Source organism: Neofelis nebulosa, chromosome 1 (genome assembly GCF_028018385.1).
Source record: "Neofelis nebulosa isolate mNeoNeb1 chromosome 1, mNeoNeb1.pri, whole genome shotgun sequence".
Taxonomy (NCBI): domain Eukaryota; kingdom Metazoa; phylum Chordata; class Mammalia; order Carnivora; family Felidae; genus Neofelis; species Neofelis nebulosa.
Window position 1 is genome coordinate 237064692 of NC_080782.1, and position 65530 is coordinate 237130221.

At 45.9% G+C, this 65530-nt stretch overlaps 2 protein-coding genes, 1 long non-coding RNA gene and 2 other non-coding genes across 8 annotated transcripts; 1 reads left to right on the forward strand and 4 right to left on the reverse strand.

Moving 5' to 3' along the window:
* Positions 1 to 5190: 5190 nt before the first annotated feature.
* Positions 5191 to 7714, reverse strand: RASL11A (RAS like family 11 member A). 2 transcript variants are annotated; one of them, XM_058689127.1, is made up of 4 exons: positions 7501 to 7707; positions 6998 to 7054; positions 6806 to 6885; positions 5194 to 5911 (listed from the first exon to the last, which is right to left on the reverse strand). In XM_058689127.1, the coding sequence occupies exons 1-4, from the start codon at positions 7622 to 7624 to the stop codon at positions 5444 to 5446; spliced, it is 729 nt and encodes a 242-aa protein (XP_058545110.1). In that variant the 5' UTR covers positions 7625 to 7707; the 3' UTR covers positions 5194 to 5443. The 2 variants fall into 2 exon arrangements, with proteins under 2 accessions (XP_058545118.1, XP_058545110.1); XM_058689135.1 differs by lacking the exon at positions 6998 to 7054 and having other exon boundaries at positions 5191 to 5911; positions 7501 to 7714.
* Positions 7715 to 15220: 7506 nt separating this feature from the next.
* Positions 15221 to 18685, reverse strand: RPL21 (ribosomal protein L21). Its single transcript, XM_058689145.1, has 5 exons — positions 18601 to 18685; positions 18269 to 18330; positions 17574 to 17686; positions 16436 to 16586; positions 15221 to 16252 (listed from the first exon to the last, which is right to left on the reverse strand). The coding sequence occupies exons 1-5, from the start codon at positions 18665 to 18667 to the stop codon at positions 16163 to 16165; spliced, it is 483 nt and encodes a 160-aa protein (XP_058545128.1). The 5' UTR covers positions 18668 to 18685; the 3' UTR covers positions 15221 to 16162.
* On the reverse strand, positions 17403 to 17529 carry LOC131490004 (small nucleolar RNA SNORA27). Its single transcript, XR_009250899.1, has one exon. It is a non-coding gene; the product is annotated as a small nucleolar RNA SNORA27 (small nucleolar RNA).
* On the reverse strand, positions 17800 to 17870 carry LOC131489931 (small nucleolar RNA SNORD102). Its single transcript, XR_009250834.1, has one exon. It is a non-coding gene; the product is annotated as a small nucleolar RNA SNORD102 (small nucleolar RNA).
* A 2365-nt stretch (positions 18686 to 21050) lies between the features above and the next one.
* Positions 21051 to 38694, forward strand: LOC131487944 (uncharacterized). Of its 3 annotated transcripts, none has more exons than XR_009250021.1 (6): positions 21051 to 21412; positions 27027 to 27164; positions 27929 to 27990; positions 29850 to 29976; positions 36806 to 37061; positions 37156 to 38694. It is a non-coding gene; the product is annotated as an uncharacterized LOC131487944 (long non-coding RNA). The 3 variants fall into 3 exon arrangements; XR_009250020.1 differs by having other exon boundaries at positions 21051 to 21408; XR_009250022.1 differs by lacking the exon at positions 27027 to 27164 and having other exon boundaries at positions 21051 to 21408.
* Positions 38695 to 65530: the final 26836 nt, after the last annotated feature.

Below are 65530 nucleotides of genomic sequence, written 5' to 3' on the forward strand. Positions count from 1 at the left end.
GACCTCCTGCTTCCTGGGTTTATATGGCTTGTGGCCATCGCAGGACCTCTCTGAGCCTCAGTTTCCTCATCTGAAAGATGGGAGTGATCATGGCTCTTCCTCAAAGGATTCAAGAGAAAACAAAAGTGCTCGGTGCAGAGTAAAGGATCAGTAATTGTTAGGCATTATCACTGAGGGAATAACGGCTCCCCTGCAAACTTTCTTTCTCCCACATGTGAAATGGAAAAAGTCACGTCTTGCAGAGCACCTACTATAGTTTTTGGAGTACACGAGCAAGTTCAAAAAGCACTCTTTTTCCAAAAGCAGCTTCGTAAATGTACCAGTGTACCTTTAAAAAATAATAAAGGGGCGCCTGGGTGGCTCAGTCGGTTAAGCGTCCGACTTCGGCTCAGGTCATGATCTCACGGTTGGTGGGTTCGAGCCCCGCATCGGGCTCTGCGCTGACAGCTCAGAGCCTGGAGCCTGTTTCAGATTCTGTGTCTCCCTCTCTCTCTCTGACCCTCCCCCGTTCATGCTCTGTCTCTCTCTGTCTCAAAAGTAAATAAACGTTAAAAAAAATTTTTTTTAATAAAAAAATAATAAAAAACTGAAACTATTAACAATAATAATAAATTAAAACTTCCTGAATGCCTTCTATGTGTCAAGCTCTGGCAACAATCCTCCCTGATGGGTACTGGAGAAGGAAACCCATACTGCACCTCGACCCAGGTAAAGTGGGCTTTGAACCCGAATCTCAGTCTGGGACCCACACTGTGCTACCTTCATAAAGCTGGTGAATAACTGTCTCATCAGCAGGAGCTCCCGAAATTTCCCTGATTTTCCACAGTCATAAATACACGGTAGTATTTCCAGGCAAAATTTGTTTATGTAAGTAAGCTTTGCTGTTAACAACGTTTCTTTTTTTTTTTTAATGTTTATTTATTTTTGAGAGAGAGTGACAGTGAAAGCAGGGGAGAGGCAGAGAGAGAAGGAGACACAGAATCCAAAGCAGGCTCCAGGCTCTGAGCTGTCAGCACAGAGCCCGACGCGGGGCTCGAACTCACAGACCGCGAGATCATGACCTGAGCTGAAGTCGGACGCTCAACCGACTGAGCCACCCAGGCTCCCCAACACCCTGAGATTCGGGTCCGAATCTTGTTTTCGCCTTTCATCCCCCAGAGTCCCACCCTCAAGGCGGACTCCCTAGAACTCCCTCGGGACCGTGTTTCTGGAGAGGGACAGCTCTCTTGATCACAATGACATCTGGCACAGAGCTTTGTAGGAAGCAGGTTCTCCATAAATGTGATTTGAAACCGTGCAAATCACTACCGTGGTGGTCTTTAGAAAGATAGGAGGAAAACCAAAAGCAATAATACTCATTTTGTTCACGAAGCCATGCCGTGGAGAATGGGTAAAGGGCCAATTCGGATCGTTTGACAGCGGGAGCCCAGAATACAGATACACACAGCACTGCCCTCCCGGCTGTACCCAAGTAACTGGAAATGCTCCTTAAGTTTTCTGATGGCTCACCTTAGCAAACGTTGAGGATCCTGGCTTCTACCGGACACTACAGCAGGTGCGGTGGCTGGGGATGAGCCAGCAGACGAGCACTGGAGGAGCTCATTCCTCCTGGGGCAGAGGTGCATGCGGGCATCCGAAGGTGAGGGCCGACCGAGCCAGGATGGGCAAATTTCTGCGCGGTCTAAGGAAAACCGGTTTTTGCGGTTGCCAACTAATCATTGTTTACGACGGTTCATTTTTCCTAGACCCCTGGAGAACTTCAGGGTGGTTGGGATTTTTTTTTATGTATCACACCTTTCTCACTGGGTGTCCGAGTGTCTCAAGACCAATTTTAACAAAGTCCTGAAAAAGACTCCACCTTTTGGAGACGGGTCGAATGGTAAGAATAAGTTATGAATCATCCCAAATTTCATCGCGTCGTAAATTCGGACTGGTGACTGTGCACGGCGAGAAGCCGAAATGACAGCACACACGTGGAACAAAAAAGCGATTCGAGCCCCAAGTTCATGACTAAACAGTCACCTTGTCTCTCCCATCTGCTCCATTGCCTTCCACGGCGACTTATTTTCATCCGTTCCTCCAAGGAGATATGAATAAACTTCGGGACTTCCGCTGTGCCCTTCACCTCAACCCAGGCAAAGCAGATTTATCTTCTGAGGCTATAATGGGTCTCGTTTTCCATTATTCGAGTTTGCTCTCCACGAGTGGCACATGGCGTACAGAACGCTTCCCGGATGTACAGTGTAGTCATTTGGAGCTTCTCCATTATCTCCAGGACCATTAATTAAATAGGCTCATTAATTAAATCATTCTGCAGCTTCAGAGCAGCATTAGCACGGAGCCTTGACCGGAAGGGGGATGAGTGGTGTCAGTGGAGACGGAGGAATCTCAGAAACAGACGTGGGGGGGGGGGGGGCTGGGGGGTGAGGGGTGGAGGGGGTTGGGGGGTGAGGGGTGGGGGCGGGGGCGGGGCATGAGGACGGAGGTGACAGTGAGGATGACAGCCCGGAGGGACGGCAAACCTATGATGGAGATGTAGACAGTCTCCTCCCCACCTCCCCACCTCCCCAATATTCTCCCCAAAGCTCCAGGAGGTGTGTCCCCACCAGGGGCGGAGCGACACCCAGGGCTCTGCCTCCCCCACTCCTGAGGCAGAGGGACGCTAGCTGGGAGCTCAGCTTCCACTCTAAGGGCCTCCTCGGCACCCAGTCAAGGCCAAATCCTCACATCCTCTTTCCTGCACACAAATCCAACAACGTCCCACCCTAAGTGCCCCCCCCACCATGAACTCCATGCTCCCCTCTCACATCTGCACGGTTGCTACCGGGGGGGGGGCCTTCTGGATGTTGCCCCGTGCACCTCGCCCCCTCAGCAGGAGGTCTGGGGAACAGGCATGGAGGTCCCTGTGAGACCAGGGAGCCGGGTCGTCCCCTGGGTCCGTTCTGGCAACCAGTAAGAAGGGAAGCTTTGAGGCCCAGGTCAGTTATTTGTGATGCCGAGGCCGGGAAAAATACCATGTGGGGTGCTTTCTGCTTGGCCCCGGGTCCCTAGAGGCTCTGCTCCTCCCTTTGGAACTGCCCCATGACTTTTGACCCCTCTGGTCCACACTGTGCTCTCCCCTGGAGAGCTCAAGGGTACTTCCTGTCCTCAACATTCCCTCACTTGGAACTTCTTCATAGGCAGCCTTGGGACATCTCTTGGGTTGTTCTTTCGCTTCTACAGTAGGGCTTTCCCCTTGGGACGTGAGATGCCTTATTCCCATGGGATTTGGGCTCAGCTCCTTAGAGGCAAAGGAGCCCCCCCCCTCCCTGCGCAGTGGGGGATCTCGGCAGGCTGTGGGCATAGCAGTAACTAGTACAACTGCTTTTCGTGTCCGAAGGTAAGATGTATGGTTAGAAGCAGGAATGGCCGATGATAGAAAGAACTGCTTTAGTTCTGTGCTTGCGAATCAGCAAGAAGTAGGCACGTTCTCAAACATAATAGAATCCCAAACTATATTATTTTCCCTTGATTATTTCGATGCTGCTTTAGGCATGAACGAATTTGGGGGTTTTTAATTTATTTTTAAAAAGTGTCTTTTAATGTTTATTATTTTGAGAGAGACAGAACGCGAGCGGGGGAGGGGCAGAGAGAGAGGGAGACACAGAATCGGAAGCGGGCTCCAGGCTCCGAGCTGTCAGCACAGAGCCCGACTCAGGGCTCGAACCCACAAACCACGAGATCATGACCTGAGTGGAAGTCGGAGGCTCAGTCGACTGAGCCACCCAGGCGCCCCTTGAACTATCTGATTTTTGTAATCCTTCATGCCATTTAGCACAGGTAGTCACGCCAGGTAGACACCCCTCAAGTGTAGGGAAGAATGGTGGTAACAGCACAGATGTGGACACAGGGGTCCCTGGAAGGCAGGGTAATTGTCTGAAATGACCAGAAGCTACATATGTGTCACTTCCTCTCTGTCGCTGCCAATCAAGTACCTCTAACTACTCGGAACACCTCCTTTCCTTATTCCGCGGAAGTGACATTGATCGTAACCTCCCATCACTGTCCCTTGGCATCAAAATCAACGCATGCAGCTCGTACTATTCATCAAATATTTACTGAAAACTTACCACTCTGTGCAAGCCGGAGGCCAGAAGCTTGGGATACAAAGTCATAAAATGCAGTTGCAACGGAGGTGACAAATAGCTACATGGTGTGGCTGGGTTTCACACAAATGCTACAGGGAGACTCAGAGACGGCACCCCGGGAGCTGAGCCCAGCACAGGACTTGGGGCTTGAAAAATGAGTTTGTGATCTTTTCGGGGGAGAAGAGGAAAATGTATTCAAGGCACAGGGACTGGTTCGTGCTAAGGCAGGAAGCATGACAGAGCCTTGTATGTATTGAGAACGGCAGACCGTTCTGTTGAATGGGCTTTCAGTCCATCGTGTGTGTGTGTCTGTGTGGGGGGGGGGGGGGGGGGGGGCTTGAAGGAGATGATAAGGCTGGAGAGGTGGTAAATGATCTCATGCCTCATTTATATTTTACCCAGTAGATAAGGGGAAAACAGCTGAGTTTCTTTAGCCATGAAAATAAAGAGATTAGGGTTGGTTTTAGCCAGGTTGTCCTGATGTGAAGAAAGCATGCGAAGGGTGTCATTCCAGAAACCAAGAAACCAGTCTCACCTTCCCTGCCAGTCTGGGCGACACCCGTACAGGCCTAGATTGTGGCAGAGTGACGCTTTAGAGAAAAAGAGGGGAATGGACCCTTCAGATGCCCTGTCAGATGTGAGGGTCGGGGAGGCAGAGCAGGAAGAATTTTTCACCGCTCTGGGTAGGGTGTGGTTACTGACCTAAGGCATGTTTAGTTTTTAGAACAGGGTGGAGAGGATAAACCGGCATTTGCACCAACAAATAAAACTGTTACTCCTGTTTGTAATTTTGTAGCACCAGCAGATAATGAACCCCTTTCCTTGAAAATCACATGGTGTCAATTTCATGCCTGTGGCAAAGCGCCCTAATTAAAGACATCCTACAGTTGCTCAAGTCTTTCCTCCTGCACATTCTTTCCTTTCTCCCACAACAGATCCCCCTACATCAACCCCCTTACCGCAAGACACCAACAGGAGTTCAGACTGAGGGCAAGTGTGGAGCCGTTCTGGGCTCTGGTGCAAGTATGATCTATAAAAAGACATTTAGAAAACAAGGAGCCATGTTGCCATTTTGCCTTTAATGGAAAAGTGGCTAGCAGTTACAGTAAAAAAAAAAAAAAAAAATTTAGTTTAATAAAAAAAACAAACTATCCAACTTCTAGGCAATCACTGAATTTTCGGAAACACACATACACTCGAAAACCAACGGTCTGTATAAAAATAAACTTTGAATGTGCGGCTAAAAAGGGAGATCCCCAGTCTTTTCGGCTGCACAAACGGGCAGTAAAAAGGAGGCGAGTCTGGGTGAGCCGGGTTCACCCCAGCGCAGAGGGGGCTTTGACTTTGGAAGACAGAGCCTGTTTGAAGCGCCTCTTGAGGTCTTGCATGTTGGGAGAGCGCGGCCGGGGAATGATGGAGGCTCTCCTCCTCTCCCCGCTGACGCCGTGCGACTTGCTCACCTCTTTGCAGAGGTGCTGAAACACATTGCAGACGTCCTCGTAGTTTTCACTGGTGGAAATTTCAAGGAACAGGCTGCCCAGCTCGTTGGCTAGTTGAACGCCATCACGCGTTTGCACCTGCCGGGCATGCAGAAGGTCCCCCTTGTTGCCCACGATGACGACGGGGACCCTGCCGTCAGGGTGGACCTTCCGGATGTGCTGGTAGAGGGGGCGGATGGACTGGTAGCTGTCGTAGTCCGTGATGGAGTAGACCAGCAGAAAGCCGTCTGCCCACTGCATGCACCTGGACAGCGGATCAGCTACCTGGAGGAGGTTGTCTTGGACCTGAGAAAGATCAACACGAGTCTGGATCAAGGAAGCCCGCAGTGGGAGCGGACTCAAAATAAGATCAAAGGGACCCTCGGGAAAGCAAGTTCGAAAAAGAAATCGTAAGTACAGTTTTCAGACTCTACCTAGCTTCTGCGGAAGGCGGCTCTGGCTGCGGGGAGAACAGATTCTCCGGCCAGGTCCCTGCCTGGGTTATTTTATTGGCTGCCATTAATGCTGGATCCTTCGGCCCCCTGCTTGGCAGGTATTCTGTGGTGAGCCCTGGCTGACTGAAGGATGACTTCAGCGAGAACTTTCAAATGCGAATGGCACAATCTTTAGGGAACTGGGAATAAACAAAACTTTGAAAACAAGCCAAGATAAATATCTTTTCCCAAGCCCATAGAAATATTTTTAGCATGCCCTTTTTGAGAATGTTACAGAAACAAATTCCTTCTTTCTGTTCTTCCACTAGACCTTGCCTCCCTAGAAGGGAGTGCAATTAATAACTCGTTAATCAATTACTAACTTGAGGGAACAGTTAGAAGCACGTCAGCAGTCCCTGCTAGGGGAGGAGCCCCTCCCCAGAATCCCACCCCAATCATTTTGTTAACGGTTTCCTGGCCCAGTGCTGGAAGCTGGGGCAGTGACGCCCCACTAGGGTTGTAGAGAAAGGTCAAGCATCTCTCTCCTTTGGAGGTGACGGACACCAGGATGCTGCCTCCCTAACCATCCACCCACCCTGCCCAAGCCCCCAGGAGGGTTTCTAAGCCCCCACCCGGGGACAGCCCACTTCTATATCTAAAGGCAAAACGGGTGTGTTTAGACATCTTGCTCAAGCCTGGGAGCCCCCCCCCCCCCCGGCCCCGGGGTATGCAAGGTGGTGAGCTGTTTGCTTCTGGCAGTCCTTACCTGGATGCCCCCGGGGGTGTCCTGAATCTGCAAGGATAGCTGGTCCCCCTCTACATAGACGAGCCGTGAATACAACTTGCCTGGAGAGTGAAGGAGAGTTTGCTTTTAAATTCCTAGCCTCCTATCAGGAGAGAGAAAGCCGGAGCTCGGGGCATGCAGCCACGGAAGCAGAGAGCACGAAATTATTCTAACCTGTATTCGGTTCATAATCGCCGATGAATCTCCTGGTGAGGAAGCGCACGATCATTGCTGAAAGGGAACCATGGGGAAGTCCGCTAAACGACTGGAACCAAACAGTCACCCCGGACGCTCTCGAGGAAAAGGAGGGGGCGATGGGCCGCAGGACAGCGGGTACTGCCCCAGTCCTACGGCTCTGCAACACCCAGGGTGCGGCCGTCGCGGTCTCCCGCGCGTCGGGGTGTGACTGCAGGTGCCCGGCCTGCCGCACCAGCCCCCCGCCATTCTCCAGCAGGTGCCAACCCGGGCGGGAGGGAGCCCTGGAGTAGACAACCCCGGGGAAGCAGCGGGAAAAGCGGGCTGGCGGGGGAGAGCCGGGGCCCGCGCCGAAACTTCCAGGTTCCTCCCCGCGCTCCACCCCGCCTCCCTCCGCTCCAGAGCTCCGGCTCTTCCCCGAAGCCCGGTTCCCCGCCCCCCCCCCCCACCCCCTCCCCGGCGCGGCCCCCCCGGGCACTCACCGCTCTTGCCCACGCGGCCGGCGCCCAGCACGGCCAGCTTGATGTCCTTGGGCGGGAGGCAATCGGAGGAGGACTCGGGGATGGGCGCGAGCAGACAGTGCCCGGACATGCTGGGCGGCCGCATGGAGGGCGCGCCGGCCGAGCGGGACCCGCCGCCGAGAGCGCAAACCCGCCGAGCCCGGCCGCAGCGCCGCGGCGGCCAGCAGAGCGCGCGGGGACGCTGGAGCGCGGGCACCGCGGCGGCCGGCGCAGCGCGCGGGGCTCCGCGCGTTTTAAAGGGCTCGGCGCGCGCGGTGGGGGCGCGGCGGCCGCCTCCGGCTCCTCCTCCTCCCGCCCCTTCCCGCGGCGGCCGGGAGGGGACGCGCTGGGAGAGCCGAGGGGCCGGTGGCCGCGGGCGTGCGCGCCGCCTAGCCGCTTGACGCGCTGTGCGCGGCTCCCGCCTGCGGCCCCTGCAAGGACCGCCCCCGTCCCGCGAGTGCGTGGGAGGCCCCGCGTCAGGCTGTGCCTGCGTAGCCCTGGAGGCCCCTCCTTCCCGCAGAGACGAACCCGGGTCACTGGGCCGGTGGGTGAAGCTGAGATCCCCGTGAGCTGGAGGAGGAACGAAAGAGGAAACGGTGCACTCGGTCGGGTGTCTCCGCAACAACGGGAGGGATAAATTCCTGTTGAGTGCAGTGGCCCTGTTTATTTCCAAAAGGTGCTAAGGGATGACATTAATAGGGAAGAAAGAGGGGGGTGGAGTCCTGCATTCGTGTCAGTATAAGGGAACTCGGTCACGGTGATCTGGCTCCGGATATGTGAAGGCCCCTTCCGGGCAGTAATTGTTTGCCACTCGGCCTCCCCGCCCGACCCTCGCCCCTCGCCCCTCGCCCCTCGCTGCTGGCCTTGGCTGAATCCATTCATTAGGGAACCACTCGGCCTCCCCGCCAGACCCTCGCCCCTCGCTGCTGGCCTTGGCTGAATCCATTCATTAGGGAACCCTCAATGCACATTCCGTCCCCTGGGAGCTTTGGCTCTGGACTGATTCTCCATTGCTCTCTGCACTTGAGCCAGGCATTTGCTTTATTACTCAAGTCCTAAAATGAAGGTTGGTGAGGATGGGGAGTGGAAGAGGAGGACACAAAAGGGAAAAGTGGCCTGCTCTCGGGTTTGGGGAGCCCACCGTCGGAAGGCAGAAGCCTTGGGATTTTATCCTTGTAGGTTCAGAACTTCATGCTTCTGGCCTCCTGTGTACCCACCTCAAACGTCCAGTTGCCTGTTGGGCGGCCCCACCCTTGACGCCCCTTTCTCTCGGTTGAGTCAGTTGGCTTTGGCTGCATGACAAACTGCATGAAACTTAATGGTTTAAAACGACAATCCCCCACAGTTGCTCACAAGTCTGTAGGTCAGTGGAGGGGTTATCCTAGTCTAGGCCAGAATCAGCTGGCCTAGGCTGGGTCCTTTCACGTATCTGCGGAGAACTGGCAGGGGGTGGGCGGTGGCGGGCAGGCAGTCAGCTGTGATGGGGGACGAGCAGTGACGGAGTCACAGGTCTCTCCCCACCCCGCAGGCTGGCCCGAGTTTGCTCCTGTGGCGGCTGGGCAGCGAGTGGAAGCAGAAGCAGAAAAGGCCTCTTGAACCCCAGGCTCCATGGTGGAACCCATCACCCCTGCTGCATTCCGTGGGCCAAAGCGAGACACAATGCCGGCCCAAATTCAAGAGGGCAAGATACACCCCACTCCTTAGTGGAGGGAGCTGAAGTCACACTTGAAAGGGCTGAGTGTATGCAGAGGGGTAGAGAGTGGGATCCATGTTTGCAACCAACCACACTAATGCATGTTCCTTCCGGCTCCCCACGTGTCCCGACCGGCAACCTGTGAGCCATCCTTGATTCCAACCACTCTCACTTCCGAGTTCCACCATTTCTACGGCCTGCACACCTTGGTGTCTCCCCTCTCCGTCCCACTGCCGTCCTCGCTTCTCAGTTGACTTCTTCAGGGCTCCTGCAGTAGACTAGGAATCTCTCCTCTCTCAGATTTCTTTGATCATTGCTGCCACCCCCAGCCCTGTCTCCCAGTTCCTCTCTCTTGGGAGGCCCTTGGCAGCACGGGTCTCAACTGTCACTTTCTGTTCCACTGGTTTCCTGCCTGTCTCCAGGAGGGCAGAGACTCTCGTTTGTGCCTTTAGCATCAGCACACAGTGGTAGCTGGGACTTACAAGGTCCTTTGTTCACGGACCGACTTTCTGAATGAGTAAGTGAGTAAATGATGTCTTCCCTGTGTGAGCTGGAAAGGGCAGAAATCGTATGTATAACCATCATCCAAATACCTCGGTTTTGAAAGCAAAATGCTCTCAAGAGAAAGTGTTCCAGGAAGTGTCCTGGGATGAACTGCCGTATCTCAGTTGCACGGACCTTTGCCGGCTCACAAGGCAGTCTTTTAAACCTCAGTTTAACTGGAAAGATTTGAAGCAGGGCGCCTCCTTCCTCGACGGGGGGAAGGTACCATAAAGACAGCTACTATTTACAAAACCTTGAAACTATCTGGTTCCAAGGGTCCTTCAGCTGCTCAGTAATAGGTGTCCAAGTTGTTGTCTCCCAGATTCTCTTGGCTCTCCTTACACAAAAGGGCCCCTGCTTCGCCAAACACCAAGTCCTCAGCAAAGCAGGGAGGGTGGGACTCTATTCTTTGGTCTCTTTTTTATTATGACAAAATAATTCTCAGAACCCGCAGACTTTCTCTTATCTCTGAATCTCCAGAGCTGAGAAGTTGAGAGTTTATCCAAGTATCTCGCAAAGACTGGGACTGCCACTCCCTTAGGACAATCGTCGTCCCTTCCCAGGAGCTAGCAGGCACACTGCTTGCCCATTAAAAATCAAGAAATAGAAGAGGGGATCACTGTGGAGCAGGAGTCCATGGGACCTGCCACAAACACCCCTCACTTTCCCATTAAAATGCAGAACTCTCAAGGGAAAAGAGAGCACTTTCTTGGCTGAATCTTGGGCTTATCTCTTCACCTCACATTCCCCAGCTCACATTCGGTCAGAAATAAGATCGTTTTGATTTAAGGTCACCCAATAAGTAAGATTCCTAAGACTGTTCCTCTGTCCACTGATGATTATGTTCCATTTTGCATTCATGTCGCACCTTTGCTCAGAGAGCTCAAAATGTTATTCTTTGCATTTGCAGATAGATAATCCATGACCTTTTAATACAGACAATATGTTACCGAACTGTTACTGAACATTATAAATAGCCTTCCTAAAATGGTTGCAGCTTGTGTTCTCTTTCATTTTGGATTTCTTTGTGTCCAGAGTGATGTAAAATTGCACTGCAACCAATAATTCACAGGCATACTGAAGTGGTTTTAACATAATGGAGATGCGTAGGCACAGATGTAGACACACAAATCCTGTGGGTGTTTAGAATAAGTGTGAGGGGCAGAATTTGGGAATTTGCAAATATCAGCCTCAGGAAGTTATTAACCCTTTACCAGCCAAGTAAGCTTGATTTCTAGCCCTCAGGCAAAACTTTGCTGAGGGTACTTGTCTAGTTCAAGAACATCTCTCCCCCCACTGCCCATCATCTCCTAATATCAACTATCTTTCCTGCGTATCCTAAATCCTTGAACACTGAGCTTACTGGGGACTCACAGACTACCTTTTGGTAGTATTCCCAGAATAAAAATTGTGCTTCTGTACCAGCTCCCTACTTTATTTCAATCTTCAAAATTATTGAAAATCTAGTCATTGCAAAGCTCTGTTAAGTGCTGGTACAAAACACAGAGAACAGCTTTGTTACCATTTACTGAGGAGACAAAGTATAAGACATTCCCGCCTGCCATCACAGACATCCCCAGTGAAACAGTGAAATTAATTCCCTTTTATAAAATTGCTTAATTTACAAAAAAACTTCTCATATTTTTTCTTTAATCTTTTTTTTTTTTTTTTTTTTTTTGGGCAGAGTGTGAGCGGGGGAGTGTTAGCAAGAGAGGGAGACACAGACTCTGAAGCAGGCTCCAGGGTCCAAGCTGTCAGCACAGAGCCTGACATGGGGCTTGAACTCACGAACTACAAGATCATGACCTGAGCCAAAGTTGGGCGCTTAACTGACTGAGCCACCCAGGCGCCCCATTTCTTCCTTAATCTTAGATTAAGCCTGTAAAACGGGTTAAATATCTCCTAAATTGAGATTCAGACAAGTTCGGTACCTTACCCAAAGTCACAGAGCCATTCAGCAGTAGACGCCCCAGCCCCTCTGATGTCCAGTCTTGGCACTTCCCATCAAGGTAGAGAACAGGATGGAAAACGCACCAGTCGTGGACAAGGAGTGACAAAGCAGGTCAGGGTGCCAACTCCCAGTACAGCTACAACGGGAAGAATTAAATCTGAAGGGGGCGGGGGTGGTGGTGGTCATCAGGGAAAGCTACGGGGAGAAACGGCCTGGTCTCTGAGCTTCAATGATATTTGATAGGTGGAAGCACAGAGAGCAGGAGAGAGCATGTCAAGCTGAAGGAAGAGCATGAGCAAAATCATGGAGGTAGAAAGTATAATTCAAGTTCGGGGAGCTGGCAGACTCCAATATCAGGATGTAGCGTGATCCAAGAAGTTGGCGACCCCGCCACGGACGGCAATGAACGCTACGCTCGCTCGGGAATGTATCTGGAGTCCATGGAAAACCACTGAACTGTTCTCGAGGAGGGAACAATATGTAACTGTCAGTGCTAGGAGCATGTGAAAAACAGAGTATCATCTCTGCTCCCAAGGATCTTGAAACTATTTACTTACTCATCTCCCAGAAGCAATTCTTCTCGATCTCCTTCTGGCTCAGGAGCAAAAAGTTCAATCACATCTTCCCTTGAGCTGAGCCATCATCATCACCCCATCTCAGAGACAACAGAGTACCTCACTGCATTTCTTTTCCAAGTCAAATGATTTCCATACATTCCAGTCTTGCTAGCCAAGTACGTATGAGAGCATTTTCTCTGTGCTTTTCCCGTTTGGGGCTTCCTGAGCTAGCCTGTCGGTTACTCCTCACCACGCACTCTGGCAGTTTGAAAAGAATCACAACACAGAAAGCCCGGGCTGCTCACTCCCTCCTCTGCACACACTTTCCACCTCAGCAAGAACAGCAAGCAGATGCTGCCTCACCGTTACTCAAAACCAAATAACCTGTCGAGCACATTCCGTGAAGGTTTTCGTACGAACAATACCAACTGTTTTCCTTTTCAGCGGGGATGGGACAAATACTGGTCTTCCAAAGCCAATTGTTTAAAATTATTTCTCTTGCGCTCAAAAAATAAACCTGCTTTGTTTATATTTTTCCTATTTCTTTTCCCACCAGAGTACAGAGAAGATCCTATAGACACCAGTGAGAACATCAAAGAGATATCAAACCGTGGGGCTTTTTTTCCCCACTACCACAGAGCGTGACAAATTTTATTCAACCCTCGGGATTGGGCTCAACTGAACAAAAACAGAGGCCTTAAAAGACACCTAGCTAGATGAGAAAAGAATTAAAAGTTCAAGGAGCCAGGCACCTTCACTTATGGTCATGGCTCTAACTGAAAAACAGGGTGAAAAGTTTTATAGTTAGAACATTTTCCTTCATTCTCATCAAGTGTACGAAAAGGGAATTGCATGGTAAGAGATTCACTTACAATTTCACAACCTGTAACAATTACTCGTTTTTAAAAGGACCTGCGTTTCAAGGCGGGTACGTAATCTACCAGTGCACACACACATTACTCAAAGCTCAGGGAACTGGATGCAATTTATTTCACCAGTAATAAAACCCCTCCAAATGAATCTGTGTGTCTATGCAGGATATCAAGATGGAGCTGCCCAAGAGGAAGCCGGAAATACAGTCGGAGCTTCAGAGAATGTGAGCTCTGAAATTTGAGTCTCAAGTGTATTAGAGAGGACTCAAACTTGAGCAAGCACCTCAACCACCCAGAGAGGCTGTGAAGAGTGCTGGGCCCAGCCCCGGAATTTGATTCAGTAGGCCCACATTTTTAACGAATTTCCAAAAAACGTAGATGCCATGTGGGGAACCATACTTGAGAACCACTGGCTTGGGTCATGCAGAAAATACAGAGAATAGAGACAGATGCGGAGCATCACGAAGCCAGAAAAACGGTGCAGAGTCAGACAGGCAGAAAAACCTGGGTGAAGTAGGATGGCAGAAGCCTCTGGAACAGAAAGTTAGTCGTTGGCACGTCAAACATCAAGGAGGTAAAATCAAAATTGGCGTGTTTGGTGACCCGAGAGGAGGTTCGTAGGAACGGTGGGGGCAGAAGCCAGATTTGCACCGGGCGCTAGGAAATTAAGTTACAAACGGGACAAGGCATGCACAAGAGAAGCGGCTTCATTTAATTTGCCGGCTGAAGTCCAGGAAAAGCAAGCGGAAAGGGTCAAGGGTACGAGATCCAGGAATAATCAGCGAAACGAGAGCAGACGCATGTCAACACCAACGTTCTCCCCTCTGCTGTCCCTTTACACACCGTGCCGTCCTAGCTTACCTTGTTTGACACAGCTTGAAGTCTTAACTGCTCCTCCTAGACGGTCATCTTTGCAGTTTGTCCCCACTTCTCTGGTAGAGTAGGTAACAAGTATTCCCTACCCTGAGAATGTTAAGTTGATAACCACCCCAACAAAATGTACCAAGTACAAAAGCAAGCGTGTAACTTGGCTTATCTGAGGCACCGTAAAGGTAGCGTAATTGAATTGGACCTTGGGCTCAAGGAGTGGGAGGTCAGAAAGGCAGGCACCGACCAGACGATGTGGGTTTTTACAAGGCCCTTGAGAATCTGGAGGTCGGAAAGACAGTCAAGACACAGCCAAGACTGCATTAAGAGGCAAAGGGAAACCAGGCAAGTGCTGCAGGAGGTGAAGCCAACTCCATAGTGAATGCAGTGTCCTCCCACCAAGTTAGCAAAGACTGAACCAGAAGGGTGCGGACACCGGCATTTTCCTTCACGGGAGGGCAAACTAGTGTAGTCCTTTGGGAAAACAATTTATTCTCAATGAATTGGGAATTTGGAAAACACATCTTAGACTCCACGCTGTGTGCGAAGAACGATCTTTAAAGCGTCGTCCGAAAAGCCCCAAATGCCTTACGTACATTCGCAGGACCACCGCTGCCACGGACTGCACTGCACCCCAGATGGGAGAGCTCCTGGGTCCTGATGAACTGCCCTAAGGCAACTGCCCTAAGCCAGCTCTCCTTGCGGCCCTTCTTCCCCTCAACATTCAGCCTCGCCAGCCCTCCCGCACTGAGCGCATCTTGTCCTCCGCCAGGCCTCTTCTCACCAGTATGTCATGGGGGTCGTGGTTTAACAGGAAATCACAGGCCCTGAGTGCACAAAGGACCTCCGGGAACCATGTGGTCCAATCCCTATACTCCTGTGGGGAACACCCTTATTTCACAGGGGACAACAGAAAGTGAGGTTAACACGAGCTGCTGGAAGACAAACCAAGAACTGTTGAGGTTTCTTGAGGTTTCCACAGCATGCGGGAGATTTAAATAATCCCGGAAAACAAGATTAAACGAATGAGAAAATGCACATCAAAAAAAAGGACAGTGCTTTCCTCATTAATCTCAAGAGCATTCATCAAATGCTTATTATGTGCCAGGCCTTAGGAGTGCAAAGTTACGAAGACAATCTCTAACCTCAGGTGTGATGGGGAAGACAAGTTTTTAAAAATTATAAACACTGTAAAAAAAAGCAAACACATCTGTCGTGGTAATAGATATAAGGGATTTAATTCTATCATCCCAAAGCAGATTTTCTCCTTTGATTCCAGTTTCATTCCTCTCCTTTCTCCTTAAAATACATTAGGAAAGGTTCACTTATGACATGCAAGGTGAACAAAGGACAATCAGAAATTCACCAACTTTAGAGAGCACAGGCAGTCTTGGGCAAAGGCAAGTGCAAAGGACCTGGGGCAACAAAGAGCGTTTCCAATAAACAAATTTTTCCTAACACCATATAGAAAAACACTTAACAGGAAATGACAGGGAAGACAATTTATAGTGGGAACCAGAATGCTTTAAACAATCTTTTTAAGTAATGGGCTTCAAATGGAAGTTCTTTATCCTTAAAACATAGCTACTTATGACTTAATACAATTACAAGTACTCAACTTTCCGTGCTTAAATGCAATCTCAACAGATAACCTTTCATTTGTTTTTAAAAAAATCTTTTTTTCTTCGTGATTTAGAGGAACTATTTTCAAACTACTATAAAATATGTTATAGGTACTATCTGGCAGTTCCTAATCAATTGAGTATATTGTACAATAAACCACATCTTTCAGCAAAAACAAAAACCCCATCATATTTTAACGTTTGTTTTTGAGACTCTAGAGAGAGCACAAGCAGGGGAGGGCAGAGAGAGAGGGAGACACAGAATCCAAAGCAGGATCCAGGCTCTGAGCTGTCAGCACAGAGCCTGACACGGGGCTCAAACTCATGGACTGCAAGATCATGACCTGACCCAAAGTAGGATGCTTAACTGAGTCATCCAGGTGCCTCAAAACCCACAAAATTTGAATAAAGCCATCCCCCAGTGAATTCGGATATAAAGTTTGCTTTAAATACTTCTTTGGGGAAGACAATACCACGCTGCTACTCAATTAAAAGAAACATTTGTACAGTCTTGATGTCTTTTATTTTTTTTACATTTATCACGCCATGAATTCATAGGGAATGGGTTCCAACAGCTCAGGCTCCTTTCCATTGGTTCTCACAAAGTGTGCTTCTCTGGGTGGGGCAGGCTATTAAAAAAAAAAAAAGGCAAGGGAACAATCATGTAAACTACAATCATCAATTTCAAAGTACTCTAGAACCAAAAAAAAGTAACAGTCAATTCATTAACTTTCATATAAAAGAAAATGACCACTGAGCAAGTTTTAAAATTCCCAAGATCAATACCAAGAAGCCATCTGCCAAGCACTCACCTGGCGCTTCAGTTGAACCCAAGTACCTTTCTCCTTGGCTTCCTTCTTTTTCTGATCATTTTCCTTTACGCGCTTCAGGAAGCTGTCTCGGCTCTTTGAGTGCTTAATGTGCTCGATACGTACATTAATTCTCTTAGCAAGAATCTTGCCCCTGGAGAACAGAAATTCCTATAAATGCTCCAGCAAAAATGTAACAAAGTCCAAAAGCACTTCTGCCAATTTCATTTATTAAAAAAAAAGAAAAAACAAACATTAAGGGCACCTGGGTGGCTCAGTCAGTTAAGTGTCCCACTCTTGCCACGATATCCTGATTTGGGAGATCAAGGCCCACACTGGGCTCTGTGCTAACAGCGTGGAGCCTGGGATTCCCTCTCTCTCAGTCCCTCCCCTGCTGTCATGTGCTCTCTCCCCAAAATAAACAAAAAAAACCACAAACCATTTAAAATAAATCAACCACGGGGCGCCTGGGTGGCGCAGTCGGTTAAGCGTCCGACTTCAGCCAGGTCACGATCTTGGGTCTGTGAGTTCGAGCCCCGCGTCGGGCTCTGGGCTGATGGCTCGGAGCCTGTTTCTGATTCTGTGTCTCCCTCTCTCTCTGACCCTCCCCCGCTCATGCTCTGTCTCTCTCTGTCCCAAAAAAAAAAAAAAAAAAAAAAAAAAAAAAAAGTTGAAAAAAAAAATTAAAAAAAAAAATAAAATAAATCAACCACGAACCTTTTACCAACAAATAGGATTAAACAGCAAGGTACAGCTAACTTACAATCATTTATTGATCATACTGGAAGAGGCGTTGAGGCAAACACCCATTTGTAAGCTTTCTTTTAATGAGGTGACAGACCTTAATACTAAATAAGCAAAACCAAATCGCTAACTAGATTTACATCGTGTTACACATCCTTTTATACTCTGAACATCAGAGTTGCTTAACACCGAGTTCTAATGAACATTTTTCATTAGGTCTAGTTCAATTTGTTTCCTCTGACAGGATACAAGACAAACACCCAGTTTGCTTGAGTTTTGAAAGGATATTTCCTTTGCCCCACTTGAATGACCAATAAAGACACAAGTCCAATTGGCAAAGTGAAACGGGGGTAAGAGGGAATACTAATCAGCTAGAAAGAAACCAGACATTACTTACTTAACTTGTTTGTTGACAACAATGCCAACAGCATGCTGGGTAACATTGTAGACTCTTCCAGTTTTGCCGTGGTAACATTTGTGGGGCATTCCTTTTTGAACAGTGCCCATTCCCTGTTAAAAGGAGATCAAAGTTATGCCAGCAATTTTCCCTTCTTTTTACATCCTGACTCTTATTAAAGTAACTAAGACACTCTTAGAATTTTTCTTTTAAATGGCAACTCAAGAGCTTTCAGAGCCGGTGAAATGGGTTTTTCACATTGCTTTAAGCAATCAAAAAGACAATCATCATTAAGCTCTAGAGCACCAGGATTCATTTAAATACCCATTACAAAAGAACGTAACTTTCACCGTTTTTTAAAAAATAGCAATCTCCATCTTCATCAACAATTAAATTCTGTACTAACGTATCATTCCTTTCCACCTTAAAACACCTGATTTTTCCACTACCTGTTAACAAACAAGTAGTAAGAAAGTTTTCAGATTCAAGAATAGCACTTTAAAAACTCTGGTTTCTGGAAGTTAAATGAGCCATTCTACACTTATGAGCTCTTATTTAGGCCAAAAATTTCCCATTTAGGAGAATAAAAAGTCAACAGGTAAAATACAATATACACTAGTATCTGAATTTCAGTATTACACTTTTCTAGCTTCTAATGTTGTTCTGTAGGTTATTTACCCAATTTTAGAATTTACCTTGATGTCCACAATATCACCTTTCTTGTAGATTCGCATGTATGTTGCCAAAGGAACAACTCCTGTCCCCCAAAAAATCAGTATAGTTAGTATCAAGATTAAAAAGTCCAGACTAAAAAATACATGTAAGCTTACTAGCTTTCAACATACTCTTATCTTTGACAGTTGTATTTTTAAAATCTTGTTGACAAAAAACAACTATATGAAATTTATGCTTTTTATTTACTACAAAGAACAAGTTAGGTAGATGCTGGTTAATTAACACCATTTATTAAAAACACATCATATGAATATATACTATGTTTGCTCTCAAGAAGGAAGTATCTACTTACCATGTTTTCTAAAAGGCCTAGAGAACATATAGCGAGTACCTCTCCTCTTTCCCTTTGTGTTGGTCATTTTGGCGAATTACTGAAAACAGTAAGTATAAAACATCAAACAAAACCGCAAAATTGGTAATTGTCTTTTTAAACAAAAAAAACCCCAATCAAACCCCGTAAATTTCAAATGCTTGCTTTACAACAAAATAGTCTAAGTTGACTCACCAATTATTTCCCATAAAGGATAAAACCCCATCATTTTGGCATGTAGGATCTTCACGCAAACTGCCTAAGTGCTATTAACACTAAAGCTACGAAGACCTGAATTTTGGAACCCACACCAGTACTTTCCCTGTTAGAACATAAAACACAAAACTTCTACCCCGCTTCTGTAGAACCCATCTGAGAATGCCAAAGGCACTGGAATTACTGACTGGACAGTAATTTACCGTTGGAGAGCAAAACAACTCAACCCTACATTTTTAAGTGGTGGATTAAACCCCTTCTCTTATTGAGATAATTTTTTGTGACCCCCTATCTCTTACACAGGGTCATGTCTACAAAGCACTCAGCAACTTTTTTTCAACATTTTGAGAGAGAGGGAGCTTGCAGGTGCGAATGGGGGAGGGGCAGAATCTGGAGCAGGCTGCAGGCTCCGAGCTGTCAGCACAGAGCCTGACGTGGGGTCCGAATCCGAACCCTGAGATCATGACCTGAGTCGAAGTTGGACGCCCAACCAACTGAGCCACCCAGGCGCCCCCACCGAGCAACTTCTAGTGTATGTGTTTAATATTAAGTGGTAGTTAATTTATCGCTATCTAAGAATTCACATATAGGCATTTCAAATTGCATCTTTCACTGTTCCCCAAAAGGTTGAAACAATGGCTTTTATGCTTCAGGTCGCTGGAGAGCAAAACTCCCATCGCTGGGAACTACTCCAACCACAAGGCAAAATATATGGAAGTCAGGCTTAACTTGATGAGACCCTAACATAAATCCCTTAACTTATGAACACTTCTTAAAAGAAAAGTGACTCCAAAGCACCTTCTTCATGTAACTTGAGACGCAAAGGGACACAATGTTTCACCCTACCCGCCAAAGCGGGGTTAAAAACATAACTAAGCATCTATGAAGTGCCAGCTACCCTGCGTGAATCCTCAAATTCTCTACATTTGTACCCAGCGCATACAAAAGCGTGAAGTTCATCATATATACAAGAGACGCTCTGCAGGTCCAAATCACTTCCCCGGGTCACGAAGTGGCAGACTCGATAATGGAAGTAATTTCGGACTCCAGAAACCATTCTTTCACCAGATCCATTTTCCCCAGTAAGAAATCACCCAACACACGCTTTTGAAAATGATACTTGATGTAGGGAATAGTGATGCTTTCTTTAGAGTCTCCAAAAGCACCAACCTGCGCGCCACCTGCGGTTTGCTCAGCTCTGGTAGCTAAAATTTACAAACTAGAACCCCCCCTCCCCAAAAAACCTAAGATTAAGTGGTAATTCACTAACTCCACCCCCCCCCCCAAGAGTCTACATGAGACACACAACTATTCGGGAATCCTTTCACCGGCTGCCCCGGCCTTAACAAAATACCTGCGGCAACCTGAACGCACTTTCCGTTTGTCCAAATGCGACTTGGGCCTAAAATCTGTAACAGCCGGGATAATTTCACAAGCACTAACGCCGAGGGGTCTGGGGTTCACATCCTGCGAGGCGACGAAGCGGGCATCCACTCTTTTCTCGGACCACGGGCCCGGGCTTTCACACACACCCCGGGGCCTCCTTGGAGGTTAAAGCTCCTGACTTTAAGCCCGTTTTAAACCTGTCCCAAACGACCGTAAGTCCCCGCCCAACTCATTTCAAGTTTAGGTTGCACATTAGGGGCCAAAGCTCCACACTGAGTTCCAAAGGCCTGCCTGGGCCACGCGGCCCCACAAAGCCTGTCCGAAGGCCCAGAGTACGGAGTCTAAAGCCTCGGGGACCCAAGAAAAACCAACGATTCCCTAAACTGACCCGAGTCGCCTCCCCCCTGTATCTCGACTTCGCTTCTCTGGAGCCTCTCCCCCCGCAGGGCCCCGGCCTCGCGGTCCGGTCCTCAGCCCCCCGGCCCAGACCCGGCGCACGCCGCTCCCGGTCTGATTGAACATGGCTCCACCGCCCAGGCCGGTGGGCCCCGAACAGTCTAACCAGTCCCTTTAAGGCCTCAATGCACGGGCGGAGCGGTCACAGGGTCAGGACTCAGGTCTGGGGGGCAAGCGGCACCGGGAGCCACGCGCAGGCCTTACCTGGAAGATGGCGGTTCCGGCCGAAAGGAAGGAGGCGGGGCTGCAGCGCGCGCCTTACAAGGGCCTACGGGCTGCCCGCGGCACTGCCTGAAAGAAACGCCAGCCGAAAGCAACTCTTCCGGGGAAAGGGATCTTCTCAGAGAACAAGGGGAACCCTTAGAATATTTTTCTTTTTTTGTGAAAAAGAGGCAATAGACCTACACAAGCTGACACTTGGATCTTTCCAGACAGCCCGGAAAGGGGCCTTCAAGGACGTCAAACAGGGCGCCGACGTCCTACGCGTGCCTACGTTCGCCTTTACGTTGAGCTTACGCCGGAAGTGGGCGTGTATTGGCGTCTCCGGGCGCCGGGGAGAGGCTGGCCTGACGGAGTTTAAGCCTTTTGCGTGGCTCCTAGCAGTCGTATGTTTGCAGAAATGATTACGTGAGCACAGAGGGCAGATTACAATGAGGAAAGCATATTATCCAGTTTGTGTCTTTCAAAAGTTCTTTTTCTTCTATGAGTCACGACATAACCACGTTCTTGCTGGTAGGTGCGTAAATGTTACATCCATTTTGGGAAGCACTTTGTCAGAATGAAGAAAAACCGCAAATTTTCAAATACTGTATCCTGGCATTCTGCTTCTAAGTTTGTATCTTACAGAACCTTTGACATGTAGGCAAGAATGCGTAACAGCACTGAGTAGAAGCAAAAGATTAGAAACCTCCCCTGGTGAGAACAAATACACGAATGGGATGCTCATATGAGAGAATATTATATGCCAGTAAATCAGTGCTAAACCCAGAAATATGAGGCCAGAAGAGGAAGATGTAGAAAGTATACAGCATGACAATTTATATACATACGATCTTAAAACATGTAAAGCTACCGTATGTTGCTTAGGTATATATGCATATGTATTGGAAGTACTCAAGAAATAAAAGGGGGTAAAAATCGAACTTAGAATTTTTACGTCCAGTAGGAAAAGAACTGGAAAGTAGTACAAGAAAGGGTTTTGCGGGCGCCTGGGTGGCTCAGTGGGTTAAGCATCCGACTTGGCTCAGGTCACGATCTTGTGGTTAGTGGGTTCCAGGCCCCGCGTTGGGCTCTGTGCTGACCGCTCAGAGCCTGGAGCCTGCTTCGGATTCTGTGTCTCCGTCTCTCTCTCTCTCTGCTCCTCCCCCACTGATAACTCTGTCTCTCTCAGATTCTGTGTGTCTGTCTGTCTGTCCCTCACCCACTCACACTTTCTCTCTCTCTCTCTCTCAAAAATAAATAAGCATTAAAAAAAAAAAGGATTCGATAAAGACTGTCTCCTGATTCCTTAAGTTCTTGAGCAAGTGAGCTCAAGGCAAGAAACTACAGACAGAATGTATAAATTCAAAATTTTGAAGCCTATGCAGTTTTTAAAAATTACAAAGTCCAGATGCATCGGGGTTGTAAGTCAAATTTCAAAATCAATGGAATAACATTATTTAAATTCAAGCAGGTTAAGATTTTTGTTGCTTAGATTATTTTTAGAAAAAACATCATAAAAATAATACAATCATGAGAAAAGGATCAGACAAATTCCGCTATTGGGACATTCTACAAAATATCTGCCCAGCATTCCTCAAACTGTCAAGCTCGTAAAAAACAAGGGTAGTCTGAAAAACTGCCACAGCATAAGGAGACGTGATAATTACATGTGATGTGGTTTCCTGGATGGGATCCTAACAGAAAAATAATATTAGGTAAAAATTAAGGAAGTCTGAATAAACCGTGGCCTTCAGTTAACAACACTGTACAAAATTTGGGACACCTGGTGGCTCGGTTGAGCATCCGACTCTTGATTTTGGCTCAGGTCATGATCCCAGGGTCATGGGATCAAGCCCCATGTTGGGCTCCACCCTCAGTGTGAAGCCTTCCTTAGATTCTCTCTCCCTGCCCCTCTCCCCTGCCCATGCTCTCTCTCCCTCTCTGTCTCTCTAAAATAAGCAAAAAACCGTCCCCCCAAAAAACTCAACAATGTACAAAACTGGTCCACTACCTTCACTGTAACTATTATACCCTCCTTTGGTCTCTATATTCTTTATCCAGCTTCATTTTTAGTAGTTCATTGTTACGGTCACTCTATCTCAACTAACTCAAATCAGTCTTCGTATCACTCTCCTAAAAAATGTACCACCTTGGATAAATGCAACCCGTTTTCTTCAACACTTTTTGTTGTTGTTGTTGTTTTGTTTTTTAGAGAGAAAGAGGGCATGGTGAGCGAGGGGCAGAGAGGGGCAGGGAGAGAGAATCCCACGCACTGAGAGTGTGGAGCGACAAGTGGAGCTTGAACTCACCCGATGTGGGACTCAAACTCATGAACCGGGAGATCGTGACCTGAGCCTAAGTCAGATGCTTAACTGACGAGCCACCCCGGTGGCTCATAGAGTGTTTTTTAAATTAAGATATGTTACATAAAAATCGAGATTTCTGGCTCCTCTTAGATCAGGGGATGTGACAACATAGGATTGACAGTGTTGGTGGCAGCAGTCCAGTGGCCGCCCCCTTGAGACGGGATATATATTCTTGAGTTTTATGTCCACTTAGCCTGCTTCAGGTTCACTTGTCTTGGCCCCTGTAGGCATTTGAGCTTTTAGCCTGTGCCACAAATTCATGGTCAACCGCTCTCAAGTGGTGCCTAACATCCCCACTGCAGTTCAGTTAATTTACGTACCTACTCTCTGTGAAGATTATTTCATGTTTTTTTCTTCAGTAACCAAATCTTCCGTCCCTTTCGAAACTTCACCCTTTTTCAGCTGACAGTTGCTTCATTTTTATCAATGTACAAACACGCTTTGGTCTTTCCCCTCTCCTTCCGGGCCCTACTTGACCTCATCTTCCCTTCTATGTTCTTCCATCAAGCTCCTTAGAAAAGAATCATGTGAAATTACTGTTTTTGTACATCAGAAACTGTCAGAGTTCAGCAATGTCCTATGATTTAACCTAATACGTGATCATTATGGTCTCTTCCTCACATCCCATTCTGTTTCCAGTTTGATCCGACTTCTGCCCCAGTCATGCTCTTCAGACTGCTTCCACGTTGCCAAAACCAAAAGATATTCTGTGTTCATGGTTTTCTTAATCTCTGACAAGCTTTGGCCGCTCCCTCCTTGAAACACTGCCCTTTCTGACCGATCCACCGCCTGCTTTGCTGGTTTTCTTTTTCTTCCTGCCCTCTAAAAGACTTCTTCAAGACTTGGAACTGGTCCCCTTCTCTTCTCTTTCTACACCCTCTTCTTGGGGAAATCCACGTATACCTATAACTTTAAATTTCGTCTCTATCCTGCTTACTACCACATTTATTTTTTTTAATTCAAGACTCTTCTCAAAACTATTCAGCCTGACATCTCTTCTTGGATACATTTTGGCATCTCAAAGTTAATGTGTCCAAAATAAAACTTACCTTTCCATCCCTAAACCTGTTTTCCGTGCAGTATTTCCCATGTCAGTAAGTGGCATAAGCCAGAAACCTCAGTTTCATTTTTAAGTTTTCCTCCCCCCACCATATCCCATCCGTCAGCATATTTTTTTCCAGTAATACCTGTAAAATATATCTCCGGATGGCCTACCTCCTCCCATCTCCACCACCACCACTGGAATCTCTCCCCCAGACTAGCAATGGCCCCATTAAGGCTACTTTTTTCTCTCTTGCTTCTGCTCTGTCCATTTTCTACATAGCAGCCAGAATGATCTTTTAGAAATGTAAACTCAATTGTGTCATAACCTTGCTTAAAGTCCTCCAAAGGCTTTCTGTTGCTCTTAGAATAAAATCTATACTCCTTACCTTGGTTTACAAGGTCCTGTATAAGCCAGTTCTGGGTTATCTTCGCAGGGTCACTTGGTTTCCCCGCCCCAGCTCATTTGTAGCCTTCTGTGGTTCCCTAACCCGGACCAGGGCTTTCTAGCCTCAGGGGTTTTATACACACTCTTCCCCTTTGCCTTTCCCATGGCTCATTCTTTCTCATCTTTTTTGCTTCCTAAGCATTAGCATCTGCATAATTAGGAATTTAGTAAGGTGTTTAAATTATAGAACAAATCCAGATGCTGTGACCAAAGTATTGGCAATTACTGTGCTTCTATTTGAGGTAACTCTTTAAAAATCTTTTTTAGAGATTTTAAAGATTTTTGTCATAGGAAAAAATATAATTGGAAGGCGGCAGTTGTTTTTTAGCATAGTCTTTTACGTCAGTCATCAGTTGGTCCAGGCTAAGTGTAAGCAAAATCGTATTACTTTTAGCCTAAGAAAATCATAATTAAGAAGATAAAAATAATAGTACAACAAATCCAGAATTAATGTGTTCTTGGTGTGGCCCACCACTTTAGACTTTGTATATTGTTCTTGACTATCTTGAATAATAAGTAATTGAACCCCAGTATAATGTACGTATATGTGTGTATACACATATGGACACGTAGGTATATATGTGTGTATACATCAGAGAGAGAGACTGAGAGATTTTTTTAAAATACATACACTAAAATGCACACATCTAAGTGTATACGTGGAAGGTTTTTTGACTAATTTTTATAACTTTACAACCAGTATTTACGACAAAGGTATAGACCATGGCCATCCCTGTGGAAAATTCCCTGATGGTCCTTTCCAGCTAACCCTCCTCCCCACCACAACCATCTGATATCCTGATTTCTACAATTATAGAGTAGTTTTGCCTATTCTGAAATTTCACATAAATGGCGCCCTACAGTCTGCACTCTTACTTATCTTCTTTTGTTCAGCTCAGTGTTTTCAAGATTGCATCACGTCATCTGGACCAATAGTGCAATTCCTTTTTCATTACTAAGTAGTATTCCGCTGTGTGAATATACTACAAATTATGTAGACATTCTTTTCTAGAGGGAAAGTGGGATGTTTGCAATTTTTTGATACTATGAATAAAACTGTCGTAAACGTTTTGTGAATATGTTTTAATGTCTTTGGGGGGAAATACCTAGATTTAACGTTGCTTGACCGTAAGGTGGGTGTATCTCTAACTTCATAAAAAATTGTCAAACGGTTTCTCCAAGTGAACCCCATTTTATTTATTTAGCATGTTCCTCCAAAGAATGCAAGGCATTTGTTTCCACCGCAGGCTTTTAAAATTGGTTTGTGTCACTAGCTCGGTCATACACGTCTGAAAACCAAAGTGGTCTCCTGAGTCTCTAACAGTCAATTTGTCTCTACTTTGAGATCATTGACGTAAAGAACAAGAACAGCGTTGAAACTTAAAAAGAAATGTGCAGTAATTGAACGTGGAAAGAAGGAAAACTCGGAGGTCGTTCAATATTTATTAGCGTCCAGATTAAGTCAGGTGCTGTGCTGAGTGATGAAACTATAAACATGAATAAAACAGGAGCCTTGCCCTCAAGGACTCCACAGGGAGTTTGGTGGAAGAAAAAGGTGAGTGTGTTCCAATATTCTAAGTGCTCTAGGAGGGGACACTGAACACGAGCAGTGCAGGCATTATGTGGATGACACCGTGTGTGTGCGTTAGAGGGGGGAGTGGATGAGAGACGAGCCCCCGGATGAGAAGGAAGCCTCACGGAGGAGGTTGGACTTGAGGAAACAGTGATGCTCTGACCATAGAACAAGTAGCAAGGGTATTTTAGGTAGAGGGTATTTTAAGTTTTTTAAGTTTATTGGTCCTGAGAGGGGAGAGAGAGAGAGAGAGAGAATGCAAGTAGGGGAGGGGCAGAGAGAGAGGGAGAGAGAGAATCCCAAGCAGGCTCTGCCACCAGCACGGAGCCCGACCTGGGGCTTGAACTCACAAACCGCGAGACTAAGACCTGAGACGAAATCAAGAATTGGACGCTTAACAGACTGAGCCACCCAGGCGCCCCAAGGCATTTTATCTTTTGTAAAGGCACAGTTGTTTTGAATAACAACTTTCAAAACTCGGGGAAATGAAGGTCATCCAACAGCTTTAGAAAATAAGGTCAACAAATGAACAGGAACGTGACTTATTAAAATGAGGGAAATTAATTGTGCACCAGGCTTGAATAAAAATACGAAACAAAACCCGTAATTTTTGGTCGTTAAGCTAAAGTCATAAGGTAAAGCTATGTCCATTTTCATGTTTTCTTCTGTGAAGGAATTTTAGTAAAGTTCAGTGTATGTTTTGTTTTATTTTGGTTTTCAGAAGACACTGGCAGTTTAACTCCAGCAGGAAAAGTTTTTCCAAGCCAGGAGGAAACCTGGATCCACCTTCTGTGTGAGGCTGTGGTTAGGAAGTCCATATGAGTCTCAGTCGACTCCTTTTGATTTGCCCTTTGTCTTGGTAGGTTGGCAGGAGAACAATTCAAATGAGAACTGATTAGGAAATTCTGGGGTAGAAAGTATATAATGAGAATTCTTGTCTCCAGGGAAATGTCACTAATGATAACTGAAGTCATGGGAACTGAAATACTATGAATAATGGAAAAATGTATAGTGAAGAATAATTATGTAAAAGAATCATTTTTTCCCCATAAAAATTTTCATGTGAGATCCTGAGAAGCGAGGGGAACGGGGAGGTGGAAATGAACAAGATAAAATCTATTTTTTAATCAAGGAGGCAAAGATTGCGCTCTTCCAGAATTTTTCTACCTGCAAACAGTGAAGCATTACCAGGCTTGTGACCATGTGATTGGACATTCTGATTGAGTCTCAGCCCTCTAACCCAGGTCTTCATTGTCTGTATCCAGATGTTTCTGTTCCCAAATCCTGCGTTTGCTCCAGCTTCCAAAATACCTTCAACTACCTTAGACTTTAAGGCCAGTGCGACGTGAGGAAGAAGCTAGTCAAATATCAGAAGTGTTCAGACAGGAAGAGTATTGCCGTGAGAGTAGGAGAAGCCGTTGCAGTGATTTACGGAAGCCTAGTTACGTTTAGACAGTCAAGTACAATTTGGAAAAGTGGGAAAAGATACGATGTAGAGTTTTGTAGTAGGTAGGAAACATCTAGTGGACCGTTGAACTTGTAATAAATTCCAGGAGACTCCTCAGTTAGGGTCAACAGTCCTTGCTCTTAATGATTATGTTAGTTGTTTTGTTTTTTTCCTAGGTAATTCGATCACTTGGAGCTGTGCACATCTCTTCCTGGCAAACTTAGTAACAAAGGAAGAGGTTCGTGCTCTGTTCCCACATACTTGCCTCATAATGATTTAGAAATGAGGGCTGACAAATTTCAAGTCTGTTGTTAGCTCGGATTGATTGATTGATTGATTGATTGATTATGGCTACCTGGACCTGAGTTGAGATGTTTCTGAGGCCAATTCCAGGCTAACTGAAAAGTAAAGATTATTGATGTCCGGTGGGGGCTTATTTGGGGGGGGGGGGAAGACCTCTTATACCTTATTCTTCTCACTTCTGGCTTAGATAACTAGTATAAGAGAAGTAGTTTTACTGCTAGAGGAAAAGGTTTGCCCAGACTTGGAAATAGGTTAGATGGTAGTGTGGGGCATGGCTTATCATGGTGGGCAGTCTGCAAGAGGGTCCCTAAATCAAAGCTGGAAAGAAGGTATCTTTTTCCACTGTGGAGAAAAAACATGAGTTTTGGAGCCCGACAGACTAGATTCTATGTTCTGTCACTTCCTAAAGCCTGTTTCTTTAAAGTGGAAACACAGATACTTGTTGAAGAGAATCTCGGACTTATAAGCCCACCTGGGATAATGAATGTAGAACATTTTTCCATTTTGTACAGCACTGGCACCCGGGAGGCCCAAAGCATGTCCTCTCCCTTGCTCTCCTTTGGAGTCTGGTCTGTGGGCCCCTGGGTGTCTCTGGGACCTTTGTAAGGGATGTGTGAGGTCAAAATTATTTTCAGAATAGTGTTAAGACATTATTTGCCTTTTTTACTGCATTGCCATTTCTCTGGTGATGCAAAAGCTATAATGGGAAAAACAACCTAGTGCTTTACCACGAATCAAGGCAGTGGCACTGGCCATTATTGTACTTTTTGCCACCATGCACTCTTAAGATAAAAATAAAACCAGTTCACTTAATAATAGGTGTGATGAGGGCAGTAAAACTCATTAATTTTATTTGATCTCCACATCTGAGTACACATCTTTTAAATAAACTGTGTGTGACAAAATGGGAACTGTGGATAAGACATTTGTGCTATATAATCAGTACAATGATTGTCTGGAGGAAAAGCACCTGTTCTGTTGTTTGAGTTGCAAGCTGAACTGACACCACCTTTCCCACTGAATACTATTTTTACTTGAAAGAACAGACAAACTAGGGTTATTCAGAGTTGAGTATTTGGCTGACATCTTCTGATGGGCTAAACCAGACTACTGCTACTTCAAGGGAAACAAGGGAGAAAATTTGAGCTTTTAAGTAAAAGTTACAGTTTGGAAAACTTATATCCACCACCGGGAGCCTGACAGCTTCCTACAACTGAGATACTTTTCTGTTAAGATCATTGGTGATATGAACAAACGCAGTTTGTTTTATATAGTTAAATGTTTCCACATTTGGATTATCTGCATAACTGAGTGAACCATATTTTCAAATGATCAGTACATAATGTTACAAAGTAAGAAATGGGAAAAGATCATTTGAAGTGTAAGGCCAATGGAATTAAAAAACTTTTTTTTAATGTTTATTTCTGAGAGAGAGAGAGAGAGAGAGCGCATGAGCAGGGGAGGGGCAGAGAGAGAGGGAGGCACAGAATCCGAAGCGGGCTCCAGGCTCTGAGCTGTCAGCCCAGAGCCCAACGCAGGGCTCGAACTCATGAACTGCTGGATCATGACCTGAGCAGAAGTCGGAAGCTCAACCAACTGAGCCACCAGGCACTCCTACGTGGGCCAACAGAATTTAATGTACCAGTATGAAAATGTCACTGATACTATTTAGATTTCATGTTGCAACTACTCTTTTAAAAAAAAAATCTGTCACTGTGGAGTGTTGGTGTAGTACCAAATAAGATTAGCCACAGTTACCTGAAAAAGTTATTAAAATACTGCTCCCTTTTCTAGCATACCTGTGTGAGACGGTTTTCTTCATATACTTCAACCAAATGCATATGGCAATAGAGTCAATGCAGAGGCAGATGAGTGTCCAGTTGTTTTCGACCGAGCTAGACCTTAAGGATGTCACAAAAAGGTAAGACAATGCCACACTTGTCACCAAATGGTGCAGCAAAAAAGAAATGCAGTGAAAAGGAATTTATTTTGGAAAATACAGTCACTTGTCATAAAAATATTTATGTGACCATGTATGAGGTTTCTATTATTATTTTTATAGAAGTTAATGAATATTTCTAGAAATTCTTTATTTTAATGTCTGATAAATATTGATAGATGAAAATCCACATAAATGAAAGTTCAGTGATTTTTAAAAAAAATTTTTTTTAACATTTATTTATTTTTGAGACAGAGACAGAGCATGAACGAGGGAGGGGCAGAGGGAGAGGGAGACACAGAATCGGAAGCAGGCTCCAGGCCCTGAGCCATCAGCCCAGAGCCCGACGCGGGGCTCAAACTCACGGACCGCGAGATCGTGGCCTGAGCCGAAGTCGGACGCTCAACCGACTGAGCCACCCAGGCGCCCGAAAGTTCAGTGATTTTTAAGAGGTAAAGGAGTCCTGGGATCAAAAAGCTTATGAACACTGTCCTAGTCCCCTACTTCTGCTACCGCTGCATGTGCTCTGATCCCCAGAGAAGAGCCAGAGATGTCCCTGCAGATTCTGGAAGTAATCCCTATTTGTCGCAAATTTTTTTTTTTAATTTTTTTTTAACATTTATTCATTTTTGAAAGGCAGAGAGAGACAGAGCGTGGATGGGGGAGGGGCAGAGAGAGAGGGAGACACAGAAACAGAAGCAGGCTCCGGGCTCTGAGCTGTCAGCACAGAGCCCGACGCGGGGCTCGAACTCACGGACCGTGAGATCATGACCTGAGCCGAAGTCGGCCGCTTAACCGACTGAGTCACCCAGGTGCCCCTATTTGTCGCACACTTTGACTGTTAACTATTAGGGTGAGTTCCACGTCAAAATATGCATGTTCCCAGGGTAATCTTGCCCCTGCAAAGTTACCCAGAAACATGGGCACGTGGGATTATTTTCCATTTTGCCCTGTGGATTCTGAACAAGCTTTGGTACAATTTTGCTGACTTGCCTTGGGCTGACAGTCTGCAATTGTTAATTTATCCTATAACTAAACTGATTTTGCTTCAGTGTTACCCTGTCATGTCCTTAGATTTCCAGTGCAACTGCTGATGAAGTCAAGCAGGTCAAATTTTGTGGGACAATCAGATAGGGGACTGGCACTCTGTTGTGCCTGTTAAAATTAAACTTGGAAACACTTTAAAAAGAAACCCACAAAAGTGTTCTCAAAACAGCCATTCTGGTTGTCAAATGACATAGGGGAGCAATTAGGCCTCTGTCCTATGATAGATTCAAAATTTTCTGCTGACTGGCAGTGTCCTGTTTCTACCTCCGAACTATTCCGCAGGTACTTGGCTGTACTCCGACGGGATAAAAGATTCTGCGGTTGAAAAATTTTAACTACAGTCCTTGCTGACAAAAGACTAAAACCTTTTTAGCCATTAGAAAAATTACTCTGGCTACAGTTTCATATGTGCCCGGAATTATTGAAATAAACTCTTTTTTTTTTTTTGGAAAACTGACAATAACTTTAACCATTATAATGAACCACAATGACATCAAAATATTTCTGCAAAATAATTGATACAAATGCTTTTAAAGGTTCTAGCGCTGGGATTTATATAAGCCGAAGCATAAAATTACGTGAAGAACCTTCGTCAGATACCAGTTTCATGTTGCTAATTTGCACTCAGCTTTCATATTGTATAGACGCGATCCCAGTGCCATCTATTCAAACTACTTTTTAGATACCTGTGGTGCTTCAAGCTAGGTTTCGGTGGTCTTTGAAAGCTGGTTTATGTGCGTGAAATTGGACAAGATTGAATTGAAATCATTTGCTAGAATTCTACTTAATTTTAGTTGATCTGAGAGAAGATACTTGAAACTGGGGAGAGGTAGTGGTCTGGTGACTTTCACATGGTGAATTTCAGAAAACTGTAAGCTTCGTAAAGGTAAGGACTTTGTCACTCTAGGCCTATCACTTTGTATCCAGTGCTTAGCATACCGTATATAGTAAAGGCTCAAAAATATTTGGAAACCGAGATGGAAAATACGGGAGAAAAGGGAGCAGCAAGCTGACCCCACTGAATCAGTGTTAATAGGGGTAATTTTAATAACATGAACGGAGTTTGAAGAAAATGGTCATTCACAGTAGCAGCACCTTTTGTAACAGAATGATTTGATATTTAGGATCCATTTGAGATTGACAATTAATCCAACTTAGTCTGCTGCCCAGCTGATGGGTTTCCTCAAGCAGTGCTCAGGGCATTCGTTCAGTCATTCATGGAGCATACATTCATTGGGCACCTACTACATGGCAGAATGCTAGAGATACAGGGGAGTAAAACAGACAAAAATCCCTATCCTCTCGAAGTTTACATTCTAGTGGGGGGAAAGACAGTAAATAGTACACTATTTACACTATCGTGTTACAATGTGTATATTCTGACAGATGGAGACAAGTGCCATAGAGAAAAAAAAATCAAGCAGGCAAGAGGAAATGAGATATCACAGTTTCAAATAGAGTGATCAGGGGGGCGCCAGGGTGGCTCAGTCGGTTAAGCTTCCGACTTCGGCTCAGGTCATGATCTCGCACTCCGTGGGTCTGAGCCCCACATCGGGCTCTGTGCTGACAGCTCGGAGCCTGGAGCCTGCTGCGGATTCTGTGTCTCCCTCTCTCTCTGCCTCTCCCCCACTCACGTTCTGTCTATCTCTGTTTCTCAAAAATGAGTAAATGTTAAAAATAAAATAGAGTGATCAGAGACACCTGGGTGGCTCAGTAGGTTGAGCATCTGACTCTTGATTTCAGCTCAGATCATGATCCCAGGGTGAGTGTGGAGCCTGCTGAAGATTCTTTCTCCCTTCTTCTGGCCCACTTGCTCCCTCAAAGAAAGAAAGAAAGAAAGAAAGAAAGAGAGAGAGAGAGAGAGAGAGAGAAAGAGAGAGAGAGAGAGAAAGAAAGAAAGAAAGAAAAGAAAGAGGAAGGAAGGAAGGAAGCAGGGAGGGAGGGAGGGAGGGAAGAAGGAAGGAAAGAAAGAAAGGAAGGAAGAAAGAAAGAAGGAAAGAAAGAAAGAAGAAAGGAAAGAAAGAAAGAAATGTTATGTTATTGACATAAATTGACTTAGAATATTATATAGTTTCAGGTGGACAACATAATGATTCAGTATTTGTACATGTTGTGAAACGAGCACCCCAATAAGTCTAGTTAGCATCCATCACCATGTAGTTAAAAAGATTTTGAAACACAGGACACCGAGCTGAGAAACTCCTATGATTGTATGTAGTACAAAGCACACCTTGCTGCACTTGACAGTTGACGGGACGCTGGGAGGGAAACAAGCCCGCAAATGCCAGAGCCTCACATTCGCTCACCCTCAGTAGTACGCACTCCTTTCTCCGTTCTCCTTCTGTGCACAAGCCAGAAATAAGACAACCGACAGAAATCATGGAGTCCTTCCTTTATAAAATTCTCTGTGGTGTGACCTATTTATTCATTAATCTTTTTTTTAATTTAAAAAAATTTTTATTTTAAGAGGAAGAGAGCGAGCGAGAGAGAACATGAGCAGGGGAGGGGCAGAGAGAGAGGGAGACACAGAATCGGAAGCAGGCTCCAGGCTCCGAGCCGTCAGCACAGAGCCCGACGCCGGGCTCGAACCCACGAACCGTGAGATCATAATCTGAGCCCAAGTCGGATGCTCAACCGACTGCGCCACCCAGGCGCCCCTATTCATTAATCTTTACTAAGCATTTCATTATGTGCCTGCTTGATACCGGGGCCCATTCCTGAAGAGGGGAACAAAGCCCGTGTCTTTTGGGAAATTATGTATTTTCCAGGGAGACAATACTGAACTAGTCATTGGGAGGTAATTTAAGAATTATTTTTATATGTGCCACGAAGGACCAGCTGAGACTGTGAGAACATCAAGGGCACGATCCTTATCCGGGAGATCAGGAAAGACTTGCTGGAGTGGGTGACAGTATCGGCACACGTGCTCAACACGTTTTGATTTGTGTTGATCTATATGATTATATCTGTACCCTTGAGACGCATACGTTTCACCATAGGATACAAAAGTGAGAAATCATTTTGGCTCAGTAGGGTATGGTCTAAGAAAAAGACTCACAAATTTCTGTGGCTACATAGATTTTTGAGAAGAATTATTAACTGACTTTTTCAGTTTAATAATGTTGTTCTAGCTTGTCAGTTGTTTTTTATTGTTTGTTGGTATGTTTAACAAGTCATAAAATGTGTACACATTCCTGTCTCTTGTGTGTGTGTGTGTGGAGGTGTATTTGATCATGTTTAGAATAAAATACAGAACCACAAACTAAATTTTCCGGTTCAGTAGCAAACACATTATACTTTCTGAGGCGCTTTCTACAAAAAGTAGGTACAAAATAAAATTTTGTTCGATTTTTAAATGAACGTGTAATGTACAAAAGTAACAATCTGAAATTCTACGTCCTACATACATTGGTGAGCTCCTTGCCTTTTCTTTTCTTTTTTTTTTAAGTTTTATAGATTTATGTATTAATATTTGACCTTGAAAACATACACAGAACTATAGCTTCTCTTCAAGTCTTTTGAATTTGAGGTTGGATGGATTGGTTAGAGTGGTCTTTATAACTTTTATTTGGGGGTAGACTAAAGGTTTTACCTAATTCTCCCTATTGATATCCCCTAGGCCAGACCACACTTAATTACATGCTCTTTTGGCGGCAGGCGCTAGAATCCTTATTTATTTATTTACTTACTTATTTATTTATTTATTTATTTTTTTTTTTTTAATTTTTTTTTCAACGTTTTTTATTTATTTTTGGGACAGAGAGAGACAGAGCATGAATGGGGAGGGGCAGAGAGAGAGGGAGACACAGAATCGGAAACAGGCTTCAGGCTCTGAGCCGTCAGCCCAGAGCCTGACGCGGGGCTCGAACTCACGGACCGCGAGATCGTGACCTGGCTGAAGTCGGACGCTCAACCGACTGCGCCACCCAGGCGCCCCAATTTACTTATTTAAAAAGTTTATTTATTTTGAGAGAGGGAGAGGGAGAGAGAGTGCACTCACAAGTGGGGGAAAGGCAGAGAGAGAGAGAGAGAGCGCAAGAATCCCAAGCAGGCTCCACACTGTCAATGCAGAGCCTGATGTGGGGCTCAAACTCATGACCCATGAGATCATGACCTGAGCCAAAACCAAGAGCCAGATGCTTAACCCACTGAGACCCCCAGGTGCCCACAGAATCCCAATGCAAGTGAGGTTAGAAAAAAAAGTCAGGGTCCCAACAGTAAAGGATTGTTTGCTCCCCTTTTTCTGAGTATCAACCTCATTCTTCTCTCTCGTTGCAAGCATTCTTTCAACACATGAGAGAAACTTGACCTCTGATAGCTCCTGAGCTTTGCAGCTGACCAAGTTGGCCACCTGCAGAGAAACCACCTCAACTCTCTGGGCCCTAGGCCCAAGACCAGTGGGAAAACCCTCACTGGGCCACAAGATCTAGACACAGCAACTGTAACAGGAGGAGGAGAGATGTGTGTGTGACGTTGTGTCATAACTGGAGATCCTGAGAGAACAATTTGGATAGGATGACGGGAAATTGTTCTCAGAAGAAGGAGGCAATTCTGAGAAAAGAATTACATGTGAGCCTACCATGGTATTAATTGGAAAGAAGTATGAGAGAATGGGACTAAACGATGAATAAGGAACTAATGTTGGACATCTTATGTGAGGGAAAGGGAGAAAAGAAGGTCAGGAGATTTCCCTGAGAATGTAAGGAAACATGAGAAACTTTAGCCAAGACAAACTGGGACATAACCAAAATGTTGACAAATGTTACACCCCGTTTACTTTCAAACACTTCAGTAAAAAACAAATAGATGAAACAGAAATGGCAAGATGTTAATATTAAAACTGGGCAATGAGTATATAGATGTTTTCTGAGAAGTGGCTCTCGGGGTGCCTGGGAGGCTCAGTCTAAGCATCCGACTTTGGCTCAGGCCATGATCTCACAGGTTCATGAGTTCGAGCCCGACATTGGGTTCTGTGCTGATGGCTCAGAGCCTGGAGCCTGCTTCCAAATCTGTGTCTCCCTCTCTCTCTGCCCCTCCCCCACTCGCATTCTGTCTCTCTCAAAAACAAATATTAAAAAAAATAAAGTTTTGTCTGTTAAGTCTGATATTTGGGCTTCCTCAAGAACTATTAATTTTTTTCTTCCTATGAATGGTTCTTTCTTTCACATGTGACTTTGTAATCTTTCATTGAAAACTTAATATTTTGAATATTATCATGTGGCAACTTTGGAAATCACTTTTTCCCTCTCTCTCCATGACGTGTTGTTGCTGTTTGTTGTAGTTTTTGTTGCTTGTTTTTTAAATGGCTTTTCTGAACTAATTTTCAAAGTATATTCTTTGTCATGTGTGATCACTTACGTTTCTGTTCCATTAGTTTACTATTCAGCTAGTGGTCAGGCAGAGAGTTCTTTTAATCCCTGGAGTCAAAAAAAAAAAAAAAAAAAGGAAAAAAAAAACCCACTAAAAACTCTCTCCAGTCTTTTCAGATGGGCTCTGTGTCGTGGCACTCCTCGATACTTGGCCGGGCCATTTACTTCCTGCTTGCATGGAGCTTGAAGGTCAGCCAATGAGAAGATCTTTGAATCTTCTCAGGTCTTTTCTGAGCATGTATCCAGCCCAGGCATGCATGGAGTCTTCTAGTTCTCTGGATTAAATGGGAGCTTCTCAAAGCCCTTATTCCCTGAAATATGCCCTTCTCCAGCCTCTTTCTTCCCAGTATTTTGGCTTTTCTATCGCTTGCCCTAATTGTTATCCTTCGCCACAGATGGCAGCCGCTTATACATTTGCAAATGTCACCCAGGAAACTGCCTTGGAGCTGAGGTGTGTGAAACAAAGGCAAGTCCTTGAGCAGATCCTCCAAGGAGCTTCCGGGGAGCTTCCGGGAGCTAAGGTCAAAACGTGGATCCACAGTTCTTTGAGGTAAGATAAGATTGGTTCTGGTCCCTCCGGTACCAGTAACCTGCACCAGGAAAATGGACTTCTGTCTTCAAGTCTGTAGCTGCGTTGGGGATGGTAACAAGGTAAGTCAAAATGCTCTCTTACCAAAATTCAGCCGGCTTTTTTTTTTTTTTTCCAGTGAGCTTTATTCTGGTTGCTGAAAGTTTCTTTTATTAGATTCCAGAGTTCTGAAAAACTTCATCGTGACAATTCTTGCCAGCTTGTCCACTGCTTTTATGAAGGGATGAAGGTTTGGAGTTGTCTACTCTGCTGTTTTCAGAGACGTCTGTCCTGTGGAGAGAATGGGTGACACGGGTGTGGTATTCCTGATTCCAACAAAAGGACAGCATCCGGTCCAGATCCCTTCCGACTTATCTGGGAGTCTTGAGAGTTGGATGCCTGAGGAGATTTGTGGCCGAGCCCTGAAATCATCGGCCTGCCCCTTCTGTGGGGTCTACTCTGAGGAACCCTATTCCATAACGTACGCACCTTCTGTCCAAGGTGCCTGGGCTCCTCAGTGATGCAGACTGACGAGGCTTTTCATCCACTCCGGGTGCTTTCAGTTCTCCCAGAATAAGTAAGGCCAGGAAAACCTGGTAGCAGGACATTTGGCGGACCTTTTCAGAGAGTTGGACTCTGGAGTCGAGCCCTGAGCATGGGCCTTAGGTCGGCAGGTTTCTGTGTGACCGTGACAGAAGACCGGAAAAGACTCATGTCTTCCTTTTACCTGCACTGTTTTGAAGACCTCTGCTTGACATCTTGCCAACAACGTATGCTTCCCCTGCCTTCAGCATTTGGCGAGAAAGCACCAGACGGGCTATTCATTTCTCGCCAGCATCTGGACATTCCTCAGATACGCAAGATCCGGATCAACACGGCCCTTGGGAGGGTGGCTGAGACGAAGGTGCTCACGCCTGCGCTAAGCCCGTGCTGCCGTAGGCTCGGATTTTATGTGAATGTGAACTTGGGTTCACTAACCACCACCGACTGTCTCACATCCTCTGAGACATGTGAGGTGTCAGAAGGGTATGTCTGCTCGAGTCTGGTAGAGACTCCTGAGACATTCCTCTCCGCCGCTGGCGTCCTGGCTTCTCCACTTCACTTCTGGCCGCAACGATTAGAAGATGGAAATGGGAGGGAGTTAGAAATGGGATATAGGTGTTTGCTTGGCATCTGCCCATTGTCGAGGAACATTCCCTGTGTCTTCAGAGCTCAGATTTAGTGTTGGGAGCCTCACAGGAGGATGTGAAGTTGTGTTATCCGAACTCAGGACTGTTTTCCACATGCAAAGTTACAGAAGGTGAGCATTTTCCTGGCTTGACCTAAAAGTCAACTCAGTTTTTGATGCCTCTGATGGTTTGCATCTCTTCACATTTAAAAAAATGTGTCTACCTCAGGGCCTTTGCATCAACCCTCTATTCTAGGATTCTAGGGGTAAGAATGTGAAGATCTGTCCCAAGGGAGCCACAGATATTCCACTTTGGCCACAGTCACCCCAAGAAGACATGTAAACTCTGTCCAAAGTAAAGAGCAAATGGAAGAAAACTGTTGACTCCTATAGGCCCAAGATCTTTTGTCATTACAGGTGTTTATAAAGTTGAGAATACTGGGGGTTTTTTTCTCCTGATAAGGAAGGCTTGTGATAAAAATTGCTAAAAGAAGTCATTAACTTAATTTTTTAATGTTTATTTTTTTATATATAGAGAGAGAGCAGGGGAGGGGCAGACAGAGAGACGGAGACAGAGAGTCCGAAGCAGGCTCCAGGCTCTGAGCTGTCAGCACAGAGCCTGATGTGGGGCTTGAACCCACAAACTGTGAGATCATGACCTGAGCTGAAGTCGGACGCCCAACCGATTGAGCCACCCAGGCGCCCCAAGAAGTCACTAATTTAATGACTGGCTTACCTCCAACTGCTAGGTTTTGCTTAGGTTGAGCCACAACAAACCAAAGAGGTAGCATTACAAGTGTCCTTTTGCTTCCTCTTACATGTTTCTGAGAGGACGGAGCCGTGAATTGCTGCTTTAGAAGGAAACCAAGAGCTAGCCTGTGGACAGTATCCAGGAGAAATCTGTGTAAAATGCCAACGAAAATACTCCCAGTCAAAACATGAGGTGTGTGGGTGAGCTGCGAACAAAGAAGACGTCATCACATTGAAGGCTTAACGTGCCAAGCGAGAAAGATAACCGATAGGCAGATGAAGCACCCAACTGCACAAGCTAAAGGCGGACTCTGAAACAGAAGGCTTTCAAAGGGAAAGTATTTGCAAAGACCGGAAGGAAGTCAGATTTCAGAAAGATCTGCTCCCCCAGTGGAGAACCTGGTAAGCATTTGGTTCAAGAAACCATAAAGTTATCAAGGTTCCCAAGTTTATATCCGTGTGTTAATGCTGGCAACAGACAACTTCCTTACGTGACGTTACAGTCACAAAGACCAAGTCACAGTCTCAGATGCCAACGTAACAAGATCAGGAGCGGAATTGCTTTTGTTTGGAAACCAGGTTTATGGGATGTTCAATATTTTAAGAGCTTGGAGACCCAAGCCAGTTAGGGTGGTCCTGTTATTTTTAATTTCGCTCAGAATGCAAAGTGCTTTACTTTTTTCCTTATTGCCGTCTCTGAAGTGCTCAGTCGTGTTGGGAATAGAGTCATGTGTCAGTGTTGGCTTCCTGCTTCCCTCTTTTGGTCAAGTTCCTGCCATTAAGATGTGGATTTGATAGCAGGGTAGGCTTGTGGTGGTGGTGGTGATTGTTGTTTTTAAATTCAGTATCATTAATTGTTTTTGTGCGTGTTCTTTGACTTATTTGTACGGGAGTAACTGGAGTTGTTTTCATAGAAGATCCTTTTAACGGTTATCAAAAATGCAGTCACATCCTATGGAGGTCTAAAACTATGCTTTTTGGGGGGATTTTGTTCAGCCCATAGCCTTATAATTGCCTTTTGCGTTCAGAAGTATTTTACTTCCTTTATCAGATCTGTTGGGATCGAGAACTGAGAAATTAATCTACTCTACCAGGTCACCCTGAAGTAACTATGACTGTAAGGGTCCCCATGTTAGACTGTTCCTGGCCTGCAAGTGACAAGCTCAAAATATGTATAAGGGGAGGATCTCATAAGCCATAGAGCAGACACGAGGCAACTTTTCCTTGGAGGAATTTACGGATACCTTTTCCACATGTGAATCAGCCCTGAAGAGTGGGTTTTTGATGGGGTGTCTAGGTGGCTCAGTTGGTTAAGTGTCTGACTTTGGCTCAGGTCATGAACTAATGGTTTGTGAGTTTGAGCCCCACGTCAGGCTCTGTGCTGACAGCTCAGAGCCCGGAGCCTGCTTTGGATTCTGTGTCTCCCTCTCTCTCTCTGCTTCTCCCCCACTCATACTCTGTCTCTCTCTCTCTCTCTCAAAAATAAATAAACATTAAAAAAAAAAAAAAGGTGGCCTTTTGATACTTAATTCCAGAATAATTAAACATGTAAATGTATAAAGGTAAGCCCTTTAAACATTTAGAAATAGAAGACTATCTTATCTTTGTGTGAGGAAAAAGTGCTTAAGACACAAAAAGCTCAAATCAGAAAGATTGATGTATCTGCCTATGTTATAAATTTTTAACGTTTGTTTATTTTTTCGGGAAAGAGAGACAGAATGCGAGCAGAGGAGAGGCAGACAGAGAGGGAGACACAGAATCTGAAGCAGTCTCCAGGCTCTGTGCTGCCAGCACAGAGCCTGATGCAGGGCTCAAACCCACAAAGGATGGGATCATGACCTGGGCTGAAGTCGGAGGCTTAACCGACTGAGCCACCCAGGTGCCCCTGCATGCCTATATTATAGCTAAGAACTTCAGGTCATCAAGCGATGCCAACAAGGAAGTGCAAAAACAGTCTACAAACTGGGAGAAGATATCTGCAACACCTGTAGCTGGCAAAGAAGATAGTATTCAGATTAATACTCTGAAACAAACAGAAAAAGGCAAACAACCAATGGAAAAACCATCCAAACATGTTTCCCAGGAAGACGAAACACAAAAGGAGAATAAACATGAAAAATTGCTCAACTTCTTTAAGAGAGACAGTGGGGGGAGGGGCAGAGAGAAAGGGAGAGAGAGAATCTCAAGCAGGTTCTACACTGTCAGCTCAGAGCCTGGTGTGGGGCTTGATCCCTTGAACCGAGAGATCATGACCTGAGCCGAAATCAAGAGTGGGACGGTTAACTGACTGAGCCACCCAGGCGCCCTAGGTGTCTGACTATTGATTATGACTCAAGTCATGATCTCACAGGATTTGGGGTTCCTGAGTTTGAGCCCCGCGTTGGGCTCTGTGCTGACAGCATGGAGCCTGCTTGGGATTCTCTCTCTGCTCCTCCCTCACTCGTGCACACACACTCTCTCTCAAAATAAACAAACTTAAAAAAACACTATAACAAGATAACACACAAAACCTACTAAAGTGGCTAAAATTAAGAAGTCATAATCACAAGTCTCAGAGATGAATAGAAGCTCTACCATACTGCTGGTGGGATGATAAATATACACGAGCACTTCCATAAATACCACACAATTTGGTAATATCTTGGTAGTTGAACATTCACATACCCTGAAACCCAGCAGTTCCGCCTGTGTGTATACCATCATGACTTTTGCACGTGTGCCTAGGGACACATCCATAAGGACATTCCACAGCAAGAGTAAAACTTCACCTTTCTACCTTGCTTTCTGAAAGCATTCGATAAACGCCGAGGTCTGCATCTCTGCCCCAGAGCTGAAGTCACCTAGAAAGCTCATTCTGCATAATTCCTTGAGGAAGTGCTTAAGATTGAACAAAGGAAATGTTCATAAAACTACTCATTCTTTTTTTATTCCGGATAATTTTAAATACCATCCAACTAGCACGTCACCTCCAATGAAATATCAACTGAAAATAGGTGTTTCTTCTTCCTTTCTAGACTATTTAATATTGTTCTCCTGTGCCATTGTCTAGTTCCAAAAGCAGCAGCTTAGTGTGAAATTTGTGGGAAGGATGCTATTCAGAGTTTAATTTCATTATGCAGTAACCCAGTGAAAATCCAGTAGAAAGAATGTAGATATTTCTAGAAGATGCTAAAAACTATTCGAAAAATGAGGAATGCATAGACGTAATTTCTCTAAAATAGAGCATTCAATCATTAGAGTTGGAAATTGAATAAATGAAAGGATGATTGAATGAATGGTTGATTCAAAATGCATCATTAGTAAATGGGAAGAATAGATTATGTCGCTTGGTCCTAAAAATATTCCTCTAAGGAATCATTAGGATTATATGGGAGACTTTAAAAAAATAATACCCAAGCCCCAGTTAAATTGAATCACAATCTCTAAAGTTCTTAGCCATTAGTATTTCTTAAAAGGACTTAGCCATTAGTATTTTGTAGAAGCTCCCAGGTAATTCTAAACGATAACAGCTTTGTGAACCACAGAGCCATCGCCTGTACTCCAAGTGGGGTCCAAAGACAACATCATTGGGATGTTGTTAGAATTTGGAATCTTGGCCCTGGCCCAGACATACTGAATCAGAGTCTACAGTTTGACAAAGTCCCCAGGTGATGTCTAACATAAAGTTTGAGAAGCTCTGGGTCATCAGAATTGCTTTCCTTTCTGCATGCCATTTTGCTACATCTTCGATCAAGAGGTTGGGGAAAGACTGGGGAAAGGTCTTTCTTTTTAAGATTCTTGTTCCCACTTTAATCTGGAGGCAACTCACATCATCATTTTGATAAATCTGATCATAAAGAAATAATCAGATAAACAAGTACATGAAAAGTGCTCAGCATCACTCGTCATCAGATAAATGCAATCAAACCCAAAATGAAATATCACCTTACACCAGTCAGAATAGCGAGTATCGAAAAGACAAGAAATAACAAGTATTGGCAAGAATGTGGAGAAAAGGTAACCCTCGTGCACTGTTGGTGGGAGTATAAATTGGTGCAGCCACTGTGGAAAACGGTATGGAGGTTCCTCAAAAAAAAAAAAAAAAGAAAAGAAAAAAGAAATACCATGTGATGCATCAATTTCACTTCTGAGTATTTATTTGAAAGAAATGAAACCCTAACTCGAAAAATATGTGCACCCCATGTTCAATGTGGCATTATTTATAATAACCAAGACATAAAACAGCCTAAGTGTCCATCAATGGATGAATGGATAAAGAAAACATTATATATAGAATTCAGCAAAAAACAGAAGAAAATCCTGTCATCTGTGACAACATGGATGGATCTTGAGGGCATTATGCTAAGTGAAATAAGCCAGACATAGAAAGACAAATGGTATATGACCTCACTTACATGTAGAATCTAAAACAACAAAAACAAAAACAAACTCACAGTGACAAAGAATGGATTGGTGGTTGCCAGAGGTAGGGGGTAGGGGGTCAAAAGATACACACTTCCAATTATAAAGTAGATAAGTCCTGGGGATGTAATGCACAGTATGGTGACGACAGTCAACAATACTGTATTTGAAAGTTCCCAAGAGAGTAAATCTTAAATCGTGTATTTGAAAGTTCTTAAGAGAGTAAATCTTAAAAGTTCCCATCACAAGAAAAAAAAATTGTAACTATGTGTGGTGATAGACATTAACTAGATTTCTTATGGCAAATCTTTATATTGTAAACCCGAGGCTAATGTAATGTCAACTATATCTCACTTTAAAAAAAAATAAATAATCGATATTCCACCTCCCAGTGGGAAAAGTCAGAATCTCCAATCTTACCTTGAGCAAAAGTGTGAGGTAGCAATCATCCTGTCCATCTGTTCCAACATCCTCACCCCCATCCCAGGATGATTTTCCTTTGAACCCCAATGCCTCATATTTTTACCTCAAGCCTCAATGCTTCATATTTTTACACTGACTCTTAAAGATAAATTTTATTATAGAAAACTTCAAACATACATAAAATAGTCCAGTATAGTGAACCATCATATACTATTGACCCAGCATCAATAATTACCAACTCATGGCTAATCTTGTTTCATCAGTGTCAGCACCCACTTCCTACTCTTCTAGACTGTCGTGAAGAAAATCCAATCATTAGCTCATTTCATCTATAAATATTTCAATGTGCGTCTCTAAAGGACGTAACCCAAATACCATTAGGACACTTAAAAAAATTAACAATCCCTTAATACCGTCAGTATTCAGTTACTGATCACATTTCTCCAATTGTCTTATAGTTTTTTTTATATGTTGAAACCCTAGCCCTCAATGTTTCTGTATTTAGAGTGATAGCCATAAGGAGGAAATAAGGTTACGTGAGGCCATAAGAGTGGGGCTCTAAACCAGCAGGGCTGTTCTCCTTATAAAAAGAGGAAGATTCTGTGTCAATTATATCATAATAAAGCTGGGGGAAATGTTATACAGAAATACAGAAATAAACGAAGAAACAAATAAATGGAATGATGGAAAAACCAGAAGAGGAAGAGACATCAGAGAGCTCTTTCTACTTGCACGCGCTGAAGAAAAAACCATGTGAGGACATGAAAAAAGGCAGCCTTCTACAGGAAGAGAAGTCTCACCAGAAACCAACCCTGATGGCAACTTGATCTTGGACTTTCAGCTTTCACAACTGTGAAAAAATAAAATGTCTATTGTTTAAGCCCCCCGGTCTGGAATTTTATTACGGCAGCCTGAGATGACTAATACAATTATTGACAGACTCTTTTCACAGCAGATGCTGCGGTGGGCATTTACATGGGATATACCTATCTCTATGCTCCACGCACATTCCGAAAATCCACCCACAAACCTCTGCCCCAGCCATCTCACCAAACAGGCAATTTATTTTTTCCAACTCCCTGAACAATCTGGCGAACCTGTTGACCACGGCCCAGGAATCAGATGGGTCATTCCTCAGACTACCTTTCCTTCCCTACAGAGTAAACCAGGTGTAATACCTGAAGCTCTGCCCACTGGGAAGGTTGCTTTTCACTCTTTTCTCTCAGGCCATCCCTGAATGGGACTAGAGTTGGGCAACTTATCACTTCTGTGTGGTTGCATCATACCATGTACATCCATTAATACATGTGGCCCCCACTTCTTCATCCTCTATAAGTGGCTACAGGGAACTCCCCATAAGGCCATTGATGTGTGTTGAGAGAGGGGCAGCGCAGCAGTAGGAAGAGGCATCACGGGAGCCTAAACCACCTGGTCCGGAAGTCTGTGGTTTCCAGATCTGCTTGGAGATTGGTCTCACATACATCATTTATACTTTACGATGAATCCTGCTGAGTGTGCCCGGGGCACGGTGGGCAGTTTAACTCACATAGTCATTTGTGACCCAGGGTCAGATATTCAGTCTCTATTGGGAACCTCAGGCAGTCCAGGACCGGCTTTTCAAGTGAAAATAGTTGTCAGCAGTTGACTTCACTTGGGTCTTAGTGGGTCTTGACAGGGGCTCCCTACAGCATCCCTGCTCGCCACAGATTCTTCCGTGCTATCGGATGTGCGGGTCAGACTGCTAGTAAGGAAGCCTGGACTTGTTGCAGAACCTCTTCATACCCTGTGCCCACTCACAACTGGTGGCGTTGTAAGCTACCCAATAATTAGGTCAGAGCAGCACATGAAACTCTGGTTTAAGTTGCCTCTAAAATCCAAAGAAAGCCAAGAAGCATTGTATCTCCTGTGTAGTATTTGGAACACGGTGCGACAATTGTGCCTCACTTGTGGAACAACGTGGTACCCCAGTGCTCCCCTACGAACCTCACTGATTCAGCAGCCCCTGGACTTCTGGGGGTTTATCTCCCAACTCCCTGGCATGCATGTGTTTTATCAATGTGCCTAAGGTGCTTATCGCCTCCCACTTCTTGGATCCAATTAGTATAATGCCATCAGTGTAATGGACCAGTGTGATGTTTTGTAGAATATCATCAAGACAAACAAATCCCTCTAGATTAAATTATGACAGCAGGATTTGATTTAGGCCCTGAGGCAAGACAGTTAAGATATAGTGCTGTCCCTGACATAGGAAGGCACACCACTTTTAATTATTTTTGCCGATAGAGAAGGGGAGTAGTGAAAGCATTTTCTAGGTCATTAGCTGCATACCAGGTGCCAGAAAGTGTTGCCTTTGGAGCAGCCAACTCACAGCAACGCTGCTGAGAGAGAGCCAGGATAATAAATATGCCAGCCACTCCCCAGTCTCCTGCTAGTGCCTCCGATTAGCCAAATCCAACTGAAATCCATCCCTATGGGTCAGCCTGGAGGACCCAAGGCAGAATGGAAAAGGTGGAGATGGGGTCTGGAATTGCACATGGCGACCATTCACCATACTGGTACATGATGTAGGGCACATTTGTATACGAAAGAATAAATGGACCCTGATCCAATGTTAAAGGAGGGTCCCTTGCTCAGACATAGAATTTAGGAGTCATGTCATTGGACAGGAAGCTCTCTGGATCACATTGATTGAAGTTACACTGCCAGGACACGATGTACTTTCTGACTATTTAATGTACAATGGAGACAGATCGTATGCGCTCCTTAGTGCAGGATTTGAGGTTTTGAAAATTCTAGGGTCCTCTGCTGATTCATCATAGTTTCAACTGTATTGCTAATAATAATCGAGTTTTATCACAACCTAATCCTCCCCTTTTCAGCTCAGGCTGGGACACATTCTTCCTTTTAGAGCTTATCAGGAGGTACAGGGTATTAAAAAGATACTGGCATCTATGGCTGAACCTTGAGAGTATTATGCTGAGTGAAATAAGCCAGTCACAAAAAGACAAATACTGCACAATTCCGGTGATATGAGGTACCTAGGGTCGTCAAACTCCCAGAGACGGAAGTTAGAACAGTGGGTGCCAGGGCTAGAAGGAGGGAGAGTGGGGAGTTGTTTACTGGATAGAGTTTCAGTTCTGCAAGACGGAGAGTACTGCACATGAATGGTGGTAGTAGCCGCACCAGAGTGTGAACGTCCTTACTGCCACTGAACTGTAAGATTAAAAATGGTGAAGATGGTGAATTTCACATTATGTGTCTTTTACAATTTTTAAAAGCTAGAAAAGAAATTGGCACCCAATGTAGAAAAGCATGTAGCTCTTAGAGATATCCCAACTGATTAAAATTCCAGCATCACCACTTACTGGCTGTGCGATTTGGGCAAGTTACTTAACCGCATCGTCAATTTCCTTACTTCTCAACTGGTATCGATAATGCCTCTCTCACTGGATTACTGAGAGAATTCGGGAGATAATGTGCAGAAGCATCTCCAGCAGAAGCCATGTATAGGTGCTGGTTCCCTTTGCCATAATACCTGCCCATTCTTCAGATCTCAGCCGGGACATCCTTTCCTTCCAGGCCTTTTCTTACCCGTAAATCTGGTTAGGGAATCCCTCCTGCAAGACTTACTGTGTTAATGCCAGATTGGTCCGTTCGACTGTACTTGCTTGCTTACTACTACTCACTGCTCAAGAACATAAACTCCATGTGAGAAGGGACTGTGTCTGCCTTCTTCCCAGTTGTAATCCCAGAGCTGAGCAGATCCCACTGAAATGGGAAAGGAGACAGAAAACCAGTGGAATGACAGTGGGAGCCTTGCAAACAAGAAAGCCCCATCCACAGACAAGACATTTTGAACTTTAGAGACGATAGAAAGTAGATGGGGGGTGTCTGGGTGGCTCAGTTGGATATGCATCCAACCTTGGCTCAGGTCGTGATCTCGTGCAGTTGGTGAGTTCCCGCCCCACATTGGGCTCTCTACTGTGAGTGCAGAGCGTACTTCCGGTCCTCTGTCCGCCCCCTCTCTCTGCCCCTCCCCTGGCTAGTTTGGGGGTGCGCATGTGCTCTCTTTCTCAAAAATAAAACGTTAAAAAAAAAAAAAAGGAAAGTAGATAGGATTATAGCAGAATAAAATGGTAACCCTAAGCCACCATGGAAGTGGTGGCTGTTTTGCCTGGCAGAACTCTGCAGAAATTCCAAGATACGGAGTCAGCAGGTTGGGAGAGGAGGGGTTATGGATTGAGGGACCATCTACAGGATGGCTCAATCAGCCCCTCCCCTCCATTAAATATCTGGAGTAGCACCATTTGCCCCAGGTGCACCCCTGTGCACCCCTCCTCCAACAGAGTAAAAGCTACCAGGGTGAGGGAAAATGGGGGGGGGGGTTGCTGTGGACTGAGGCAGACCAGGTGCTGAGAGACTCAGGGCCCCCACAGAAAGCCACAGGCAGGAGACTCCACTCTCGGGGGGAGATTCTTCCTTATTCTGGCAATTCTGAGAATCCTGTCTGTGGGGAGGACACACCCATTTACCCAGAGTCTTCCTGCTCTCCTCCTGGGCTTTTGGGGGTGGAGGGTGGCAGTGGGGTGAAGGAGAGGCCTTTGGGGTAAACAGGCCTTCCCATCTGCAAAGCAAACTCAGGTGTGTTGACCAGAGAAGCCAATATATCCCATCGTCTATCAGCCATGTCAATCAAAATCATGAGGCATTTGGAAGAAATTCATGCTGTGAAAGACCGATTTGCACAAACAGAACACGTCGTTTTAGAGAGTGGGAGACAGATAATGGCAAGAAATAGGACTTGAGAACACTTTCTAATCTAAGCTCCAAAAAGACATACTATCTATTGAGGAAAAAAATAGAAACAGATGGCCATGAAAAAAGAACACTCAGAAAGTGAAAAACTCTCGGAAATTAAAAGCAGGATCACTAAAATGAAAACTGAGAATAAAAGAACTGAATGAAGCAAACGATCGAACGTGGATCTGGAAGAGATGGGCAGAAAGGTGCTCCAAATTATGGAGTCCTAACAAGGGAAGGTCAAACGTGGAGCCGACATCTCTCTGTGAGGAGCTCCGGGAAGAGCTGGTGGATGAGGAACAAGCTTTTATTTTTTTTTAATGTTTGTTTATTTTTGAGACAGAGAGAGACAGAGCATGAACGGGGGAGGGGCAGAGAGAGAGGGAGACACAGAATCTGAAACAGGCTCCAGGCTCTGAGCTGTCAGCACAGAGCCCGACTCGGGGCTCGAACTCAGGGACCGCGAGATCATGACCTGAGCCCAAGTCGGACGCTTAACCGACCAAGCCACCCAGGCGCCCCAGGAACAAGCTTTTAAAGACAGAGCAGTTGGGGCACCCGAGCGGCTCAGTCAGCTGAGCGTCTGATTTCAGCTCAGGTCATGATCTCACGGCTCATGAGTTCGAGCCCCGCTCATGAGCCCCGCGTCTGGCTCTGTGCCGACAACCCAGAGCCTGGAGCCTGCTTCGGATTCTGTGTCTCCCTCTCTCTCTGCCCCTCCCCCACTCGCTCTGCTGCTCTTTCAAAAATAAATAACGTTTAAAAAAAAAAAAAGACATAGCAGATAATTCCCCTGAGGTGGTAGAAAAACTGCAGTGTTGGGATTGAAAGAAACTTCTTGCCCACCTCCCATTCTGGGGAGGGCAGAGGGCGGTCTGAGTCAACATTTACATGTATTCAGGGGAACATTCAGAATGCCAGCTTTATTTTTTTCAATGTTTATTTTATTTTGAAAGAGACAGAGACAGAGACAGAGACAGAGAGAATGAATCCCAAGCAGGCACCAGCACTGTCAGCCCAGAGCCTGACCCAAGGCTTGATCTCCTGAAACATGAGATCATGACCTGAGCCAAAATCAAGACTCTGAAGGTTAACAGGCTGAAACTGCCCCCCGCTCTCCGCAGGTACCCCTAGAATGCCAACTTAAAGAAAAATACTAAGATTCTGCAGAAAGGAAAGAAAATAAGTTTCTCAGGTGGAAATGAGTCCCACACTGGCCCCAGACATATCTGAAGCAGTGTTGTCTGCTAGAAGGCAGTGAAGCAAAGACTCTGAATTGATAAGGAAAAATTATTTCAACCGAGAATTCCATATCCGGTCAAACAAGTAAGGCGAGGATAAAATAAAAACGGTAAACACCCACAAAGGTTATGTCTACATATACCCTTTCTGGAAAAAAAACAAAACTAATTAATTGAGGATGTATTCCTCCCAAGCTGAGAAGGAATCCAAGAAGAGGGAGACACAAATCCAGCTCAGGAAATCATTGAAAAGAAACCGCAGGGGGTCATTTGTGCCACTGGGCCTGCAAAGCTGTCATTTCAAATTAAAGGAGGGAGTAAAAAGGCTCCGCAAAGAATAACTTTAAAAACAAAATAGATGTCATTACACACACCGAGTATTGAGGAACCTGGAAGTTGTCAACAATAAAATGAAGACATTTCGATAACTACTTACAAACACACACACACACACACACACACACACACACACACACACACACGGAGATAAGAAACTTCCCTTGAGGGAAACAAATGCTCTATAAGAAAATCGTGATCCGGGGGCACCTGCGTGGCTCAATCAGTTAAGTGCCAGACTTCGGCTCAGGTCATGATCTCGCAGTTCATGAGTTCGAGCCCCTCATCGGGCTCTGTGCTGACAGCTCAGAGCCTGGAGCCTGCTTGGGATTCTGTGTCTCCCTCTCTCTCTGCCCCTCCCCTACTTGTGCTCTGTCTCTGTCTCTCTCAAAAAAAAAAATAAACATTGCCTCCCCAAAAAAGAAAGCCATGATCCAAATAGGAAGCCAACTAAAACAGGACATGATTCTGACCCATATGTAGAATTTAGAAAACTTTCTATTCAATCATGACACAGGTGTAATGACATAGGCTACTTTTCATTTTCTGTGGGTCCAGTCCCATTACTTGCCTTCACAGCGAACTTGAATCAAGAGTGCAGAAGACTTGGTTAGGGTTCCAGCACAGAGCGAAAGTGTTAGAACAATGGCACACTCCGACAGAACAAGGGGGAGGGGACAGAGGTAGGAAGGGCCCCCTCCCCCCCCCCCCCATGCTGAGGGGCCTCACCTCCTGAGCAGCCACCAGGAGAGCTCAAAAGGGAAAGTAGTCACCCCTGGGGAGTGGGGGTTGGAGGGGGGAGAGGAGGAGGAAGGAGGTTTTGTGCCCCAGCCAGATTCTCAGCTCCCACTGCCTGCTTTGAGACCCAGGGCCCGAGTTCTGCCTCCCTCTACTCTTCCTGTTCTTTTCTGTTTCTGCCCCCACCCCCGCCCCCTCCCCCCCTGCCGGAAGTGATTACCTTGTGTTTCAACCATGCGCCCCCTCCCCTTTCTTCTCTCCTTGTATATTTTGTTTGGCTTCGCTTAATGTTTGCCGTGGGTGGAATGCATCTTCTGGTACCGTCTTGACTGGACTGCCATCACATTCCTGGTATAACTAAAAAAAAAAGGTATCTGAAAACAGAAAAGCCATTCCTTTCTCCTCCTAGGATTATTCTGCAGCACACTGACGTCTGCACAGTTGTTACTCTTTTGCACCCATGCGAAACCAGAGCTTAACTTTCAAATCAACGTAGCGTTTGTTTTCTGAACTCGAAACCGTAGTATTCCATGAGGGAAACTGAGGCACAGCCAAATGTAGCTGTTCAAGTCGCCCACCTGCCCCCTGCCTGTGCCCTGCCCCTCCAATCCCCAGTCCCTGCCCTCAAGAGGAGCACATCTCAGCCTTCAGAGAGTTCACTGTATAATCCCTGTCACCTGAAGTCACTTCGGCCTCCCTTTTCCTTCCTCAGTCCTTGGTGGAGGTGAACAGCTGGCCTTCCTCCTTGTCCTCCCCCCCCCCCTTCTCCTTTGCGTCAGAACCCTTTCTGTAGCAGAACATCATTATGTAGTCACCTTCTAGCCAATTCTTTCTCTGTCTGACTCATTGCTGTTCCTGAAAGTCCGTTCTAGGTCTTATTGTTTGGAGCTGTGAGTCATTCTGGTGGCTTTTCTTTGAAATCCTCCCAAGAGCTTTCTTTCTCTTTTAAGCCAAGGAGAGCAGAATGGGAAGGATACTCTGGTGAGCATTTCTAGGAGGGCTGAGAACATAATCCTTTTTTATGAGTTTTAGGACCGAAGCATAAAATGCAGTAAGACAAACCGTTGACAATTGTGCCCTAGCAGATAAGCGAGCAAATACATAAATCTTAGGGTTGCCTTTATTCTCTTGAATATCATCATTCTGTTTCTCTCTCAGAGTCAGTTTGTTACCTACCAGGCTGTGGTAAGGAACCCTGTTCTCCTCCCTAATGTCCATTCTTTCCTTTGTTGTACTAGAACCCCTAATTATTGGCTGGGCACAAGGCCACTCAGAGTAAAGACTACTTCCTAGCCTTCCTTTTTATTATTATTATTTTAACACGTGTTCAATTTTGAGAGTCAGAGAGAGACAGAGGGTGAGTAGGGGAGGGCAGAGAGAGAGAGGGAGACAGAATCCCAAGCAGGCTCCAGGCTCTGAGCTGTCAGCACAGAGCCCGGCCGACGCGACGCTCGAGCCCACGAACTGCGAGATCATGACCTGAGCTGACGTTGGACGCTTAACCAACTGAGCCACCCAGGTGCCCCGTTCCTAGCCTTCCTTATAGCTGGATGTGATTCTGAGACCAAGTTCTGGCCAGTGGAGTGTTCGTGGAAGTGTTGGATGCAGCTGCTGGCAAATATTTCTAAAGGCTTAGGGCAGAACGGCCCCCCACCCCCCTTCTCCTTTCCACGGCTTGGACAAGGAGATCACGGCGGTCAAGCTACCTTCCAGAACCAAGAGGCGGCTCACTAAGGAGGCAGAAGCAGTGCAAGAAAAGGAACTTGGATCCAGCTAATGGTGAATCCATTAGACCAGCCCTGGGCTTTTCAGTAGAAAGTCCTACTTTCTGGTTTATTTATTTTTTTTTTTTAAATTTTTTTTTCAACGTTTTTTATTTATTTTTGGGACAGAGAGAGACAGAGCATGAACGGGGGAGGGGCAGAGAGAGAGGGAGACACAGAATCGGAAACAGGCTCCAGGCTCCGAGCCATCAGCCCAGAGCCTGACGCGGGGCTCGAACTCACAGACCGCGAGATCGTGACCTGGCTGAAGTCGGACGCTTAACCGACTGCGCCACCCAGGTGCCCCTTTTCTGGTTTATTTTATGCATGAGGGAAATTAATTTCTATTTTTCTAAACTGCTGGTTTGAATATATATGCAGCAAATCCTAATCCTGACAGACTCAATAGCCCTGAGAATGTGTTTGTATATACTTCGTTTTGCTTTGTTTTACTTGCATAGGCTGATACAGATAGGAAATATCTAGTGGGTTATGCTTTTCCTTCCTCTGTGTGTGAATAGCTCAAGTATACCAGATGCTCCCTGTACACCAGTTATTTCTTATGCTTTGTCTCATTTAATCTTGACACAAAGCATATGATTCTTTTCATTTCCAATGAGAGTAAACTGCCACTCAGAAGTTAGGCAACCGTGTTCAAGGTCACACGGTGGGTAAATTACAGATCTGGAATCTGCATCTGGACAGTCTGGCCCCAGAGCCTACCCCCTCGGTACACCTTTTTAAGGCGGATTCTGTTCCCCAAGGACCTACCAAAAGGTGTTCATCATAGCGATCATCCACTTAGTGCCTGCGACGAGCAGGCACTGTGCTGGTGCAGAAAGCACATGCTAGAAAGGCCGAACTGTACCAAACACGGGGGAAGCAGAGTCAGCGAAGCAGCCAGGGTCCTTTGCAGGTCCAGAACACCTTGCAGCTGTGCTGTTTGGTGCCATTTTCTTCTCTTTCCTCTGATGTGTTTTGAAATGGTGATTGATGAATTCCTTTTGAAGTTCAGTAATCCAGGACTCCTTTTTGTACTTTTCTCTAAATTCTTCTTCTAAATTGCTTCATCTGAATTTTCCCTTTGTTTTATGCTGAGAATTTTGGTATCATAAACATCTTATTCATCACATGCTTATAATAATTCTGGAAGATGGTTACTCCGAGGTACATCGTGTCTTAGTGACTCACATCCAACTCATTATCAAACAAGAGAATACGAGGTAGGGTAAAAATACGGTAATTTGGCAGGTATTAACCTGAAGGGACTCTATATGAGTTAAGCCACAAATAAAGTAAAATAAAAGATTCTTCAGTGTCACTTTTACAAGCAGACTAACATTTAAATAATTATCCCTTTGTAGAGTAGCAACCTTTGGAAAATTCAATACTCCGTACGCTCAGAAGACTCTATTGATTGGTGGTACACGAGAATAACTTATTTGTTCTCCTTACTCTGTAGCTATTCTCTAATAGGAGGAAACACTTCTCCACTTCCATTTTGAATAGTTAGGTGAATTTCGATTCACATTAAAGTGTTTTTCCCTGTGAAGTTCTATCATAAAATTTTATGCACCTATATAATTGTTTAAAGATTTTGGCTCTATTGCGTTGGTTCAGACAAGATAAAATGATACTCTTTAGCTACTATATGATTTTTGATATGAACCTTGCTATCCTTTTAATTGAGTCTTATAGATGAAAACATGACCCAGAACTGAGTGTAAACCCTGCACGTTATAACTTTGAGCCAATATTGCAAATTGGATTCTCTGAGCCATTTTTTCCCCTGTTGATGCACCCTAATGAAACAAATAACACCAATTGCAAGATACAAGAACTACTTTTCATAGCAAAATTGATTGTTGAAATCACAGGGCTGTGTACTAGCCCACTAGTTCTTTTTTTTTTTTTTTAATTTTTTAAAATGTTTATTTATTATTGAGAGACAGAGAGAGACAGACCATGAGCATGGGAGGGACAGAGAGAGGGGGAGACACAGAATCCGAAGCAGGCTCCAGGCTCCGAGCCGTCAGCACAGAGCCCGACGCGGGGCTTGAAACCATAAACCGGGAGATCGTGACCTGAGCAGAAGTCGGACGGTTAACTGCCTGAGCCACCCAGGCGCCCCACTAACCTACTAGTTCTTGAACATAGAAGCAATGTAATTACTGTAGTACCATGCAGTACTATTTAAAAAAAAAAAAAAAAAGGTTACTCTCTGGGCTGGGACCTAGTTTGCAGCAACTTGGTAAAACACGCCAAGAAGTTAGGAATCATCGGTAAATAGAAGATCCCCCTCACCCTGTTATGGTGCCTCCCTCGGGAAAATGGTGAAGAAAACTGAAAGAATCCAGCGTGCCAAATACACTTGCTCCTTCTGTGGCAAAACCAAGTTGAAGGGATGAGCTGTGGGGTTGTGGTTCCCTCATGAAAACAGCAGCCGGTGGTGCCTGGACCCTCAACACCACTTCTGCCGCCACTGTAAAAGCAGCCATCAAAAGACTGAAGGAATTGAGGGGCGCCTGGTTGGCTCAGTCAGTAGAGCATGCGACTCTTAATCTCAGGGTCATGAGTTCAAGCTCCATGTTGGACAACGGGGCCTACTGAAAAGTTAAAAAAGTCGAAGGCTGGGGCACCTGGGTGGCTCAGTCGGTTGAGTGTCTGACTCTTGATTTTGGCTCAAGTTATGACCTCAGGGTCACGGGATCAAGCTCCGTATCGGGCTCATGCTGAGCATGGAGACTGCTTACGCTTCTCTCCCTCTGCCCCTCTCGCACGCTCTCTCTCTAAAATAAAACAATTTTCCAAAAGCAAAAGACTAAAGGAATTTCCAGACCAGTAGAAGCTCCACCATTTGACACCCGGTTGGCCTATAGTAAATGTGTTCATTTATGTAACAACAACAACAAAAAGAAGAAATGGTTAAGCATAAATGCAATTTAAAATGAGATAGACTCAGTAGTTCTGCTCACAGAAAATAAAATAAAATGACATAAACTTCTCTAAAGCAAAAAATATGGCATTCAAACCAAAGCCAACAACAAGATGTGTAGAAATAAAAATTCAAGACAAAAATACAGGCAGCCTACAGAAATAACTTAAAAAGCCCTAGGATACCAATGGGCAGAGACTACAGATACATAATTCACAAAAGAGAAAATGCAAATTGCTAATAAACAAGTTACTCTCACAAAGAAATGCAAATGTGAAAGTACAGTGGTTTTAAATATCTCCTATTAGTAAATATTAAAAATAATACACTGTTGAATAAAAGTGGTGGGAGTGGACATCCTTGCTTTGTTCCTGATCCTGGGGGAAAAGCATGTGGCCTGTCGTTGTTAAGTATGATGCTAGCTGTACATTTTTCATAGATGCTCTTGACTACACAGAGAGCTTTTTTCTATTCCCAAATTCCTTTTTGTTCTCTGTGTTAACAATAACACCCCGTGTTGGCAACAGTCAACGGGCAACAACAAGTACGCTCTGCTATGGGAGGGTAAGTTTGCACGCTCTCTAGAAATCAAGTTAGCAGTATGTATCAGGTGTTTTTAGGCCATATTTTATGTTAATACATTTATTTCTATGTGTCTGACTTAAGGAAGTAATCTGATTGGGGAGGGCATTCGGTTAAGCAGGCGACTCTTGATCTCCGCTCAGGTCATGATCTCACAGTTTCTGAGTCCGAGACCTCGTTAACACATTGGGCCCTGCACTGATGGCGTGGAGCCTGCTTGGGATTCTTTCTCTCCTTCTCTCTGCCCTTCACTCACTTGTTTTCTCTCTCTCTCTCTCTCAAAATAAATAAACAAACTTAAAAAAATTAACAAAAAGAAAGTAATCTGATATATGGGTAAAGATTGTTTGCAAACATATTCATTACGGAGTTATTCATAATTCATAATTGAAACTAACATCAGGTCAATATGAAGAGAATGTTTAAGATGAGAATAACATGCAACTATTCAACTTTAATTCACAAAGGCTCTTTAATGTCGTGGGGGAAATGCTGATAAATGAAAACAAATTATAGTGAAGATCAGATGTGGCCCAGGAACTTGGTTTTGAGTCAAGGCAGTGAGGTGAATGGATACAAAGGGGGATAGGACTCTGAGATCCTGATCTGGGACATGCTGTTGGGACCAGAGATGGGAGTAAAGACTCCAATTAGGGTCACAGATCAGAACTGTGGGTTTGGTGGGCAAAGGGCGAGAACAAAAGGTGGGGGAAAAAAGAGAGTCATCTGTGAGGAAAGGCAGAACAAAGGCCACCCTGCTTAATATGGAAAACAAAACGTTTTCCTTGGGTAAGCCCACCCATCCTCAGCACCAGTGTGAAATCTAGTACTCCGAAGCAACCTTTTTCTTTTTTTTTTTTTATTTTTAAAAAAAACGTTTATTTATTTTTGAAGGAGAGAGACACAGAGCATGAGTGGAGAAGGGGCAGAGAGAGAGGGAGACACAGAATCCGAAACAGGCTCCAGGCTCCGAGCTGTCAGCACAGAGCCCCACGCAGGGCTCCACCCCACAAACCGCGAGATCGTGACCTGAGCTGAAGTCGGACGCTTAACCGACTGAGCCACCCAGGCGCCCCAAAAGCAACCTTTTTCTACTCGCAGCAAAAAATGACTGGAAAGAAACACACCAAAATGTTAAGAACGATTTTTTTTAATGTTTATTTATTTTTGAGAGAGAGAGAAACAGAGCACAAGTGGGGAAGGCCAGAGAGCGGGGGAGACACAGAATCCGAAGCAGGCTCCAGACCCCGAGCTGTCAGCACAGAGCCTGACGCAGGGCTCAAACTCACGGACCGTGAGACCATGACCTGAGCCAAAGTTGGGTGCTTAACCGATTGAGCCACCCAAGCTCCCCAAGAACGATTTTTGTCTGACTGGTGGATTATGGGGGATTCTAATTTTCTTCTTTGTGTCTTTTTACGTTTTCAAAAATTTAGAGAAGAATTTTTCAGGATTTCTGACTGCGGAAAATCAGCTTTTTAATTCTGTGCACCATGTTCAGAAACGTACCCTAATGGAATGAGATAACTAAAAGATGGAAAAGACTTTGAGGTGTATCCACTTCATCTCCAGGCCAATTCTCATTTGCTTTTATATGTGGACTTTCCCCTGGAAGTGTCCTTTTTTTGTTTTTTAAAAAAAAATTTTTTTTTTAAATTTTAAGTTTATTTATTTTTGAGACAGAGAGAGACAGAGCATGAACGGGGGAGGGGCAGAGAGAGAGGGAGACACAGAATCGGAAGCAGGCTCCAGGCTCTGAGCCATCAGCCCAGAGCCCGACGCGGGGCTCGAACTCACGGACCGCGAGATCGTGACCTGAGCTGAAGTCGGACGCTTAACCGACTGAGCCACCCAGGTGCCCCTTTTTAAAATTTTTTTAATGTTTATTTATTATTGAGAGAGACACACACACACACACAGAGCATGAGCAGGGGAGGAGCAGGGAGAGAGGGAGACACAGAATCTGAAGCAGGCTCCAGGCTCTGAGCCATCAGCACAGAGCCCGACACAGGGCTCCAACTCACAAGCTGTGACACCTGAGCCGAAGTCGGTAGGTAGCTCAACAAGCTGGGCCACCCAGAGGTCCCTGGAAGTGTCCTTAAAGCAGTGTAATCCCTTGTACCGAGTGAAGAATGTCTCAATAATACCTTTTCTTAAAACAGTTGGTTCAGGTTCAGCAGTCAGTGGGTGATTTTTTTTTTTTTTTGTGCATGTGTTTCTTTGTTTTTTTCTTAGTGCCCCTGATATACCCTTTCTTTTTTTGCCAACATAATGTTAGGCCAGACCAATTGCTAAAGAAGGAAGGAGAGAGCTGTTCTCCCTGAGGACTGAACTCAGGGCCTTCACATGATGAGTTTGACACACTGTCAGCTGAGCTGAGTGTGTGTGTGTGTGTGTGTGTGTGTGTGTGTGTGTGTGTGTTGTAACTGTTCTTAACATATTCATTTACTCATTCATTATGTTCCAATTAGATGTTGAAGGTCTTACAAAAATGAAGGACTTCTCTCTACATGTCTTCGGTTCAGATTCCTTATGTGGTATATACTCTATGGGCAGCTTAAATGAAGTAAAGCATGAGTTTAAGAGGAGCAAGAGTATTTCTGCCTGAAGTGATCAGGGCCGACTTCGCACAGAACGTGACATTTGGACCTCACCTTTAAGTAAATGCGATTTCAGTAAGTAGAGAGAGGAGATGCCATAATCCTCTGTGGGGGTGGGATTTGTACTTATCTTGTTGACCGCTGGCTTCTCTAGCTACTAACTGGTCCCTGATGCCTGGTAGGTGTTCAACAGAGATTTATTTAATGACCATTTGCGTGCAGGGTGAAGAGAAGAGACACATAATCAAATTCTAGAGTCGTGGAAGCCAGGGTTTTGTTTTTTTCATACAAAAATTAGCCTACTTTTGCTGAAGGCTAAGCTGCATGAAGAGGAAAATTGGAAACTGAAATTGGAAAGTTCTGTATTGAATCCAGGTTCTAGTAGCCTAAGGAGTACTCAGTAGATAATCGTGACAACGGCTTGGAAATATTCATCTGGGGTGTTTTTTAAAATCAGTGGGATAGATCAAAAGTAAAGAAACCAATTATGAATCTATTAAAAGAGAATTGAGGAGACGTGGACACAGGCTGGATATTTGATAATGTTAAGAAATTCTTGTTCATTTAAGTGTGATAGTAATATTTTGGTTATCTCTTAGAGAAACATAAGGAAATATTTACAGGTAAAATAATACGATGTCTGGGTTTGCTTCAAAATCATCCTGGGAGTTGTGGGGGGAGGGATACGGATAAACCAAGCATGTCATGTATTAATACCTGGTAAAATTGGGGGATGGCTAAGGAGCTTTCTGGGGTGATGGAAATGTTTTATATATTGATTGGGAGTGGCAGTGAAACAGGCACATACATTTGTCAAAACACATTGTGCACTTAAAGTTTATGCATTTTACTATATGTACATTTTATGTAGAAAAACTAGGTAATGGTTTAGGTGGGTTCATCTTACTATTCTGTCTACTTTCTAAAGTATGTTTGAACATTTCCTAATACAAAGTAGAAAGAAAGAAAAAAAGAAAAGAAAAGAAAAGGAAAAAGAAAAGAAAAGAAAGAAAGAAAGGGGGGAAGAGAGGAAGAAACCTACTGCAATATTGGGAGCAGGAAAATTATTTAAATTGAAGTTGTGGTATGGCATAAAAGGGGATCAAGTGAGAGTGACACCTTTCAGGTTACAACAGATAACGGATCACTCGGATTGAGCGGGTTTTGCCTCATTGGAACGCTGGTGCAGTATTGCAGAAAACGGCATGGGTGGCTTTGACCTAGGCGTTCAAAGGAAAAAGCACAGAAGGATTTTCATTCAGTATTTTCTGATTTAGTTTGCATGTTCTCCAACCAATTTCATTATCAACATCATCAACGCGTCTACTTGATAGTCTCATCCATAAACTTGTTACTCCATCATCTCATAAGGAAAAAAACAATTTGAAGAAATTTTCTTTGATGTGCCTTTGGTAGGATTGAGACTTTCTCAGACCATAATTATGGACCCAGGAGGAAAGGTACTTAGGGCTCTCCAGGCTGGGGCCTAATCCTAAAGAGATCTCTCTTGGAGCTAGTGTCCCTGGGTGCCTTGCTTCTATCAGAACTATGTCCATGGAATAGATAGTATTGTCATTTTTATGCCTGTAGATCTATTTTTACTTTAATATTTGAATGGTAACAGTTTCCGTGGGTATGTTTTTTTCCTACAGATTTGATATTATGATGACTAGAAACACCACTGATGCAAAAGTTGGAGCAGCAGTGGTCAAGGAAAGTTTTCATGACAAGGTTGACCGATCTTGACTGTGAACACAGATGAACAACAGGCTTTAAATGTCGTGTGTGCCAGGGGAGCCTTTCATCCAAGACTTCACAATAACATGCTGGATTATATTCAAATGAGATTAAACATACCGTCCCAGAGACACCCTGACACGATTGAAGGGAGACATTACCGGAGGCAGCTGTGGCGTGGAAGTGAATTACTCTGCCAGTCCCGCCCCACACGGACACTGTTTACCTGAATCTGTTCTTTGCTTCTTCCCTTCTGACTGAATCCTTGTATCGGCCAGGGGGGCCCCCATCCCTCAGACAGCCCGGTGCGTCGAGGGAAGCTGACTCCCGCCCCCAGCTCCGGGGGTGAGCCTGCCTAGTTACAGCCGACCCCGTACTTACGCTCTCACCAGTAGATTGTTCAGAAACCCACTTTGTCTGTTTCCTCCGACTAAGTGTAAACTCTGCGAGAATGTGGATGTTCATCTGTCTTGCCAAAGAACCTAGAACGGTGCCTGGCACATAGTTCTTAATAAACATGTCACGAATTCCTTTTCGCATTCCTCTTCAGCAAACTGTAAATGAACACCTACTACCTGTCGGGGACTCTTCTGGATGCAAAAGTACACAAGACTCCAGAAGTCTAGCAAGGAAGACAGACATATAAACAAGTCTCTAGTAATATACCATGGTTAACGCTGTCATGAATTACACATACAAGGCTGGAGGGGCACGGAAGGAGCAGCCGACTTCCTCCAGGGAACTCACACGAGGCTTCCCAGCGCTTCTTCCGGCACTTGGAGCAGATCTCCGAAGATGAGCAGAGATTTTCCAGGTGAAGAGTCAGACCGACTGCAGTGGGGCCGCGTCATCTGTTGACCAAACCAGGGCATTTGGAGAGCGAAAGGGAGGCTCCTAATAATTACACTGAGTGACGGGTGTAAGCAGAGACCCTTCTGGGCAAACCAAGCCACGTGGTCAGTCCTGGAAGAAGGAGGAACGCGGGAGAAGGCAAGGATGGTGGAAACACCCCGGGAAAGGCCAGCACTCTGGTGCGTCGGAGTAAGGAGTGTGGTGCAGTCGGAGGACGGGCTGTGGCTGGAGCGAAGGGTGAGGGATATGGTGTGAGGGACCTGTTCCGGTGAGCCAAGAACTCCGACTGCATCCGGGACCTGGGGAGCTTTCTCAGCAGGAGAGCACCATGATCGGATTCGCATCTGGGGACAAGAGTTCTGCCGGGCGTGTAGAGGAAGAACCGGAGGGACACGGACTAAAGAGCAGCCAGACGGGAGGCTGGTGCCGTGGCTCACCAAGGGAGGATGGGCCCCTGATCTCAGGCAGCATGGAAGGGTGGGTTCGGAAGGAAGGACATACTCGAGGGAACGCTGCCGTGGAAAGAACTTGCACGGAGGGCCAGGGGGTGAGGAGCAGAAGAAACGGATGATGCTGAAGTTTCCGGACTGGGTGATGGCGGCTTTTGCTGTCCATTCCCATACACGGTGACAAGCGGAAAATGACCTCAGCTGCTTGGCAGACGGAGAGTGGCCAGGGAGCAGATACAGGAAGCTGAATCGTGTAGGGGCCAAGTGCCAAGGCAAGAGGCCAATCCAAAAGCTGAGTCACTGTATCCAAGGGGTCAGCACGGGTGGAAAAGGAGGAGTCAATGTGCCTCCTGGGACCAGGGAGGTCCGTGAAGGAGAAGTATTGAAGCAGATGGGCAGGGAAGCAGGTGCCCGAGGGCAGATCCGTGGAAGGACAGATAAGACACGGCTCCCTACGGTTGGAGAAGTAGACCGGGCGGCAGAAGAGGTGAACCTGTAGGCAAGTCAACATGATAGGAGCGATCGGTGTGTTCGGGGCCCAGGGGAGGAAGGAACTCCGCACAGGTGAACAAATTGGCATTGTTTTGTCTACAAGCCCTCGGTGATTTAAAAAAAAAAATTTTATTAATGTTTTATTTATTTTTGACAGAGAAAGAGAGACAGAGCATGAGCGGGGGACGGCAGAGAGAGAGGGAGACACAGAAGGCGAAGCAGCTCCAGGCTCTGAGCCGTCCGCACAGAGCCCGACGCGGGGCTGGAACCCACAAACCACAAGCTCCTGACCTGAGCTGAAGTCGGATGCTCAACCGACTGAGCCACCCGGGCGCCCGGAGAAGAAAACAATTTTAGGCTGTGCCTAGTAATTAAAAAAATATTGTCACATCAGGGCACCTGGGTGGCTCGGTCGGTTAAGTGTTCGACTTTGGTTCAGGTCATGATCTCCTGGTTCCTGAGTTCAAGACCCCCCCCCCCCCTTCGGGGGTCCTGCTGTCAGCACAGAGCCTTCTGGACCCTCTGGCTCCCTCTCTCTCTCCTTCTCACTCTCGAGAGTAAATATTTACATGTAAAAACATATATGTTGTCGCGTCAATATATTGCTGAAGCTCTAAAAATCTTCAATCTATCTAACCTTTGGAATAGTTATACACTCGGTGATTCAACCCCCCAAAAGTATCCCAAAAATATATGCACAGGAAAAACTCCCGCTTCCATCTCGTCCCCCGACGCTCCTGCGTCCTCGACCCCGGGCCCGCGAACCGTCTCTGGTGCACCCGGCAGGAGTTCCTTTCTGCTAAATAGATTTCGGGAGCCTGGCGTCGGGGCCACGGGGCTCGGCCCGGCGAGCTTGGCAGGGTGGTCTTCAGAAAGAGGGAGCGCCGGTCGCGCCGGTCGCGCCCGGTTCTGTCAACCGACGGCGACGGCGGGCGGGAGCATCTCAGGAACCCCCCAGGCGGGGCGCCACGCGTCGCCAGGCGCGCCGGCCGGCCGAGGCCGCGTGGCCAGGAGGCCCGGTGGGTGCTGAGGGGCAACGGGCGACAGTCAAATCCCGGGGCGGGGGGGGCGGGGGGGGGGGGCGGGGCAAGCGGCCCCTGACGAGCTCCAGACGCGCGGGCGAACTCTGGCGAAGCGCGCGGAAAACGCCGCCCTGCAGAGTCGAGGGGGCGGACGCCTGACGCCCGGAGAAGCCGTCTCCGCGGGGGGGGGGGGGGGGGGGGGCAGACCGGAAGCCACGAGAAAGACCAGAGCGGCGACCGCGGCCGGGCGAGCCACTCTGGAGCCCCGCGGACGTGCCGTCTTCTTTCCGGCGGCTCTTCTCGCGGGAACTCGGGGGGAGGGAGGCTGAGGTGCAAACGGGACGTGCCGGCCCGGAGCGGGTCGGCGAGGCGCCCGCAGAGCCCTCGAATCCGTCGCGTCGGCCGGGGAGGACGGAACCCCTCCGCGGGTCGCAATCCCTGTGTCTTCAGGGGCCCCAGGGCCGGAGGCGCCTCGGGCGTGGCGGGCGTCGGCTTCGGTTCCGAGGCCGCCGCGCGTCCGGTCGGCCTTCCCGCCTGCCCTGCGGCCTTGGGGGGCGGAGCTCGCCTCGCCGACGAGGCCCCGGTCGTCACGCGGCTCCCGCCGAAGGGGGGGGGGGCGGGGTCCGGGAAGGGCCGGGAGGCGACCGGCCGAGGGACGGAGGATGTTCCAGGGACGAGGGCCGCCCGCAGGCGCAGGCGGCACGGAGCTCGTCGCGGTGTGAGGCGCGACGGGGAGGCGTGCGTGAGAGGAGCACGGTGGCCGAGGCGGGAGGAAAGGAGACGAAGCCGGGAAGGGGGGAGGGGAGGGGGCAGAGGAGGAGGGGGGAGCGGGAGGAGGGGGGAATAAGGGAAAGATCGGCCAGTAAAGTGCCAGGCGTTGTTTTAAGTACCCTACAGGCGTTCACCGAGGTCGCAAAATGCCTCAGGAGGTAGGTCATAGTGGATTCTATACGGCGTATGTATATTAGTATCAGTGCCTCTCGGCCTCATTGTGCTAGAATTCGAAAGGAGGCTCTTTTCCACGAGCTGGGAGAGCGGAGCGGATACAAATGTGGCCTTCGCAGCCGGGTTCAAATCCTGGTTCCTTGCTTACTAACTGTGCCATCTAGGGAAAGTTAACTCTGTGCCTCAGGTTCCCTGCCTCGAAAATGGGCATAATAATAGCACTTACCTCACCAGGTTGTTACGAGGATCTGGTAAGTTGGTGCATCGAAAAGTCCTCAGTAAGCATTACCTGTCACTATGGATGTCTTATGCCCCACCCTTCCCCCCTCCCCCCACTTCCTTCCCCCTCCCCCCACTTCCTTCCCCTCCCCCCACTTCCTTCCCCCTCCCCCCACTTCCTTCCCCTCCCCCCACTTCCTTCCCCTCCCCCCCACTTCCTTCCCCCCTCCCCCCCACTTCATTCCCCTCCCCCCCAAGCAAACTTCCATTTATTTATGTGAGCTGGTACAAATCCAGATGCCTTTAGGGAGAAGACAAATGGCCGGAAATACACAAGCACAACTCGTGTTGTTGCTCTTCACATTCATTGTGCGTTTTACTGTGAGGGTTTGTGGCAGTCGTGGGTGGGGCCATTCATCCCACATCATTGGCTCACTTCATGGTCTCTGTGTCACATTTTGCTGGTTCTTGCGATTCATCAACGTTTTGCATTATTGTATCTGTTGTGGTGATCTGTGATCAGTGATCCCGCAATCACTTTGTAATTGTTTCGGGGTGCCACAAACGGCGCCCATATAAGACGATGAACTCCGTCAATAAATGTGTGTGCTCTGACTGCTCAGGTTGTTCCTCCTCTCTCTCTCTCTCTCTCTCTCTTTGGGTCTCCCTATTCCCTGGGACACGGCAATATTGAAATTAGGCCAATTAGTAACCCTGTAATGGCCTCTAAGTGCTCAAATGAAAGGAAAAAGCCACATGTCTCTCACTTAAAACCAGAAGTGATGAGGGGCGCCTGGGTGGCTCTGTCGGCTGAGCGTCAGACCCTGGCTCAGGTCACGATCTCGCGGTTGGTGGGTTCGAGCCCCCGTCAGGCTCTGTGCTGACAGCCTGGCGCCTGTTTCCGATTCTGTGCCTCCCTCTCTGTCTGCCCCTTCCCTGCTTCTGCTCTGTCTCTCGAACATGAATAAACGTTTTAAAAAAAAAGTTTGCTTTAAAAAAAACTAGACGTGATTAAGCTTAGTGCGGAAGGCATGGTGTAAAGCCAACACAGGCCCAAAGCTGGGCCTCTGCAGCAAAAACACTAGCCAAGCTGGGAATG

Coding starts and splice junctions, on each gene's coding strand:
- RASL11A (XM_058689127.1), bottom strand. CDS start 7,624: ATGCGGCCGCCCAGCATGTCCGGGCACTGTCTGCTCGCGCCCATCCCC. Junction 7,055..7,500: donor CGGCCGCGTGGGCAAGAGCG/GTGAGTGCCCGG, acceptor GTTCCCTTTCAG/CAATGATCGTGCGCTTCCTC. Junction 5,912..6,805: donor ACACCCCCGGGGGCATCCAG/GTAAGGACTGCC, acceptor GATCTTTCTCAG/GTCCAAGACAACCTCCTCCA.
- RPL21 (XM_058689145.1), bottom strand. CDS start 18,667: ATGACCAACACAAAGGGAAAGAGGAGAGGTACTCGCTATATGTTCTCT. Junction 17,687..18,268: donor GTGATATTGTGGACATCAAG/GTAAATTCTAAA, acceptor TCCTTTTAACAG/GGAATGGGCACTGTTCAAAA. Junction 16,587..17,573: donor GTTGTCAACAAACAAGTTAA/GTAAGTAATGTC, acceptor TCTGTTCTCCAG/GGGCAAGATTCTTGCTAAGA.